Source organism: Acinonyx jubatus, chromosome C1, assembly GCF_027475565.1.
Source record: "Acinonyx jubatus isolate Ajub_Pintada_27869175 chromosome C1, VMU_Ajub_asm_v1.0, whole genome shotgun sequence".
Taxonomy (NCBI): Eukaryota; Metazoa; Chordata; class Mammalia; order Carnivora; family Felidae; genus Acinonyx; species Acinonyx jubatus.
Window position 1 is genome coordinate 210,144,082 of NC_069381.1, and position 62,546 is coordinate 210,206,627.

Genomic DNA, 62,546 nt, shown 5'->3' on the forward strand with positions numbered 1-62,546 from the left:
CAGGTTGTGTTTAGGGTCTCCGACCACTTGTAAGTGGTTCAGATGGTAAACCTCACTTCTTACCAGTCCCACTAGTCCAGACAGAGCTGGTGGCGGGGACAGCAGGTTAGAAAGAGAATCTGCTGGCCCTAGAGTTCTGTTTGCGGTGCCTTTGTCCTCAGTGGTCTTGTCTGTCCACTATTTGCCCTTGTTGCCCCTGTTCTTGGCCAGGCTAAGAACCTTAATGCCCCGCGGTGCCTGGGCAGCTCAGTCGGTTAAGCCTGGGACTCTTGCTTTCAGCTCAGGTCATGATCTCACAGTTTGCGAGACTGAGCCCCCGTGTCTGGCTCTGCCCTGTCAGAGAATCTTGGGATTCTCTCTCTCCCTCTCTCTCTCTGCCCCTCCCCCTCTCATGTGCACGTGTGTGCTCTTTCTCAAGTAAATAAACGTTAAAAAAAAAAAAAAGAATCTTAATCCCAGGCCTTAACCATTATCCCTCAGTTCTGTCATCTATAAAATGGGGATACAAATGGTGTCTATTCCCCAAGGTGGTTACATGGGTTAAATGAATTTATATGAGTTTAATATATGTAAAGAGCCTGGCACATAGCAAATACTAAACAAACATTTTCTGTCATTATTGAAAGTTAAGCGACTCCTCTAAGGTCACGCAGGAAGTGGCTAAGTTTGATTCCAACCCAGGTCAGCTGGTCCCAGAGCCCATGCTCTTTTTTTTCTAATTTTCTAAAAAAAAATTTATGTTTATTTCTTTTTTTTTTAAATTTATTTAATGTTTACTTTTGACAGAGAGAGAGAGTGCAAGCGGGAGAGAGCAGAAAGACAGGGAGACACGGATCCAAAGCAGGCTCCAGGCTCTGAGCTGTCAGCACAGAGCCCAATGCAGGGCTCCAACCCATGAACCTTGAGATCATGACCTGAGCCAAAGTCAGACACTTACTGATGAGCCACCCAGGCGCCCCCCCCCACCATGCTCTTATACTATGCTATATATATGCACTAGCAGAATTGGGAAACTACTCATGTACACAGGTTCTCTGTAAACTAGAGGGAAATCACGGGTGTTGGGGGTTAGGAGACATTTTTCTAGGGAGGCCACATTCATAATGGTGATGTCTGATCCAGTTCCCACTTTGTGACTGTTACAATTGTTTTACAGCTTTTAAAAATTACATATATTAATCGAGAAATTTATGACAAGCTGATAATTACCTTGATGGTAGAAAACTCCAGGTCCTTCCAGCAGTGATGTAAATTCTATGACATTTCACTTCATATTTATTGACTTGTTTTTACCCAGCATTGCAGCAGGTGCTGTGGGGGCAGGGAGAGCATTCTTAGGAGGGCAGAGAACTCACTTTACTGCCTTCTTGTGGAGACAATACATATGTCTATGTAATGGTGATATCTTTTTTTTTTTTTAAGTTTTTAAATTTCTTTTGAGAGAGAGAGAGTGTGTGTGCATGCATGTGAACAGGGGTGGGACAGAGAGAGAGGGAGAGAAAAATCCAAAGCAGGCTTCTTGCTGACAGTGAGGAGCCCGACGCAGGGCTCGAACTCATGAACCGTGAGATCATAACCTGAGCCAAAACCAAGAGTCAGCCGCTTAACCAACTGAGCCACCTAGGTGCTCCGATCTTTTTTTTTTTTTTTTTAATGTTTATTTATTTATTTTGAGAGACAGAGAGAGCGTGAGCATGAGTAGGGGAGGGGCAGAGAGAGAGAGGGAGCGAGAGAATCCTAAGCAGGTTCCCAGCTGCCAGCACAGTGCCTAATGCTTGGACTCTATCTCACAAACTGTGAGTCATGACCTGAGTTGAAATCAAGAGTTGGACACAACTGACTGAGCCACCCCTTCACATTTTAAGTAATCTCTACACCCAACAAGAGGCTCGAACTCATAACCCCGAGATCAAGAGTCACAGCCTCCACCGACTGAGCCAGCCAGGTGCTCCTAATGGTGATATCTTTAACTGTCAAAAGGAGTAATTTAATTAACTAACCATTAATATTTCATGAGGACCAGGGGTGAGCAGACTGAGGTGGTCCCATGATCCTTCCTCCTGGCCTTCCATGTCTTTGTATAAGCACCTCCCTGCGTGTGGGTGGGGCTTGTTCTAGCCAATAGAATAAGGCAAAGGTGATGGCGTGGCTCTGATTATGTGCACCTGATTACATTACACAAGCCCACAATGACCATCTTGCACAGGACCTCCTCTTTGCTGGCTTTGAAGAAGCAAGCTTGTGGACCGCCTACAGAGAGGGTGGGATACTGCGATACTGGCTGACACAGGGGAGAAACTGAGGCCTCTGTCTGACAAGCTGCAAGGAACTGAATTCCGCCAACAACCCCATGAGCTTGCAAGCAGATCCTTCCCCAGTCAGGCCTCAGGTGAGGCCCCAGCCCTGACTGAAGTCTTGCCCAGCCTTCTGTGAGAACCTGCAAGATGATAAATGTGTGTTGTTTTGAGATGCTACATTTGTTGTTACATATACAACAACAGAGAACTAATGCGGGATCTAGTAGGTGAAAGGTCCTGCGTAGTAATATTATGGGGTACAAAGAATTATAAGGGATCCAGCACTTGAGGAGCTTCCAGGCAGCCAAGGTGAGAAAGGAAACCCAGCATGGTTTCACTATCTGCCAAAAGGAAAGTAATGTTTCTAAACAGGCACCTTGGCTCCTGAGCCTAAGAATTTGTCACACGGACAACAGAATCTATGAACAGAGTGCAGAGTCTGAAAGGCCTGGACCCACCTGCAGTTCAAGATCCCCCCTCATCCTGCCTTACTTCCTGCCCGACCTCTTGCTACATGGCACTCTCTCATTCACTGCTGTCCTTCCGGACGGCTCTTCTTCCTTCTCTGCTCACTGACTGCTCCATTTCAAGGACCAGCTTGACTGGCAGCCTCTTCTACAAAGCTTTCTTGAATTCCCTAGCAGAATTAACCACTTGCTTTTTATTTTCCAAATCTGTATGTTTTAATTTTTTTTAATGTTTATTTATTTATGTTGAGAGAGAGAGAGAGAGAGAGAGAGAGCAGGTAGAGGAGGGGCAGAGTGAGAGGGAGAGTGAGAAAGAATCTCATTGCACTGCCAGTGTAGAGCCCCCGTGTGGGGCTCAAACTCACGAACCGTGAGGTCATGACCTGAGCCGAAATCAAGAGTTGGCTGCTTAACCGACTGAGCCACCCAGGTGCCCCCTCAAATCTTTGTTATCAAAGGCATCATATTGTATTATTCATTTCTGATTTTTTACTGAGCACCTGCTAAGTGCTAGGCCTCCTGTTAGGTGCAAGAGATACTGTCACAAGTATAGCACAGAGCTGTCCTTGGGGCCTTAGGCCCTCAGTCACGGGCCCATCCTGTCCTCCACCCAAGGCCAGTGCATCCTAGGCACTCAGCAAACACAGCAGCCACAGGTCTTCGTGTCGGTTAAGTGAGCGACTGAGACTCTGTGGGCCTTCCTCTGGTATCTCATGATGCGTTCCTGGCCTCGTGACAGCCTCTTTGAGGGGTGAGTTAACTGTCAAATATGCTCCCAAGTAGCTGAAATCAGTTGGATATTACGATTTGGTAATGTAACACTCAACATGTCGGCAGCAGATGTCAGCAGAAGCGGACTTAGTTTACCTGTAATTGATATAGGGCTTTGGGGACTGACTGTCATTAATAAATTAGTGGCATTTTAAGGTTGTTCAAGGCTCCACAGTGTGGGAGATAGGGGTCTCCTGAGCCAGTGATAGGAGGTGTATGCACCTAATTTATCTAAAAATTGATTGACGTGAGCAGCAAGTTAAAAAGAAAGGGGGCCAAGACGTGGCCCTATTAGTTCTTGTTGCCAGGCCGCCCCGCTAGGTGTTTATAATACGGGATGTTCAATTCCCTTCTAACTAGCGGCAGCCCCACATGACAAAACTTCAAAGGGTGCTGCCCATGCGGTCAGGCAGAGTTTGGAAAAGTGTGAGGGCCCTGGAGGACACAGGCTGTGCCATTTGGCTATTGTTAGGGGAGCGGCCCATGCCGTCCTTTCCCTGGGCCCCCTCCCCCAACTTCCTGGCCATCCTAGGCAAAGGTTTGGCCCCATGTTTTCCATTTCCTGAAGAGTCTCCTTCCCCAAGCATCCTGGCCCTCAGGGAAGGATGGGGTGCTGCCCTGAGTCCCCCCCATCAGAGGGGACCTCGCAGCCTGTCGTCGGGCTGCATCTTGCTGTGTATTTGGAGTTTCCTGGCTGTGACCTGTCTTGCACCTGGGGCCTCCATTATCTCCACCTAGAGTTTCCAAGCCACGCCCCCCGAATCCTCGGGTGGGATCCTCGGGTGGGAGTCCCCACCCCACCCCCAGACACAGACCAGGGCTTCAAGGGATCATTTCTGGAGTCTGATGAGCTTCCTGGATCTGACCAGAGTTCTGCTCCATTCCTGGGACTTGCTTGCTGTGGCCTGCGGCCTCCGTGGGTGGGGAGGAGCCGTTCCCCTCCCCCCACCTCCCCGCCCCCGCCCCTGTGCTGAGGAACCCGTCCTGTCCCTACTTGTCTCCTCCCTGCCCCAGTTTGCCCTCCTTCCCTCCTGGCCAGAGCCGATGTCCCCTTTTAATTTAAGCTGCAGAGGAAGTGGCCTCAGGAATGGCCTAAAAAGCTGCCCCTGAGCCCCATCATCGAAGAGACCGTCCTGTGAAAGGCCCCCTTCTATCAGGTCTCCTCCCTCAGCCTCCCTAGAGCTGGACCGTTTTTGGATTTCCTGTCTTCACACCCATTTTTCTGCTTCATCCTTGGAATTTGGTGACCCGAATTTTGGCCTGATGTCTTGGCCGGGGGGGCCTGGCATTGCTTTGACTCTCCCCCTGCAGACTTGGCATGGGATTCTAGAAGGACTGCCTGCTGCTACACTCTGTGTGTGCCCAACCCCAAACCCCAGTCCCAGGAAGTCACTCCACTGAGGCTGCAGTGAAGACATCTCTCCAGGCTCTCTGATCTCTGCCTCAGTCAGACAGTTTGGCCCCGGGCGGTTTCCAGCTGATGGTGTGGGATTAATAAACACAGCAGGAAGTCTTTGTTCTTAAAAAAGAAAGGTCTCTTTAAAAAAATAGTTATGCACATAACAGAAAATTCAAAAGGGGGGGGGGGTGCATTCTCTCCAATACCCGTGTTCTTCAGTTCCCGGCTGCACAGGTAACTATTTTTGGAGTTTTTTTGTTTCTTCCCGACATTTCTAGGCACTCACCCCACCTCACCCCTGTCCCCACCACCAAACACAAAGCCTTGATTGTACTGTTTGCCATTTTTCATGGTGTAAATGCTCCCACCATGGCTGATTTCAAGATGCCAACGGGATGTCGGTGAACGCGGAGTTAAAAAATAGGCCCGATTCGCTGGGGATGAGAGCCAGCTCCCGCTCTGCGTGGTAAAGTTACACAGACACATGAAACACACGGCCAGGCACACACAAACGGAATCCTAGGACACCTGCACTTTCCTTCTCACACTGTACTGAACCACCTTCCCGGGCAAAGCCAGATAGCAAGCACCGCAGGGGAATGAATGTATCGACCAGGCTGTTCCTCATACGAGACAAGAACGGGGAGAGTCTGTCATGGAGAAGCTTGTGGCAGAAAACCATGAAGGGTCATCAGGTTAACTACGGGGTAAGAGATGTTAAGAACCTAATTAGTGAGAAGTCATTTCTGAAGAATAACAATTTGGGGGGCACCTGGGTGGCTCAGTCATTTGAGTATCAGACTCCTGGTTTCAGCTCAGGTCATGATCTCACAGTTTGTGGGCCCCACGTCAGGCTCCAAGGTGGCAGCATGGAGCCTGCTTGGGATTCTCTCCCTCTCCCAATCTCTGTCTCTCTCTCTGTCTCTCTCTCTCTCTGCCCCTCCCCACCCCCATGTGTGCATTCTCTCTCACAGAATAAATAAATAAACTTAAAAAAAAAAAAAAAAAAGAATAGGGGAGCCAGGGTGGCCCAGTCAGTTGAACTCCCGACTCTCGATTTTGGCTCAGATCATGATCTCGCAGTTCGTGGGATCGAGCCCCACACCAGACTTTGCACTGACAGTGTGGAGCCTGCTTGAGATTCTCTCTCTCCCCCTCTCTCTGCACTGCTCCCCCACTCGCTCTAAATAAATAAACATAAAAAAGAATAAAAACCCGTTGGTTTGAGTAAGTCTTTTTTAAAGTTTATTTATTTTGAGGGGGAGAGAGGGGCAGAGAGAGAGGGTAAGAGAATCCCAAGCAGGCTCCACACTGTGTGGAGCCGGATGCAGGGCTCAGACTCACCAACCATGAGATCCTGACCTGAACTGAAATCAAGAATTGGTCACTTACCCGACTGAGCCGCCCAGGCACCCCTGGTTTGAGTAGATCTTGAAGAAACAATATCTTAATTTCTAATCGACTACTTAGGAGTTAAATGAACCCTTAATTCAGGACAGAATTTAAACTGCCAGGAAAAAAAAAAAAAGTTTCACCTACCTCTTTAAAAGCTGCAGAGATGGGGCACCTGGGTGGCTCAGTCGGTTGGGTGTCTGACTTCGGCTCAGGTCATGATCTCACACTCCGTGAGTTCGAGTCCCGCATCGGGCTCTGTGCTGATCGCTCAGAGCCTGGAGCCTGCTTCAGATTCGGTGTCTCCCTCTCTCTCTGACCCTCCCCCATTCATGCTCTGTCTCTGTCTCAAAAATAAATAAACGTTAAAAAAGAAAAAAAAGCTGCAGAGGGTTGAGGTGCCTGGGTGGCTCAGTTGGTTAAGCGTCGGACTTCAGCTCAGGTCATGATCTCACAGTTCATGAGTTCAAGCCCCGCATCGGGCTCTGTGCTGACAGCACAGAGCCTGCTTAGATCCTCTATCTCCCTCTTTCTCTGCCACTCTCTCTGCTCTCTGCTCACTTCTCTGCTCTCTCTAAATAAATAAATAAACTTAAAAAAAGAAAACCTTCAGAGGGTTGATCAAATTTCCCAGCTAGAGAGAATTGAGGAATCTAAAAACCTGGAGAGAAGAGCCAGATGAGTGACGTCACCTGCAGGCATGTGACCTTGGGCTTCCTCGGTCTTCTAAAGAAGCTGTGGACAACCCAGCCCTGACATCTGCCAAATTACTCACTTCGGTGGCTGCCCAGGCCTCCCTCTGAGTTCCATTAGGAAACATTGGTTTTTTTTTTGAAACAAGCACTTGAGAAGGGATTTCAGCTCCCTGGGTTTCTGGGTGACTTCCTCTGTGGTTGGCTCGTCCCTCTGCCTCCTGGTACCTCTGTCAGGCATTCTGAGCTTCCAGCAATCTTTGTCAGAAAGGGGATACTTACGGCTGGTGTCCACCTGGGCTCTGTTGGTCCGGCTTAGTCCCTGGCAAGCTGCTTCTCACAGACAGTTGAAGTGGAGGTTCATATACCCTTCAGATGACAGGTAACCCTTGGGCCCCTCAACCCCTGTGTGAGCCCGTCCTGTCCCTAAATCCCAGGAATAGAGAAGGGGACCCATATTGAGCACTAGCACCACAAACTGTTTAGTTTGTAGAAAAGCAATACCTTCTAAAGTATCCATCTTGTACCTGGAACTGAGAAGGGTTTCACTCCGAATGCTAAGACATACAAGTGTATAAAGAGCTGTGGGTGTAGCCCCGTGCCATGGTTGTACAGCAGGAGGTTATGGATGACTCCCCCGGCAGCACTCGGGGCTCCCTTTGAAGCATGTGGCTGATCCCCTTTGAGAAACAATCCTTCAGGCCCCATCTTTGCCAGGGATATATCTTTGGCGAAGCCATAGCCAATGGGAATTTGGGAATATATAAGATGGGTATGGACAGCTAATAGGAATATACAAAGTTCAAGAGACTATGAGGTTGGAACCAGATGGCTGAGAAATGTCTTCAGCTTACCATCCACACACAAGGACAATACCATTTCAGTTTACTCAGGGAGCAGCAGGAGGAGAAATGGATCATTATGAGGGCCACATAACTCAGAGATGGCTCCCCTGTGTTGAAGGAGCTCAAGATAGTTAGCCCACCGCTGTAATTGGATTGGGGCAGTAGGGAAGGGGGGTGTAAAAACTTAGAACACAAAATTTGGTGCCTAAAAGCCACAGGCTGATAAAGATAAGAGGAAGAAAGGTCACAGTCTTTGGATTTATTCCTCCATGCTGCCATTTTCCAGGATACAGTTCAGTTCGTTGGCAGGTATGTTTCAGAACACTTGGGGACAGGAAAAATAGACAAGCATGTAGTTTGGGGGAGTTCAGGACTGAGTAATTCTCAAGTGGATTTGCTCACATTGCCAGGATTAGATTGACTCCTTCACTTAGGCTGAGGGGTCGTAATGCAGAAGACATCGTTCCTCCCAGTAGACCATCTCAGCACATTCCACGGCATTCTGTCGGGAGAGCAGAGAGCTTCAGAACCATACCAGCTCTTCTAGAGGCTGGCCCAAAGGAAACATAGTGGGCAGAGGGCTGGCTGGAGCGGGGTACTCACAAGAGAGAGAATTGAGGGAATGGGGTGGACCACACTGAACACAGAAGGTGCTGGGTGGGTCTGTCATTCAGGGTCAAGATGGAGGAAAGGTTGCTGCTGCAGAACATTCAAGAAGATTTGGAATAGAACAGATTGACTGGAAAATAGGTAAGGAAAATGAATCTTAAAAAACAGTAAATCTGAAAACACCAGATGCTGAGGATATGTGGGAAATGGGTATTTTTAAACACTGTTGTTGGCAGGTACCCTGGGACCACGTGGCAACCCTCAGTAAGCTGAAGGTGTGCACACCCGGGACCCAGCCATGCTGCTCCTCGGTGTATCCCCACCGAGGTCTTTGGCACAGGTGTTCCAGAAAACAAGCACAAAGTTTTTTTTTTTTTTTTGAAGCACTGTTTGTAATAGCAAAAAAAGTGAAAACAATCTGTCTCTAGGCAAAAGAATGGACAACATGAACTCTAACTTGCTTGTGGGAGGCATTCTATACTGCAGTTAAAGTGAATGAACTATATCATCATGTATCAACATGTAAAATCTCAAACACATTGCATTAGAAAAGCAGGTTGCAATACGGTACACACGGTGTTTCCTTTTACATAAAGTTTCAAAACACATACAAATGGTACTCTTCGGTTTAAAAATGCCCTTGAGGCACCTGGCTGGCTCAGTCAGTACAGCATGTGACTCTTGCCCTCAGAGTTACAAGTGCAAGCCCCACTTTAGGGGCAGAGATTACTTAAAAATAAAATCTTTAGGGGCACCTGGGTGGCTCGTCAGTTAAGTGTTCAAATTTGGCTCAGGTCATGATCCCCTGGTTTGTGGGTTCGAGCCCCACGTCGGGCTCTGTGCTGACAGCATGGAGCCTGCTTTGGATTCTGTGTCTCCTTCTCTCTCTCTGTTCCTCCCCGGCTTCGCTCTGTCTCTCTCTCTCTCTCAAAAATAAACACTAAAAAAAATTTTTTTAGTGTGTTTATAATATGTACCAAAGACAGAAACATACATGGGGTGAATTTCACCAACCTCAGGGAAGTGGTTACCTTTGAGGAGAGAAGGAAGGAAAAGCCACGCAGGGATTTAGCTATTTTTGTAGAGCTTTATCTCTTTAAAATAAATAAATAAACTAACTAACTAACTAAATAAATAAATAAATAAATAAGGCAAAATATTAGCATCCGTCTAGTCTCAGTGTCTGTCTACAGATGTCGACCTATATTACATTTCACACTTGTGGTAGACTGAATAATGGTCCCAGAGATGTCCCTCCATGCCCTAATCCTCAGAATCCATGCATATCCCACCTCCTGTGGTAAATGGGCCCTCGCAAATATAAGTAAGTTAAGGATCTTGAAATAGGGAGATTATCCTGGGCCCAAGGTCATCACCAGGGTCCTTAGGGAGGCAGGAGAGTTAGTCAGAGAGAGGAGATGTGATCGTGGATGTAGAGGTTGGAGGGATGTGCTTTGAAGATGGAAAAAGAGGCCACTAGCCAAGGAATGCAGGCAGCCCCTAGAGACCAGAAGAAGTTAGAAAACAGATTCTTCCCCCAAGTTCCAGAAAAAAATGCAGCCCTGTCAGTATCTTGGTTTTGAACTCTGACCCCCAGAACTGTAAGGCAATAAATTTGTGTTGATTTAAGCCGCTAAATTCATGATAACTTGATATAGCAGCAACAGAAAACTAATACAGTGTCTTGGGGGGCATTGTTTCATAATTCAAAAGTTTGCTTGCTTTTCTTTTATGATGGTAAGTTGGGAGAAGAGCAGTAAAGTAGAGCCTAGGCCCTGTCTTCCTGTTCCTCCTCCTTTAGAGGAGGTTGAGCCATTGAGGAACCCTCCTCACCCCAGCCTCTGGAGTTTCTGGAAGCCCTGGTTGTCAGAACGTGCCCAGAGCTTTGGGGTGAGCCACACCCCGGGAGAACTTCCGGAGCCGGTTCCCTCCGTCCCTGGAAGGTAAAGCTGCCAGAAGCCCACAGAAATCTGAGGTGACTGCAGAGATGAACACGAGCACTGCGTGAGGAGCTCCCCCAACGCTCCCTGGCCCTTGTACTATCTCCTGCAGAGGCCGTGTGGACTGCCGGGGCGGGGGGGAGGGCAGCCAGTGCCCAGGGGCTTTGCCTGGGAGCGGAGACTCCAGTTGTTGGATGGCCAGGCACCCCTCCAAGGCCAGAAGTCTTATGCAGGGGGCTGGGCAGCAGCACTGTGCTAACAGGAGCCTGGACTTGGGTCAGTGCCCTCCCAGGGGAGTTCAGCAGGCGGCTGCTGCCTGAGATCTGATGGGTGCAGGTGTGAAGTCTGGCCAAGGGAGCCATTTGTTGAAGAGGTTGGCTGCAAGAGACACTGGTAGGAGAGGGGGCTGAGGGCATGTAAGGATCCAGAAAGACTTGTTTTCAGGAAAAGAAACATCTGGGTATATCTGTGTGCATGTGTGTGTGCATGTATGGGTAGGAGGGCTGTTGGGGGGAGAGACGTTCGGTTGGGGGGTGTAGGAGTGGAGGCCAAAGGCTGTGGAAGAGGCTTGAGGGTCCAGAACATGGCACAGGCAGAGGAGTGATCTTGGGTGGGAGGAAAGACGGTTCTTCTCTTTCCAGAGCTGGAAACTAGTTGAGAAAGACATGGACAAGCGTCTGGAAGGCATGACACCCCACCCACCCCAGAGTCAGCCTGGTGTGGGAGTGGGGAACAAGGGACGATCAAGAGGCTGTATTCACTCCATGTGGGTCACTTGAATTGTTTTATAGTAAAGATGTATTCCTGTACTACTTGTGAAATTAAAAATAAATTTAAATATATGAAACCCAATGGGCATCTGGGTGGCTCAGTCCGTTAAACGTCGGACTCTTGATTTCAGCTCAGGTCACGCTCTCGCCATTCACGAGTTTGAACCCCGTATCGGGCTCTACACTGACAGCGTGGAGCCTGCTTGTGATTCTCCCTCTCTTTCTCTCTCTGCCTCTCCCCTGCTCCCACTCGCTCTCTCTCTCTCAAAAATAAATAAACATTAAAAAATATATTAAACCCTATAAATATTATAGTTAGTTGTTCAGAAAAGTGGCAGACAGGTGTAAGATTCACTGAAGGGGTAGGATGGGGTTTCCGGATCAGACTAAGTATAGGGGCCCCTCAGGGGGAAAAGCTGAAGAAGTAAAGGGAACGTGTAACAAGTCTTGAGGCTGCAAGGCACCGTGGCCAGAGCAAGGACCCTGCTGGAGAGGAAATGGCAGCTGAGGAGATGAGGATCAGATGCTTCAGGGTCTCTGGGAGGCATTTTGAAAGCACAGACTCCACCCCCACCCTCACCCCTGAGTCAGGAAGCCTTCCAGGGGCTCTGGAATTCCCTTGCATTTCAACGGACTCCATTTCATTCATTCATTCATTCATTCATTCATTCATTCATTTTGAGAGAGAAAGATCAAGTGTGAGCAGGGGAGGGGCAGAGAGAGAGGCAGAATCCCAAGCAGGCTCCATGCTCAGCCCAGAGCCTGATGCAGGGCTTGACCCCACAAACTGTGAGATCATGACCTGAGCCAAATCACGAGTTGGACGCTTAACCGACTGAGCCACCCAGGCGCCCCTATATTTATTTAAGTAATCTTTGCACCCAAGGTGGGGCTCGAACTCAGGACCCCAGAGATCAAGAGTCACATGTTCTACTGACTGAGCCAGCCAGATACCCCCCTCTACCAAATTCCATTTTATTTTTTTATTTTGGGTTTTTTTTTTTTTTAACGTGTATTTATTTTAGAGAGTGGGGGAGGGGCAGAGAGAGGCAGGGGACAGAGGATCTGGAAGGGGCTCTGTGCTGGCAGCAGAGAGCCTGATGCGGGGCTCAAACTCATGAATCGTGAGATCATGACCTGAGCCGAAGTCAGATGCTTAACTGAGTCACCCACACGGACCCTGATGCGATCTGTGGACACCATCTCCTCCTCTAAAGGACTTCTCCCCCCAGACATGTGGCTCAGCACCATGGCTCTGGTTACCTGTGACCTAACCTGCAGGCATCTTCCCAAGAGCCTCCTTCCTGCTTTTCTGCCAGCTTCTCTCCACACAGCGTCCTCACCCAACTCCACAGACTCACTCAACCCAAGGTCCTACACACTCAGAATGAAACACTGAAGGGGAAAACCCTTCCATGGGTCACAGGGCCAGGGAGGGGCTGAGTTAACCCTCAGACTCACCCCAGCTGAGAATATTTCTTTTCTTTCTTTCTTTTTTTAATTTTATTTTTAAGTAATTTCTACACCCAGTGTGGGGCCCAAACTCATAACCCCAAGATCAAGAGTTGCATGCTCTACTGACTAAGCCAGCCAGTCGCCCCAGAATATTTCTTATCAACTGCAGTTTTTATAAGGTAGTAAAATACAAAATAACGGTCTAGTTGGCATGTTCAGAACTTAAATAAATACAACATAAAACAGGTGAGGGGGCGGGGCTTGGCTGACTCAGTTGGTGGAATAGGGGACTCTTCATCTCAGGGCTGTGAGTTGGAGCCCCATAAGTGTAGAGGTTACTTTTTTAAAAATCTTGAGGGGCACCGGGTGGCTCAGTCATTGGAGCGTCCGACTCCTGATTTTGGTTCAGGTCATGACCACCTGGTTTGTGAGTTCAAGCCCCATGTTGGGCTCTATGCTGACAGTGCGGAGCCTGCTTGGGATTCTCTCTCTGCCCCTCCTCTGCTCACATTCTCTCTCTCTCTCTCTCTCTCTCAAAATAAATAAACAAACCTTTAAAAAATCTTAAGGAAAAAAAGCAATACAATCATGGGTCTACAATTCTGAAAAAAAGGAAAAAAAATTAGAAACACATTTTTTTCCCCTTTTTCTTTTGCAACAGTACTGCAATGAGCATTTTTGTAGCCGTATATTTTGGACACCTTAAAGATTCCTTCCAGATAACTTGTAGAGGTAGAACTGACAGGTCAGAAGATACTTGTAATTTTAAAGCTTGATTTCTCTCCAAAAAGGCTGTTCCAATTCTTTCACATTTCTAGAAATAATTCAGGAGAAAGCTGCTGCCCAATAGTGGGCATTGATCTGCTATAATCTGATGGTAGTAAGGGGAAATGTTATTTTAAATGGTTTTATTTTGACTTCTTTGTATTAAGGAGATTAAACATTTTCTCTTATTTATTTCATTGTTTTTTTTTTAATTTTTTTTTTAACGTTTATTTTATTTTTGAGACAGAGAGAGACAGAGCATGAACGGGGGAGGGTCAGAAAGAGGGAGACACAGAATCGGAAGCAGGCTCCAGGCTCTGAGCAGTCAGCCCAGAGCCCGACGCGGGGCTCGAACTCACTGACCGCGAGATCATGACCTGAGCCGAAGTCGGCCGCTTAACCCACTGAGCCACCCAGGCGCCCCTATTTCATTGTTTTGATTCCTCTGCCCTGCTCACATCATCCATCTATCTCTTTGGTGCCATGTGCTTTATCAGAGCCCTTTGATGATGAGGGTATTTGCCTCTGTTGCCACATACATCTGGAAAATGTATTTTCCACATGTGTCTTTTGCCTTTAAATATGTTTTGCTGGTGGGGCGCCTGGGTGGCTCAGTCCGTCAAGCATCTGACTTGATTTCAGCTCAGGTCATGATCTCACAATTCGAGAGTGTGAGCCCCGCATCAGGCTTGGTGCTGACAGCACAGAGCCTGCTTGGGATTTTCTCTCTCCCTCTCTCCGCCCTTCACCTGCTCTCTCTCCCTTAAAATAAATAAATAAACTTAAAAAAATTTTTTAATAAATAAATATGTTTTGTGGGTCTTGACATATAGAAACTTTTCATTAAAAAATTAGATCTAGGACTGCCAGTCTGGCTCAGTTGGAAGAGCATGAACTCTTGATCTCAGCATCATGAGTTCAAGCCCCACGCTGAGTGCACAGATTACTAAAGAAAATATATAAACTTAAAAAAATTTAAGTCTAATAGGATTTGTTTTGTTTATTTCTATTTCTGTCTTGAATGTGGCACTCATCAATACTTCAGGTAATGAGGTACCATAGTCCCCCTTTATCCATGATTTCACTTTGGGTCTCATTACCCAGTCAACCATGGCCTGGGAGGAGGTGACCCTCCTTCTGATGTAACATCAGAAGGTCAACAGTAGCCTAATGCTAACGTCACAAGGCCTACGTCATTCACCTCACTTCATCTCATCATGTAGACTTTTTATCATCTCGTATCATCACATGAAGGGTGAGCCCAGTACAATAAGATACTTTGAAAGAGAGAGATACATCCACATAACATATATGTTTTTTTTTTCAAATTGTGGCATATTTTTATAATCGTTCTATTATCAGTTATTGTGGTTAATCTTTTACTGTGCCTAATTTATAAATTAAACTTATGAAATAAATCATAGGTATATATGTACAGGAAAAAACAGCATATATAGGGTTTGGTACCATTCACAGTTTCAAGCATCCACTGGGGGTCTTGGGAAGTATTCATTCCCCATGAATAAGAAGGGACTGCTGTATGAATAGTAAGAATAAAAAGGAATACTGAGAGAGGGAGATAACGTAAGGAGAGGCTGAGTGTGGCAAGATCCCTATTCGCTGTAGCCGATCCAGGTTCACACTGGAATTCCTGTCAGAGGTTGAGATGGAGGGATGGAGGAGGGAGGGAGGGAGGGAAGGAAGGGCAAAGGGGAAAAGGGACAGAGGAAGGACGGACCTGTATGGCAGGCGAGGGCCCAGCTAGACCCAGTGTATAGATCTGAGGATGTCTCCAGGGTGGTCCTGTCTGGTGATGGAACTGGAGTAAGTGGACTGCTGTGGCCAGGAAAACCAGATTATCTCATCCCAAAAGCCAACACTGTGTCTGAAACATCCAGAGGAGGGGACAGAACCTACATGGGGGGCTGTCCTTGGACCCAAGGGAGGGCACCGCTGTTTACTAGACAGGCAGTCTAAACACCACACCGGAAGTTCCGCATAATCAAGGTCAGATTGACTTTGGTCAAGGTGGCTGGGGAGACCAGGTCAAAGGTGAGTCCTCAGCTTGCCCATCCCTAAGAAGTGAGGGGTGCTGCCCGAAGGAGCTTTTACCTGTTGCTCACTTTACAAAGACTCCACAGTTGTTTTCCTGTTTGCCAAGTTCGAATTTTAAAAACCACTGAAGTCGGCAAACTTGCCTTTCTCCCACAAAAAGCTGAAAAACCCTCAAACATGGTTTGTCTGTGAATTTTAAAAATTGTTCTCTGAGGGGTGCCTCAATCAGCTAAGCATCTGACTCTTGACTTCAGCTCAGGTCATGATCTCACGGTTTGTGAGTTCAAGCCCCACATAGGGCTCCAGGCTGACAGTCGGAGCCTGCTTGGGATTCTCTCTCCTTCTCTCTCTGTGTCTCCCAGCCTCAAAACAAAAACAAAAACAAAACAAAAAAAAAGACCCTTAAAAAAAATTGGCCTCTGTGTTTTCACATTGTGTGTTTAGTGTTCTGCATAGTTGAATTTGAAAACAAAGGTCAGAAGCATTCTTCCTGACTAACTGTAGAAGTTTCAAAAGAACAGGCTCTGGCTAATACTAAGAAGTTACAGAAATAGACTGTTTGGTCACTGGCCGCTTAAAATGGAAAAGCCAAAGTTTTTCCGAGAGGAAACAAAAGGACGTGAGGAGTCTAGACTCTGACCACTCTAACGGTGTGTGTGTGACTGAGTGGGACTGGAAGTTTTGGGGGGCTTGCTCAGCACTCTCTAAATCCGGTAAGCATTTGGGGGTGCCAATGAGCAGGATCTTTAGCTGCACAGCTGTTTTTTTCCTTTTTTTTTTTTTTTTAAATTTTGAGAGAGAGAGAATACGTGCATGGGGGAGGCGCAGAGAGAGAGAGAGAGAGAGAGAGAGAGAGAATCTGAAGCAGGCTCTGAGCTTTCAGCAAGGAGCCCAATGCAGGGCTCAAACTCACGCTGTGAGATCAAGACCTGATCCAAGGTCGGGAGGTCGGTCGCTTAACCGACTGAGCCAACCAGTCACATCTCTGAACGAAGGCAGTTCTCGGTGGCGAGAGGGTGTGCCTGGGGCAGCCAGCCGGCTCCGTGGGATCCTGCCCCTGTGGAAACAGTATGAGTGTGTGATCCCAGAGAGGGTGTGTGTCCCTGGGCCTGGCATTCTGTGTTACCAGGCAACCCAATGTGTCTGGGTGTGTCCCCTCAGCGCTCACTCTCCTGCTAAAGTCTCCGGGCACAGCCTGCTTGGAGGGTGTCTGAGCTGTGACCATCCCCACCTGATCAGGTCTGTGACAGCCCCCGTGTCTAGCCTCGGTGAATACATGCACAAAAACACGAGGGGTGCGTGGCTCAGGTTCTCACAGACTGCTACCTCTGGATATTGTAGCTGAAACTAGAAGTTTCCATTTGGCCGTGTGTATGTGTGTGTGTGTGTGTGTGTGTGTGTGTGTGTGTGTGTAGACCCCTCTGTGTCTGAGTGTTGGACTATGTAAGGCTCTAGAAGGACCCTGCGTGTGGCTGAGGGTTGAGAGCTCCTCCAGGAGCTGTTGTCCCTCTCTGGGGACTGGCCTTGGGCATCAGGGGAATTCTGCAACAGTGATGGCACCTGACAGTCTTTTCACTGTCCTTGCAGGAATCTTTTGAACTCAGTATTTGGAACCAGCCCCAAGTCTCTTGGTACCGTGGGCAGCGATCCCTCTAGGCAAAACTGAAATGTCTGGAAAAGTAACAAGGCAGACCTATGAGTGCCTAAAACTGGTCCTTAAAGGAATTTTTCAGAAAGAAAAAAAAAAGGGATTTAAAAATATTTTGAACAAAGAAAGAGACATCTTTGAAATAATCAAAGCACTTTCTAGGTTGATTCCTTTAGAGTTCTGTTCTATTTTGATTCTTAAGAGGTCTATTTTAATATTAAGGAGGTAAAAAAAAAAAAAAAGAGTTCAGAACAGGAGATGATTTGCTCCTGCCTCACAGGGAGGTGGAGACAGTGTTGGGACAAGAACCTGATCCTAGGGTTCACCCCCCCCCCCCCCCAGGGTTTTCCCAGCCTGTTTCTGTTTCTGTTTACTTCTGTGTGTGTCTCTGGGCGTGTCCCCCTCTGGGTTGTGCACAAGCAGGCTCTAGGTGTGTCCCAGCTCAGAGCAGCTCCGCCAGCGGGGTGTTTCTCCCCTGCAGGGAAATTCCAGGGGGCAGTGCCGGCCTCAGCTGCGGTGAGACATTATTTCCTTGGGAGGAAACCGGATCTCGGCAGCCAGGAAAGAAACAGTTTCCATTCTGAGAGGGAGGAGAGGAGGGAGGAGGGAGGAGGGAAGTGGGTGGGAGGAGGAAGGGGGAGGAGGTGGGAGGGGAAAGAGGGTGGGTGGAGGGAGGGGGAGGGGGAGGGGGAGGAGGCAGAAGGGAGTGGAGAGGTGGAAGGAGAGGAGGGAGGTGGGACGGAGCCACCCCAGGGCCCACAGGCCCGCGGGCTCCCTGAAGCCTCCAGACACGGTTTAAATTTAGCCCTTCTATTCTGGTTCTTGCAGCTCAGCCTCGCCCCGCAGCCATACAGCTGGCCAGTTTCCCCGAGCACAACTGCTCCTCCAGACAAGGTAGAGGGCGGAATGTGTAAGCTTTTCTCCTGGAGAGGGCACCCCCCCCCCCCGCCGTGTCTTCTGGCCCTGTGGAATTAGGAGGTACAGAGGAATGGAAGAAACCCACCACCCTAACTCACATTCGGAACCTGGGGCCCCCATGTGCTCGCACTCCACTGACGCCACCCCCAGAAAGGATCATGGAGAGGAGGCCACGTGCTCAGCTGAGATGGGAACCGACCTAGTCCCGGTTCACTGGCTGGTGGAAACTCAGGCAAGAGAAGGAATGATTAAGGGAACATGCAGGAGGAACAGCAATGAGACATCATCCTAATTCCGGTGAGGCCACCTCATTCTGGTTTCTGCTCAGATGTCCCTTTCCTGACCACACCAGCCCCCACCTCTCCCTCCCTGCCTCTCACCTGCTTCCTTTTCTGCTGGTGTACCCGGCCATCTGATGATGGCATGTACACCTTTGTTTAATGGAAGATCCAGGAGAGCGGGGCTCGGCTTTGTTCACTGCCTGTCCCCAGCAGTGAAGTTGGCTGCATTAACTGAACACTTGCTCTGTGCCAGGCACTGTATCATGTGCTTTGAATGCGTTAAGTAATCTTAGCCTTACTGTGGTCCTGTGAGGGTTTTTACCCAAGTAGAAAAATGAAGCCCAGAGAAGTTAAGAATCTTGCCCAAGGACATAGGATTTGACCCTGGCCCTCTGTGCTCCTACACATGCCCTGGATCGCCAACCATAGTGACTTGGCCCTTTCCTCCACCCTCGCACAGCCTCTGCTGGGGGGACTACCCCGCTCCTTCTGCCCTTGCTGAATTCCCTGTGCCAGTCTCAGGAATGCTGAACCAAACCCCTAGACCCTGAGCACCCCCAACCAGCCTGGCCTTTGGACAAGGAGAAGAGGAGCATTCATACTGAAGGGATCCAGAATCTCTCACTGTGAGTGGTTTTTCCCGTACTCCCAGTATCTAAAAGCAGAGTCTCCTGGAAGGATTCAGCTGTCACCAGTCTCCTCCTCAGGAGATGGGCTCTTTCCACTGGAGAGAAATCTGCTTTGGAGTAAGAAATCACATAAGCAGGTATTGTCACAAGACTACCATATTTCCTATCTGTTTTCCTAAGGGCCTACTTATCTTTCCTAAAAGCCATTTGATGGGACACCTGGGTGGCTCAGTCGGTTAAGCATCTGACTCATGGCCTCACCTCAGGTCACGATCTCATGGTTTTGTGAGTTTGAGCCCCCTCGTCGGGCTCTGCACCAACCGTGCGGAGCCTGCTTGGGATTCTCTCTCTTTCCCTCTATCCTGCCCCTCCCCTGCTCATGCTGTCTCTGTCTCTCTCAAAATAAAGAAATAACATTAATAAATAAATAAATAAATAAATAAATAAAATCCATTTGTTTTCCTGTAAATGCCCTTCTCCCCCTCCCCTTCCCCTATGAGGATGGTATAGAAGCCCCAAATTCTAACCACCTCCTTGAATTACATTTTTCTGTGAACTCACATGTATGTATATGAATTTTAAAGTATCTCTTCTTTTGCAAATCTGTGTTTTGCCAGTTTAATTTGCATGTTCCCAAGAACTGAACCTAAGAGCGTACAGAAAAAAGTCTTCCTCCCAAACAATGCCAAGTTCAACCTGGAAGGAGAAACACCGGTGGTGCGATTTTTTCAGATGGAAGGGGACCCGCTGACCCTGACCATTTGTTGGCAGTCAGGATGGATTTGTGCTAATTTTTCTGCTATCTGATCACTGTACATCCAAGGTCACTATGATCTCTGCAACTGAGTTTCTTTCACACAGAGCGAACAGACACTGGAACCTACTTCCTCAATCTGACTAACATGCTTCCAGTTAAAAGGCCCACCAGGAAGAGCCCCTGCCCCCAGGCAGCAGGTTCACTGGCCTAAGAGGGCAAAGTGGGCACTTACTCTGGGGGAAATCACTGTGGTCTGCAGTGCAACCCTTAGCTCTATGGGCCAGAGGGGATCCCTTTGGCAAGACTGACTCACACTAATCAAACTCACCAAGCACCGATGTAAAAACCAGAATGCTATCTTCCTATTTTGCCGAGAAGCCTGCTTGGCCCACAAGATGCTTACGTTGGCAGGTGTGGATGGTCTCTCTTTCCTGCTGGGTGAGTCTGGCAGGAAACTATACTAGAATGAGAAGTATAGTGGGTGGGCCTGGAATCTATTGGTGTATCTCAGTGGCCCAAAGTGATGAAAGGGTCAGATGTCTATGAGAAGAAGCCCCCTGCTGGACGTGTGGTTTGTTGGGAGAAAGCACCCATTCTTCAGCTCAAAGCTTATTTCAGAGAATGGCATGTAAACCCTGATAAACTTGGAAACGGGAACTGCTCTTAGTGCAGGGACACAGGGCACCCATCCACCAGGCCCACCCCCAGGGAGCACTCAGACCTCTTAGCATCGTTCTGAGGTGTTCCCAGCCGGTGGCTGCTGGCCTGCGGACATATCTGGTGAGAGAAGCTGGGGAGGAGAGCTGGTTGGTTGCCAGTAGGAGAGTGACATTTATTATATAGAGCCCCATGGTTGGCTTGGGAAGACAAGGTTAATCTCTGGATAGACAGAGATCTTGAACCCTAGCACTTGGATTTGGGACACCACAAGTAGACTTCTACCCAAAGAGCAACTCACCCCTAGCCCTGCCCAAAATTTACCACGTAGTCATTTTTGGAGTTAAGGTACAATAGTCCTGTGAGACCCCTTTTGAAAAGCAAATCCACCTAAAGAGGAATACAGAATTCTTTCACCTAGGATCCTTGGAATTTTGTAGGTGGGTAAATGAGTTCTAGAACTACCCTGCAATTTCTGGCTATATCTGAGTACTCCTGGTTCTGTGGAAAGACATTCTTTTTCCACAGACTGCTTGGAAATGACCAGAGCAGTAAAAAGGAAAGAACCAGGAGGGAAGTATTTATATGTAGATAGAAGCAATTTTCGAGACAATATTGTTAAACAAAAAAGCCAGGTGCAGACCAGGTGCCTAACATTTAAATAAGAAAAGGCAGGGTTCCAGCTCACGTTCATTTTTGCTTTAGATGTGGGGAGCGGCTCTGGAAGGAAGACGAAGCTGGTGAAGTTTGAGGCCAGTGGGACGGGGAGGGAGAGAAGCTTCTCACCACATTCTCATTGCGACTTTTAACTAGTGGCCCATGTGCTCAAAGAACAATTGGTTTTTAAAAATCCTTTCGGGGGGCACCTGGGTGGCTCAGTCGGTTAAGCGTCCGATCGGTCAGGTCATGATCTCACGGTCCGTGAGTTCGAGCCCCGCGTCGGGCTCTGTGCTGACAGCTCAGAGCCTGGAGCCTGCTTCGGATTCTGTGTCTCCCTCTCTCTCTGACCCTCCCCCGTTCATACTCTGTCTCTCTCTGTCTCAAAAATAAATAAACATTAAAAAAATAATAAAATAAAAATCCATTCGGCCTGATACTCCACCACAGGTGCTCCTGCCTCTGGCTTCAAGTCCTAGTTCTGTGCTGGGCTGTTCACCTGCTCCCAAACCCTCATCACGGACCAGGCAGCACTACACATCTGCGGCGCAGGGACCCAGGGACCCTGGCAGGGAGCAAGTGTCGAGTGGGAGTGGCACGGAGGGTCCTCCAGCAAGACTTGTGGCACAGTCCATATCTTCACTTACACCTCATAATGCCCAGAAAGACTAGAAGGACCACAAGCATCTAACCAAGGCCATGGGGTTAGGGAAACTGAAGGACTCAAAAAAAAAAAAAAAAAAAAGTCTGCTTTTTGCTCCTTTTCCTGCTTCTATTCTTGCTAGGACTTGCACCCCCACCCCACTCTTCACATGCCTCATAACGCAAATAGCATATGTCCTCCTTGTAAAGGATGAGGAGTTCATGATTACTCTAGAACAGGTAATCTCTAAGGAAGGACCAGGTGAGAAAGACTGAAGGAAGACATCATATCTGTATTCCAGACCGCCCCCCCCCCCAACCTGCCCGCCACCCCGGCACAACACAGCTCACCGCCAAGACCCACTGGTTCCAAGGAATAACACCCGGGCCCTGTGTTCTAACTGGGTCCTGGATGCCTGAGACGACCCATATACCAGACCCAGGAAAATAGAAGGGGCTCTCCTTTCCTTTCTGAGCCTCCCAGACACTTTGTACACGCTCGCTCGCGCGCTCGCTCTCGCTCGCTCTCGCTCTCTCTCCCTTCAGTAAGCTCTGCTTTTACCTCCTGCTGGCTTGAGTTTGATTTCTATCCTGGGAGCAGCCAGAGACCCTCTCAGCTGGTCCCTCAGGACCCCCCCACCCCTGGGTCCCCAGACCTGGCCTGCTGGCATTACCCCCAGGGTGTCATGTGGGCCACCCCCAGCAGATGGCAGCATGTAGCTGACCTGCTGAGGAAGGGTGCCAGGCACACACAGCACCCAGGAATGGGGACTGGATGCCCAGAGAGAGGACTGGCAGGGTGATTCTGAGGGCAGGAGGTGCTGTGGACAGGACTGAGCAGGCCCCTTCATCTCTTCTGTTCCATAGGCCACTCTGGAGTCTGGTGAGACCCTTGGACCCTTCCCAGAGTGAGACTTTTAGTTGTTTGCTTTTAAGTAATCTCTACACCCAACATGGGGCTCTAACTCACAACCCAGAGATCAAGAGTCACATGCTCTACGAACTGAGCCATCCAGGTACCCCCAGAGTAAGATTTTTAAATGCATAAAGTAAAATGCCCAGGATTACAAACGAGGCAAGTTATACTGAAATACAGTATAGTGGTGGGCCTGATAACTTCTATGATTTTGAAGTCATGATGAGTGTACATATTCAAAATGTTGGCAACTGTGATGTGTTATGAAAATAGCTGTCACTCCCAGTAGGGACAAAGTCCCAGTAACCGCCTGCACTAATGTGATGTGATGTCTACACACACAATGGAAGGAAATGCTAGATTTCAATGAAAGATTAACGAAAACAGACATGTAAAAATTTCCCTTCCAAATTCATGGACTCCTAGAACCTTGATCACAGGCGAAGAAACTGAGGAATGAAGGTTTGAAGGGGCACCAAGTGGGGAAGAAAAGATGGATTTCTAGCCCATCTCTCCAAACCAGTGTGTACTTTCTTTTTTTTTTTTTTTATTTTTTTTTCAACGTTTATTTATTTTTGGGGACGGAGAGAGACAGAGCATGAACGGGGGAGGGGCAGAGAGACAGGGAGACACAGAATCGGAAACAGGCTCCAGGCTCTGAGCCATCAGCCCAGAGCCCGACGCGGGGCTTGAACTCCCGGACCGAGAGATCGTGACCTGGCTGAAGTCGGACGCTTAACCGACTGCGCCACCCAGGCGCCCCCAGTGTGTACTTTCAAAGTGAGTGTCCGAGGGCTCCTGGGGGGCTCAGTCTGTTAAGTGTCTGACTCTTGACCTCAGCTCAGGTCATGACCTCCCAGTTCGTGGGATTGAGCCCCGAGTCCGGCTCTGCACTGACGGAGAGGAGCCTGTTGGATTCTCTCTCCCTCTTTCTCTCTCCTTCTCTCTCTGTCTCTGATTTTCCCCATGTGCATACCAGCACACACTTTCCTTCAAAATAAATAAACTTTAGGAAAACAAAGTGAGGCAGCGCCTGGGTGGCTTAGGCCGTTAAAGCATCTGACTTCGGCTTAGGTCATGATCTCATGGTTCCTGAGTTTGAGCCCCACATCGGGCTCTCTGCTCTGAGAATAGAGCCTGCTTTGGATCCTTTGTCCCTCTTTCTCTCTGCCCCTTCCACTCTCTCTCTCTCTCAAAAAACAAATAAAAACATTTTTAAAAAACAAAGTGAGTGTCAGAAACAAAACCAAAAAAAATGTCAGAGACACAAAAGGGGTCTGGGGACTGGTCTAGCTTCTGCTAGGGCACTTTGCCCCAGCTGGACACAGGCACGAAGTTTACGAGGGTGGATGTCCCACCCAACCCCTCCAGGCTCTCTGGTGACAGTTGAAAAACAGGGCCCGGCTGGGAAGACCGGTCAGGGTTTCTCTCCCTCTCATTTCTCCAACTCCCCTCCAACGTCCCCCCTCTGCCACCCCATCCACTGCACTTCTGGAGAGACCATGCCCTCGGAGCTGGAAGCCAAGAAATCCCCAGGAGCCTCCTCCCTTGGGAAGGTAGTTCACCCCAATAATGGCCAACAGCAAGGAAGCCGGGGGAAGGCCTTCCTTCTGCTCATGCTTCAATCTTAACAGATACTCTGAGTCTTACTAAAAAGAGAAGCACAGGGGCACCTGGGTGGCTCAGTGGGTTAGGCGTCTGACTTCAGCTCAGGTCACGATCTCACGGTTTGTGGGTTCAAGCCCTGCATCAGGCTCTGCACTGATAGCTTGGAGCCTGGAGCCTGCTTTGGATTCTGTGTCTCCCTCTCTCTCTGCTCCTCCCCCACTTGTGCTCTTTCTCTCTCAAGCATAAATAAACATTTTTTAAAAATTAAAAAAAGAGAGAGAGAAACACAGGCCAAAAATGGCAACACTAGGCCAGGCCAAGTCACCAAACTGGGCTCAACACCTAACCTGATTGCAGTTTCAACCTCTGCTAGAATGGAAGTTTTAGCCTGTCAATTGGCATGTTTTAAGTTTATTGTTTTTTTAAAGTAATCTTTATATCCAACGTAGGGCTCGAACTCCTGTCACCTGGGTCCTCTGCCTCCCCAAAAGGAACAGGAGATAATCCACCCAGCAAGACCTTCCCTGCCCTTTCCCTTAAAGGAAAGTGACTCTGCCTCAAGCAATCCTTTCTTCTCTTTTGCTAATAACTTCCTCGCCCCACCCTCCTTCCTATAAAAACTTTCCATTTTGTACAACTCTTGGAGGTTCCCCTCTACTTGCTAGAGAGGATACTGCCCAATTCATCAGTTGCTGAATTAGATCTTCAATTTACTCAGCTGAATTTTTGTTCTTTAGCAGTCTGAACCTAAAAACAGGGCAAGGGCACCTGAGTGGCTCAGTCGGTTAAGCATCAGGCTCAGGTCAGGATCTCAAGGTTGGTGTGTTTGAGCCCTGCCTCAGGCTCTGTGCTGACAGCTCGGAGCCTGGAGCTGCTTTGGTTTCTGTCTCTCTCTCAAAATAAATAAACATTAAAAAAAAAAAAATTTTTTTTAAGTTATTTAAAAAACAGGTCAGCCAGATGCAGTTTACCAATTGTTTGTTTGTTTGTTAAGATTTTATTTTTTGGGGCCCCTGGGTGGCTCAGTCAGTTAAGCCTCTGACTTCGGCTCAGGTCATGATGTCACTGCTGGTGGGTCGGTGGATTTGAGCCTTGCATGGGGATCTGTGCTGACAATTCAAGAGCCTGGAGCCTGCTGTGGATTGTGTCTCCCTCTCTCTCTGCCCCTCCCCCACTCACTCTTGATCTTTATCTCTAAGATAAACATTAAAAAAAAAAGATTTTTTTAAAAAGTAATCTCTACAGTCAACATGGGGCTCAAACTCACAACCCCAAGATTAAGAGTTGCATGCTCAACCGACTGAGCCCGGGTACAGTCTTACTTTATGTCTCAGGGCTTGGCATATTCCTTTTCAGTTTCACTTGTGTTTTAAAAAATTTGAAACCCACATGAAAATAAGCAAAATGGATGCCCATTTACCCCCCAACCAGATTCTACAATTATCAATCTTCTGATAATTTTGCTTGACCTGGTGGATTCACCCAGTTTTGAAAATCAATTAATAAGTTTAGCCAATAGATGGTTGAATACTCAAGTAGTAATCTCTTAAGAAGGAGTGCAAAAGGCTGAGGAGAAGAGATAAATTGGAAAGACTTCAGGAAGCACGTGCACGTGTGCATGCGTGCATGCGTGTGCGTGTGTGTAGTGTTTTTAAATGCCAAGAAATAGATCTGTAAGGATACATAGCAAATGCTGAAGGTCCCCTGGGGGTAGCAGGAGCAGGAAGAGAGATGAGACACAGGCTTCTGCATTTTATTTGTACAGGTGTCAGCATTTTTCAAAAAAATTTAACCACAAGCATGTACTACCATTGGACTTCTAAAAAATTATAAAATAGGGGCACCTGGGTGGCTTAGTTCGTTAAGCATCTGACTCTTGATTTCAACTCAGATCATGATCTCACGGTTTGTGAGTTTAAGCCCATGCTGGCAGTGAGGAGCCTGCTTGGGATTCTCTTTCTCTCTCTCTCTCTCCTCTCCCCCGCCCCGCCACCTCTGCCCCTCCTACTCATGCTCTCTCTCTTTCTCAATATAAATAAATAAACTTAAAATTTTTTTTAATTAAAAATTATAAAATAAGAAAAAGTCTTTTTCAAAGACTTTCTTTTTCTCAAGTACTGTCAGCCCACTGAACAGGAGCTGAAAATGGGTTTATAAGTAACACAGGAAAAGTCTTCCTTAAACTTTAGCTTGAGGGCTTGGAATTTCCAACAGGGACAATAGAAAGGAGACATTCTCAGCAGGGTCTTCAGTTAAGATTCTCCTTATCAAGCCCACAGCCTGCCCTTCCAACAGTAGTTTACCAAAGCCTGAAAGAGGTGTTGCCTAGCTAGTGAATGGCCTGTGGACGGAGGTGATGCTGGAGTATCTGGAGGCTCCCTCTCTGGGGTCTTGCCAAAGGAATTGATACATTTTCTGATGAGGGATGGACCAGCTGCTAGCAACCCAGAATTGTTGAGGTTCCAGATTTGGAGTAATCTATGCCTCCAAAAAGCCACACCTGAGAGCTTTAGAGAAGCACTTCTCTGATGTGAAATGTGCCAGGAAGCCCTGGAGGCAGATTCTGATTCAATAGCTCTGGGGTGGGGCCCCAAGACTCTACATTTCTTTCCTTTTTTAAATTTTAAAAAATTTTCTTTTTTAATATTTTATTTATTTTTGAGAGAGACAGAGAGAGAGAGAGAGAGAATGAGAATGAGTGGGGGAGGGGCAGAGAGAGAAGGAGACACAGAATCCGAAGCAGGCTCCAGGCTCTGAGCTGTCAGCACATAGCCCGATGCGGGACTTGAACTGGTGAACCACAAGATCGTGACCTGAGCCGAAGTCGGACGCTCAACCAACTGAGCCACCCAGGCACCCCAAGACTCTGCATTTCTAACCAGCTTCCTGGCCCACAGCCTTGCTTGAGTAGGGAGGTTCTGGAGTACTTGACCTAGAGGCCCTCTACCCTCTCGAACTTGCTCCTTTGACTCCACAGCCTGTGAACATACATTAAAATGTGGCTGACAGTTCCTGGTGCCATAGTATGAGCTTGACTGCTGCATCCCTCACTCCTGAGGGACACTGGTGTCACTATGTTTGGGCACAACTTCATCATGGTACTGGTGCCAGCTTCCCAGAGTGAGCCTTCTAATCCCACGCCTAGCCCCGCAGAGTGGTCAGGTGCAGAGCAGGGGGTGGGGTACAGCCCTCCCTACCCAACCTTACCTTCCATGAAGTGCCTTAGCTGCCTAGGCAAGCGTGCATTTCTCAACCTGCCCATGAAACCAGTTTCCCCAGATCCTTACAAAATGGTTCCCCGTAGGGTGTGCCTCCCCCATCCAGTTGTGGAACAAAAACCATTTGTCAAAAACTGAAAAATGGGAATAAATGTTGTTGAAAGGACATGAGGAATCATATTCTTCTACTTTTTTTTTTTTTTTGAGAGAGAGTGAGAGAACACAAGCAGAGGAGGAGCAGAGGGAGAGGGAGGGAGAGAATCTTAAACTTCATCTCATGATCTCATGATCCATCTCATGAGCCTGAGATCATGACCTGAGCCAAAATCAAGAGTTGGACGTTTAATCGACTGAGCCACCCAGGCGCCCCCTCCTACTTTTTCGTATGTTGAAAATTATTTAATTTTTTTTTTAATTTAGGGGTGGCTCAGTCGGTTAAGCCTCTGACTTCAGCTCAGGTCATGATCTCGCAGTTCATGAGTTTGAGCCCCACGTCAGATTCTGTGTTGACGGTGTGGACCCTGGAGCCTGCTTTGGATTCTGTGTCTCCGTCTCTCTCTCTGCCCCTTCCCTGCTCACACTCTGTTTCTCTCTCTCTCTCTCAAAAAATAAAAAAATAAAATAAAATAAAATAAAATAAAATAAAATAAAATAAAATAAAATATTAAAAAAATAATAAAATAAAGTTTAAAGCAGTTTATTCTTTGGGGTGCCTGGCTGGCTCAGTTGGCAAGGCATGTGACTCTTGATCTCAGGGTTGTAAGTCCAAGCCCCACTCTTGGGTGTAGAAATTGCTTAAAAATATAAAATATATTCTTAAAAAAAAGAAAGAAAACTGCTCTAAAAGCAGATAACCTTAGAAGTACATATACAGGAAAAAGTCCTTGGGTTCATCATCACTAACAACAAATTTGAAAGTCTGCCCAACTACAAGATCCTAAATGCCTATGTGAGGGTGGAAAAAATTTTCTTCTACTATTCTAAGTTCTTTGGCTAGTCTAATAATTGAATGAAAAGTAAACAGGGAAAAAAAAGCAAATTTAATTTTGTATATAAAAAAGCCCTATAAAAATATGAGATCCAAGGGGTGCCTGGGTGGCTCAGTCAGTAAGTGTCTCACTTTGGCTCAGATAATGATCTCACGGTTCATGGGTTTGAGCCCCGTGTCGGGCTCTGTGCCGACAGCTCAGAGCCTGGAGCCTGCTTTGGATTCTGTGTCTCCTCTCTTTCTGCCCCTCCCCTGCTCATGCTCTGTCTCCCTCTCTGTCAAAAATAAACACTAAAATTTTTTTTTTCTTTTAAACAAGACCCAATGTCAGTCAAGCAATTGAGGCTTACATGCCACCCCGAGCTAGGGAAAGGGATGGGGCTGGGACATCGAAGGGGAGGAGGGCAATTTTCAGGACCATGAGAAGAGTAGATGTTTCCTAGGCAGGTGTTGGCCCTGCCATGCAGGTAAGTCTTTCAGGAGATATATGTGTGTGTGTGTGTGTGTGTGTGTGTGTGTGTGTGTGTGTGTGTCTGGTAATAGCTCTCTTTCTGGGTCAGGCTCCCCATCTAACCATCTAAATTTTTTTCGGCAATTAAGGGAGGGGTAAAAGTTTTTCTGGAGTCCGCTGGGACTTGATTGCCTTCAGGTCAAAATAATCTACATGCCAAAGTGGCACATTTTGGGGTGGCACGTTCTGTTCCCGTTCAGTCCCTATCTCTGAAACTTTCCCAAGAAGCTTCACAGTCCATAAGTTGAATTGGTAGGTTGCCCCATCTCACTGAACCAGTCTCTTAGGCCCAAGAATAGGCCAGTTCAGTTAAACAGTTGTGTCTTATTTTAAGACAGAAATCCAGGTGGGCTCTCAAAATTAGGCCTATTGTGCAAGCAATCAGATATTTAGTAAGAGGCATTTGTATGGAAACAAAAGGAAAACAATGGTTAATGATTGGAGAAGATTATACTCCCGATTTCTGAGTTCTGAGGGCAGCCAGTTGAGAAGATTTCTAGATATCTGTTTGGAAACCTCTTCAGATGCAGTAAGACCAGGTAACGGCAACCTGAGAGATTTTTCTGGTTGGCAGTTTTAATGTCTCTGGTGGTCTTTCTGAGGGGCCACACAGATACAGGCATGAAGACTGTCCTTATAGGACATGTTGTGGTGATTTCTTTGAAGTTTATATCAAGTTGTCCAGCTTTAGCTTGCTTGCGTAGCTCTGGGAAAAGAGCAGTTTTAGCCCTCAATGATTCCAGGTCAGAGGGTCAAAAAAGTAGACTATGCAGGGTCCCTGGCTCAGTTGGTACAGCATGTGACTTGCGATCTTGGGATTGTAAATTTGAACCCCATGTTGGGTGTAGAGATTACTTAATAAAATCTTTTTTTTTCATGTTTGTTTATTTTTGAGAGAGACAGAGTGCAAGTGGGGGAGGGGCAGGGGGAGAGGGAGACGCAGAATCTGAAGCAGGCTTCAGGATCCCCGAGCTGTCAGCACGAAGCCCAAAGCAGGGCTCAAACCCATGAATCATGAGATCATGACCTGAGCGGAAGTTGGATGCTCAACAGACTGAGCCACCCAGGTGCCCCACTGGATCTTGGGGACCTGTCTTCAAGCCCCATGTTGGATATAGAGTTTAGTTAAATAAATAAACTGAAAAAAAAAAAAAAAAGAAAAAAAGTAGGGCGCCTGGGCGGCTCAGTCAGATAAGTGTCTGACTCTTGATTTCAGCTCAGGTCACAATCTCAGTCTTGAGATCAAGCCCCATGTTGGTCTGTGCACTGGGTGTGGGGCCTGCTTGAGACTCTCCTTCTCTCTCTGCCCTTCCCCCACTTATTCTCTCTCTCTCTCTCTCAAATAAATAAATATATATATATTTTAAAGTAGAAGAATATGATTTCTCATGTACATTCAACAGTCAGAAAATTGGAAATGTTAGTTTGAAGAGCTGTAGCCAAATATTAGAGGAAACTAGAAGAATTCAGGACCCGTGTCAGTTTATAAGTCGCAACAAAACCTGGGAGACAATTGGCAGGACTAGAATCCGATATCCACAGGGGTGTACTATAGTTTCCTTTGACACATAATTTTCTCTCTATTTTTCTAATTTTATTTTTTTAACATTTATTCATTTTTGAGAGTGACAGAGACGGAGCGTGAGCGGGGAAGGGGCAGAGAGAGGGGGAGACAGAGGATTGTGCTGACAGCAGAAACATAATTTTCTCTTTATAGTCAGCCCCATTTCTACCAAAGATAACCACGGTAAGACTAATTTGTTTGCAAATTAAGTCTAGTTTGGATAACCTTGGCCTGATTATTTACTTAAGTGAAGCAAGAATAATGATTTACCATATAGGCTCTTTCAAATCTGCTTTGCTGGAAGTTTTCATAAGGAATCTCATATTGGACTTTTAAAAGCCTCTCAAAGCTAAGCCAAGCCAATGACTCACCATCAGACTTTGCCTGCAATACATATAGATTTGGGTGTATTCTTTTTTTCTTGAGGTCCCCAAAATATTCTAAGGTTCCTGAGCCTGCCGGAGATTGACCTTCTTTACTTACGTAGTAAAACTGCTGGGAACTCTGTCTGTAAGCAGGATACCAGACCAATTTTTTCAAGGGCATTATTGGCTCTATAAAGTCAATATTAGTTCCTTAAAGCTGTCTGATCATATCTGAGCCTATGCTTTTATTCTCAAATATGACATTCTAGTCAAAGCCTTGGTAATTTATAACCAATGTTTCCAATTGTGTCCTATTACAGGAGAACAGATTCTTATTGAACTTAAGCAAATAAATATACTGTCATAAAGAATATTTGCTAAGTTTCCCAATACTGGAAGGATCAGGCAGGGAAAGAATGTAAACGTTTCATCTTTGTTTACAAAGGTGTACTTTACCAAATTGCTGTAAGTCATAGTTAGCTTAAGAAAAAAGTGAAAGGGCACCTGGGTGGCTCAGCTGGTTGAGCTTCTGACTCTTGGTTTCAGCTCAGGTCATGATCTCATGGTTATGAGATCAAGCCCCACAACAAGATCTATGCTGAGTATGGAGCCTGCTTAAGATTCTCTCTCTCTCTGTCCCTTCCCTGCTCTTGCTCTTTCTCTCTCTCACACAAATAATAATAATAATTATACACACACACACACACACACACACACATACACACACTTCTTAAAAAAAGGGGGGGGAAGCAAAAGAGAAAAAAGTTTCCTTAAATCTGAAGAAATAAAACATTAAGGAACCAGCAACATTTCAAGCAAAAAGTCATAAAAAACTATAATCGTCCTCCTCAGTTCATTCAGTCCCATGTTAATTCTTATTCTGCTTGAATCCAGTATTTGCATTCGTTCTGGAAACTCTTACCCAGTTCAGTCTAATGATCTTAAAGTTATCAGAAACCTATACTTGTCAAAGTCCTTTCCATGAATTTCCTCGAAGAAGCACTTTTGCCAGAACACTTTTGTGAAAGCATCAGAGTAAAACAGTAACTCTCCGCAAATGACAAAGGCCTATAATGGCCATGGTTAAAGATCTAACAACAATTCATTATAATGCAATCAACAAGGAAATGTGGTTATTTCTATGACATATGATATTTTAAGACAATAACTAGCATTAAGACTGGTTAACATTATCCCAGGACTTAAAGAATTTTATATAACTTCTAAAACACGTATAGTAACATATACCTTTACAAACATAAGGTAAAGAAGGTTTAGTAATTTTCATTTTTATTTATTGATTTATTTTTGAGAGAGAGAGTGCACAGGGGAGCAGCAGAGAGAGATTCCCAAGAAGGTAACACACTGTCATGGCAGAGTCTGGTGCAGGGCTTGAACTCACGAACCATAAGATCATGACCTAAGCTGAAACCAAGAGTTGGACACTTAACTGCCCAAGCCACCCAGGTGCCCCAAGGTTTAGTATTCTAATTTGACAATGCTTCCCATGTAATTTAACATATCAGATGAACCTAATTAGTTTTAATGTCTCTCATTGTGTAAGAAGAGATAATAAATCTTTTGAGAGGTTCCAGGAACCCTCTGGAAAATCAAAGTTACTCGTATGCAGATCAGAAAGATTTCATTTAGAATTTGTTTTTTGGAGATTTGTCCAAAATATCAAAAGATTTGAGGGTTTTAGGGGTGCCTGGCTGGTTCAGTCTGTGGAATGTGTGACTCTTGATCTTGGAGTTGTGAATTCAAGCCCCACTTTGGGTGTAAAGCTTACTTAAAAAAAAAGGCAAAGGATTTGAAGACTTGACTAAATAGGATCACAAATCATTATGAAACAATACTTATTTATCTATTTAACTCAAGTGACAGGGGCGCCTGGGTGACTCACTTGGTTGAGTGTACAACTTCATCACAGGTCATGATCTCACAGTTTGTGGGTTTGAGCCCCACCTCAGGCTCTGCTCTGACAGCTCAGAGCCTGGAGCCTGCTTTGGATTCTGTATCTCCCTCCCTCTCTGCCCCTTCCCTGCTCATGTTCTGTCTCTCAAAAATGAATAAAGGTTAAAAAACTTTTTTTAACTAAAGGGACAAAAGATTTTGAAGGCAAATACCAAAGTGTACATAGTTATAAGCAAAACTTAGAACTTTTAATATTGAGAAGACTTAGTTTTCTTAAATAATCAAAGACCTAATTAAGACAACATGAAGCATAGGAAATTATTTTGGTAAGACACAAAATCTTTGCTTTCCAGTCAGATTATTTAAAAGGCAAAGAAAAACTTTTTACAATCTCTTCTTATCAAGACCAGACCAATAGTTCAGGATAACTTTATCCTTTCAGTAGACGAAAGAAAAAGAAGTTCATTTTACATAAGTACACCATTAACATTAAAGTTTATTCTTAAAGCCCTTAAAATAATAATTCAATTTTAGCCAGCTTGATTACACAAATTCTCGCTCCTTTTTTCTCTCTCTCTTCCTGACTTTCTATACCTTTTTGTCCTTTAATCCTCTTTCCTAATCTGAAATAACCAGTTTTACTTTAGGACAAGTTTATTTTTTTTTTCCCTCAACAAAATGTATCTTCATATCTCATACCTCTTCCTACCAAAAACACATCTTACTTTCTTTGTAGAGTTGTTTCCTTTGTTACTTCTTGTAGTTTTAACGTCATTTGTTAGAATTCCTAACCTTACCAAACCTGAACTTCTAGTGAAAACCAATAAATGAGCAATGGAAATTGTTATATAGCATTCTTTAGACTGGCAAATTTATGAATACATTTCACAATTTCTAGAAACATATGCCTTTTTTTTAGTGCAATTTTCCAATGTAGTACTAACACATCCAAATGGCTTTTAGTTTCTCTGTAATAAGAAGCAAAAAGCAGATAAACCCATGTTCAGTAATTAATGTTTCAAGATTTTATCTTACTTGGAAATGATCTACATATTCAATGAAGTTCCATCACTTAGCTCTTCCATCACCACTCTAATAGTGGAGGTTATTAAATGATTTTGGAAGGTATTTTTAAGTACACACACCATAAAATGTAATGATGGCTGAGAAGTTCACCTAAAAGTTCTTATTCCAATTATATCTAAGTCACTTGTTCCCAACAATTATGCTTAGACTACCCATGAGAGCTTTATGAGACGACCATCATCCCAAGTTATTTTCTTGCTGACAAATTTTGTAACAGAGATGATATCTTTTTTTTTTAAGTTTATTTATTTATTTTGAGAGAGGGAGAGAGAGGATGCCAAGCAGGCCCTGGGCTGCCCAGCCCAGAGCCCAAGGTGGGGCTTGATCTCAAGAACCTGAGATCATGACCTGAGCTGAAACCAAGAGTCTGATGTTTAACCAACTGAACCACCTGGGTGCCCCAGAGATGACATGAATTTTTTGACTAGCAAACTCAGGTAGAATAAAAGTTGTATGCCTATATTACGTTTAATGTTGACAATTCTGAAGACATGTTTTGTTTTTTTTTTTAAATTAACTTATTTATTTTGAGAGAGAGAGAGAGAAAGGCAGAGAGAGGTACAGACAGAATCCCAGTCTCTGTGCTGTCAGCGCAGAGCCAAATGCAGGGCTCAAACTCATGAACCGTGAGATCATGACCTGAGCTGAAATCAAGAGGTGGACGCTTAACCAACTAAGCCACCCAGATGCCCCTGGAAACATGTCTATTTTAATTAAACCAATAAACTTAAACCAGTTGTAGTTACTGAATATTTTCCCAGATCACATGAATTAGAAAAGCACTTGGATTTGTTTCTATTACATTTCTGAGGGTTTAGGAATACTTAATTCATATAAGCACTTATTTCAAACTAAATGAACAGAGTTTTTTTACAAATTAATATTGGCAATACTATCAGGAAATAAAAAAATATCACATGTCTACAATATACAAACATAGACACACACAACCATACAGACTAACACAGAGACCCTATATATATCTTTCTTTCTAAAATTTTAGAATCTGAGAGTCAGGGATGATAATTACAAAACCCACTGATTTATAAAAGAATAGTTGGATTCAAATGTTATTTTGGCAGTTGAAATAAGTCCACCTACTCAGATGGCATAAGCTCCTTTTTTGTTTTTTTTAAGGTAATCTCTACAACCAATGTGGGGCTCAAACTCACACCCCCAAGATCAAGAGTTGCGTGCTCCACTGACTGAGCCAGCCAGGCACCACTGCTAAAGCTTTTTACTAAGATTTGTGGAGAGGATCTTTAAGATTTTTCATCAGCCCAATTTACAAATAGTTCCTTTCTTGTCCTCCTTATAAGAAACCTCTCGCTGGGGGCATCTGGTTGGCTCAGTCGGTAGAGCATGTGAGTCTTGATCTTGGTGTCTTAAGTTTGAGCCCCAGGCTGGATGTAAAGCTTACTTAAAAAATAAAATATTTTTTAAAAGTTAGCATTTCAAAAGGCTGGCTGTCGGATTCTAGAAAAGATGGGGTAGAAAATCTGTATCACAAAGGCATAAAGGAAATATCCAACTTTTCTCCAAGAAGTTTTGAGTATATTTCCCTCTTATCAAAGGTCTAGAGAAATTATTATTTAAATTTTTCTTTTTTTCCTTAAATGTAGGACAATTCTGTTTCCAATGTCCCAAATATTATAGACACAATGTCCCAGATATTATAGAAACAATATCTGCAAGCATTTTGAGATGAATAGGAGAGCTTTGGGGGATGGTAAAGAGAGGCAGACTTTGAATTATTTCTAGAGTTGCATTTGTAAGAAAAGGACAGTTGCTTTTAATTTCTCAAAGAACTGGGTTGAAGCCTAAATGATATTGAGGCACCGATCCACCCATCCAACTACATTATCTTCAATTTGCTTTTTTTTATCAGGGAGAAGATTTCTAGATAAGGTGGAAATCAAAAGATTTCTGTGTTCTAGAGCTTCAGGGTTTAATGTGATATGCCTTTGAAAAGTCTGTATAAAGTGCTTTAACAAAGGCTTTCTTTCTGAGTGCACAATTCAACCTTGGACCAATTCACCTGAGAGGCAAAAATCTTTACTATTGGTTCTATCAGTCCCTGAACAGCATTTATAGCAGCGCCTATGAGAAATTCTGGTCATCTGTTTACTCCGTGAGGGGGGTTTTCCTCAGGGAGCCAATCTGGCTTGTCTATTAGCTACAGTATAATTAAGGACGGGAAGAACACCCCTTAGCAGCTGGTCCAGGTCCCTGTGAGTGGGGTTGTGAATGGCCAGTGATCATTCTTTCTTTCTTTTAAAAATTTTTAAAGTTTATTAATTTTGACAGAGAGAGAGACAGAGAGACAGAAAGACAGAGAGAGAATCCCAAGCAGGCTCTGCACTGTGTAGAGCCCAATGCAGGGCTCAAACTCCTGAACTGTGAGATCATGACCTGAGCCAAAACCAAGAGTCGGGGGCTTAACTGACTGAGACACCCAGGCACCCTATGAACGGCCAGTGATCTTTCCAACACTTCTCTAAATTTGGTAGGATATTCTGAAAGTGGAGGTAAGAGGATTTTTATAATTTAAAAGATCTGCTGCTTGTCTCTGTTGCATGAATTCTTTGTGGTCGGCACCTAAGATATTCCAGCAAAGGACACTGCATAAGAAGACCTGAGGCTGGTACAGCCTGATTACCGAGCTTGGTGTTTCTTCTAAATTCACTCCCTGGCCCTCTGCAGTTACACAGATAACCAGTACCCTGGGCCTGGACATCAAGCCAGAATGCTCTCTGTAACTGTCACAGGGAAAGGGAAGCTAAAACAGGGAGACAGGCCAGGATTTCCGTTGAAGGTGGGCTTGAGTTTTTTATCGAAGTCTAATTTCTGTTCTTTCATCTTGTTAAGGGAGTCCCTGAGGCTAACCATTATATTCCTTTGTGTCCTCTTTGTTTTTTCCACAGGTACCAGTAAGACAATTGTAGATGAGAGCTCTCTAAAATTTTCACTTTCAAATACAGCCAATTCAGAGGGTCCATTATCTGGCCATTGACAAGTAGGATCTTATATTAATCTCAGTAGTAACTCCAACCAGTAAGTCTTTTTATGGCTTAACCATGGATGCAAGAAACATTCCAAAAGAGGGTGCAGAGGACTCAGTCCTCACAAAATCCAGAAAGTTCACTCCCATAACTAATCCAAGAAAGCAAAGACCTTCAGTGTCACAGGCAGTAAGAATGGTGCCGTACAGGGGCGCCTGGGCAGCTCAGTCGGTTAAGCATCCAGACTCTTGGTTTCAGCTCAGGTCATGATCTCACGGGTACCTGAGTTCGAGACCTGATATCTGTGACACTGGGCAGGTGCTACTGATATGGGGCTTTTCCATCACCAACAAGACAACAAAGGCCCCTTATGGACCGCAATCCCTTAAGACAAAGGGGATCCCTTAAGCTCCCCCTAGAGCTGGCACAGTCAGACAAAGACAGTGCTGCTTTTCAGACCTGCAGCCTCTTCGGCTGTATGCCCTATGCATGCTGGTACACGCATCTTCCAGTGAGAATATTCTCACCGGTCACAAAGCCGAGCTCTCAAGACATGGAACAGGATGGAAAGGAAACCTCGTATGGGCTATGATTCTCCCTCTCATGACAAAGGACACAGAGACCAGAGGAAACCGTGACTGTCTCTGGGAGAAAAGGGATTAACAGATGCATGAGTCCTCGTAACAAATCTTTACCAGAGTCCCCGTACTCAAGGAACTACTTCAAACAAATATTTTCTCTCGCTAATCTGAAGTTAGAAAAAGGACAAAGGACTCTCAGCAGGCTCGCTTCCACTGGACCCTACAGGTGGAGATCCAGGAGACTGACTTGGTAAGAATTCTTACCTTCCGCTGGCTCTTGTCAGAGTCCCCGAGCTCTGTCAGCTGCAGCAGGCTTGGAGCAAGCGGTGTCTGGCCTATGAAGGTCCCTTGCAGGTCGCCAAACTGTCGGGGTAGTTCCTTGGCTGGTCTAATACTTAAATTGACAGGAGACAGATGAATAGGAGAAAAACAAATTTTATTTCATAGGTATGGGAGCCCCATAAAAATATGAGACCCAAAGGCAGTCAGGCAATTGAGACTCACATGCCGTCCTCAGCTAAGGAAAAGGACAGGGCTGGGGCTTCAAAGGGGAGGAGGGCAATCTGCAGGAAGATGAAAAGAGCAAATGTTTGCTAAGCAGATGTTGGCCCTGCCATGCGGGTAAGTCTTTCAGATTAAAAAAAACAAACAAACAAAAAAAAAAACGAATTGTCTCTGGTAATAGCTCTCTTTCTGGGCCAGGCTCCCCATGGAAATTCTTTTAGGCAATTAAGGGAGAGGTAAACGTTTTTTCTGGAGTCTGCTGGGACTTGATTGCCTTCAGGTCAAAATAATCTACATGCCAAAGTGGCATATTTTGGGGTGGCATGTTCTGTTCCCCTTCACCTAGGAGAGGTGAAGAAACTGCTGTCTTCAATTCATTCTCTCTTATACTCAGACCTTGTTGTAATTTCAAGTTTTATAAAGTAGCCATGTAGCCATGTGGAAGATTCTGGAATAAAGGGCACTGTGCTAGTCAGTGGAGAGCTCTGCATCCACCAACCTATTTTTCTTCCCAGTAACTACTAGACTTTTACACCAGGAACTTTTCTAAGCCTTTTCAGTGTATTAACTCATTTAATTCACAAACTTTATGAGCGTTACCACTGTTATCTCCATTTATGAGAGGAAAATGAGGCACAAAGAAAGTGATTTGTGCAGTAACACAGCCAGTGAGGGGAGAGCCCAGGCAGTGGACTGTCATACAAAAGCACAGCTCTTCTCACACTGAGGCCAGGCCGCAAAGCACTCACTCCTGTAACATATACAAACACCTTCCTCTCAAGAGTCTTCTGAGACAGGAGAGCCTGGGTGGTGCAGTTGGTTAAGTCTCCGACCCGATCTTGGCTCAGATCTCACAGATCATGAATTTGAACCCCACTTCAGGTTCTGCACTGATGGCATGGAACCTGCTTGGGATTCTGTCTCTCCTTCTCTCTGCACCTCCCCTGCTTGTGCGTGCTCTTGCTCTGTCTCTCTCAAAATAAATAAACTTAAAAAAAAAAAGTCTTCTGAGGCAGAGCCACACAGGGAATATTTTTCAGCCATAGAAGGAAATAGATATGTGCCATAACATTAATGAACTTAAAAACATCATGCTAGGGGTGCCTGGGTGGCTCAGTCAGTAAGTGTCTGACTTCAGCTCAGGTCATGATCTCACGGTTCACGGGTTCAAGCCCCATGTCAGGCTCTGTGCTGACCGCTCAGAACCTGGAGGCTGCTTCGGATTCTGTGTCTCCCTCTCTCTCTGCCCCTCCTGTGCTCACACTCTGTCTCTCTCTCAAAAATAAATAAACATTAAAAAATTAAAACAGAAAAAAAAAACATCATGCTAAGTGAAAGAAGCCACACACAATGAGCACACATTTTGGATTCTGTTGATGTGAAATGTCCACAATGGGCAAATCCACAGAGATTCGTGGTGGGGCTGGAGGAAGGGGCAGATGAGGATGACTGCTAATGAGTCTAGGGTTTCTTTTTGGGGTGATGAAGTGGTCTGGAATTTGTGGTGATAGTTGCTCAACTTTGTGAATATATTAAAAATATTGAGTTATATACTTTTTAAAATGTTTTTTTTAATTAAGTAAACTCTACACCCAACAGGGGGCTTGAACTCATGATCCCAAGACCAAGAGTCACATGTTCTACTGACTGAGCCAGCCAGGTGCCCCTGAGTTATATACTTTCAAAGGGGGAAATTTTATAGCATGCGAGTTATATGTAAAAAGCACAAAACACACAAACAAAAAACTGGTCTATTGAGAATATTTAACAATTTAGTCAATGAAAGCTGGAGAAGACTAGTAGAATACATTGCCCTCAAATATACTACATTGGCATAAGGATGATTTTCAGTGGACAGCAAATAAGAAGAAACAGATCCAAGAAAAACTCTCTGCCCTCCTATTTGCCTAAAAGCAGGACATAACTTTGCAGAATGTCCCCACTCCCCTCTCTAGCAGGAGGGACAGAAGTTAATCACCAGAGAAAACTCCAGACCCTTATCAGCCTGGAGATGGCACCAGAGGAACTTACATAACAAACCTTGCAGAAATTAGCCATCCTCTACCATTAGTTCCCTGAACACATACCTTCCCACAGTTTGCCACTCTAGAAACTCAAAAGTCCTTTTCCTTTGTCTTGTCACTTTTTTTAATGTTTATTTATTTATTTATTTATTTATTTTTAATTTTTTTTTTCAACGTTTATTTATTTTTGGGACAGAGAGAGACAGAGCATGAACGGGGGAGGGGCAGAGAGAGAGGGAGACACAGAATCGGAAACAGGCTCCAGGCTCCGAGCCATCAGCCCAGAGCCCGATGTGGGGCTCGAACTCACAGACCACGAGATCGTGACCTGGCTGAAGTCGGACGCTTAACTTACTGCGCCACCCAGGCGCCCCAATGTTTATTTATTTTTGAGACAGAGTGTGAGAGGGGGAGGGGGAGAAAGAGAGAGAGAGAGACATAGAATCCGAAGCAGGCTTCAGGCCCTGAGCTGTCAACACGGGGCCAGATGTGGGGTTCAAACTGACGAACCAAGATATCGTGACCTGAGCTGAAGTTGGAAGCTTAACAACTGAGCCACACAGGCAACCCTAGTCTTGTCACTTCTCTGAAAATGTATTGTTCTCTCATTAACACGCTATAAGAAGCCCAAGTTCTAATCACTCCTTTGAATTACTTACCACTGGGTGCTTCCTTGTGTTTGTGTGATGTACATTTTAATAAACGTGTTTGTTTTTCTCTTAGGAATCTGTGTCTGACAGACTAATTTACAAGGCTCCAATCAGATAATTTAAGGCGGTAGAGGAAAAACATTGTGTTTCTTCTTCTATACTCCTAGAGGAATCACCATAGTCTGATTTTTTTCTGTGTCTCAGCTCCTGTCTCTCCTACCCCTTAGTTCCCATGCCCGGCCCTTCTGGACTTGTTCAGCTCTTCAAGTGTAATGTGCCTCTTCTCTCCTCAGAGTTTAAGAGAAGGTTCAGCTCAGCTGAGGCATCTCTGCATCCAGGAAGCCTTCCTGGTCTTCTGCCTAAGTCATGGCCACTGCCACCTCGTGTTAGCACCCCATCATCCTACACTCACCATCAGGGTCATATGCTCAAGGTGGGACTCCATCTCATGAACCATGAGATCATGACTGAGCCAAAATCAAGAGTTGGACACTTAACTCACTGAGCCACCCAGTCTGAGTCTGTTTTTTATAGTCAAGAATGTTTCTTGGCTTCTCGCTTTCCTCCTTTGATCATTTATTTCTTAAATTCCACATATGAGTGAAATAATATGGGATTTGTCCTTCTCTGACTTATTTCGCTATTATACTCTCTAGACCCATCCATGTCATTGCAAATGGCAAGATTTCATGCTTTTTAATGGCTAAATAATATTCCATTGTATATAAATACCACATCTTCCCTATTCATTCATTTATTGATTGACATTTGGGCTGCTTCCATATTGGCTATTATAAATAATGGTGCGATAAACGTAGGGGGTGCCTGTATCCCTTTGAATTAGTGTTTTTGTATTTTTTGGGTAAATACCCAGTAGTGTGATTACTGGGTTGTAGGGTAATTCTATTTTTAATTTTTTGAGGAACCACCAACACCATTTTCCACAGTGGCTGCCCCAGTGTCCATTCCCACCAAGATGCAAGAGAGTTCCTTTTTCTCTACATCCTCACCAACACTTGTTGTTTCTGAGCAATCTTGGATGTTTTTTAGGGTAGAACTGAGCAAAATGCTGTGCTCAACAGAGAACTATATATTAATGTTTTCTCAAATGCAACCAGCTAGTTAATCCTGATACTTCCTTAACACAGAATAGCAACCAAACATGATAGCTGCCACTTGTTTATTGAGCACCTATTATGGTCAAGGCACTTTAGAAACATCATCTCCAATCATCCTCCCAAAACTCTGCCAGGACATATTCTTATCCATATTTTACATATGAGAACACAGAATCAGGAAATAAGTACTTGGCAAAGCCACAAGCTACTAAGTATTAAAGTACTTTGTTTTACACAATGTTAAGGAAAGGTAATTATCTAGAAAGCTTTTCACAGACACAAGCATCTTGATTTTCTAGGAATATTTCAAAATAATTATCAGGAAGCGCACTTGGCTGGCTCAGTTGGTGGAGCATGAGACTCTTGATCTCAGGGTCTTGAGTTCAAGTCCCACGTTGGGTGTAAAGATTTCTTAAACAAATAAACTTAACCATGCCTATGGGGGGGGGTGCCTGGGTGGCTCAGTTGGTTAAGCTTCCAACTTTGGCTCAGGTCATGATCTCAAGGCTTGTGAGTTCGAGCTCCACATTGGGCTCTATGCTAACAGCTGGAGCCTGCTTCAGATTCTGTGTCTCCCTCTCTCTCTCTGCCCCTTCCCCATTCATACTCTTATCTCTCTAAAAAATAAATAAACATTAAAAATTTTTTTTAATGGGATAAGAAGGATTTTGATAAACAGATGAGTCCTTAAAGGATTAATGGTAAAGAGGGATATGTTGGCTGCATACCTCCCCACCTGTTTAAGAAAAGACCATCTTTCCCAGACTTCAAGCTGTATTACAAAGGTGTACTCATCAAGATAGTATGGTACTGGCACAAGAACAGACACTCGGATCAATGGAACAGAAAAGAGAACCCAGAAATGGACCCACAAACGTATGGTCAACTAATCTTTGGCAAAGCAGGAAAGAATATTCAATGGAATAAAGACAGTCTCTTCAGCAAGTGGTGCTGGGAAAACTGAACAGCGACATGTAGAAAATGAACCTGGACCACTCTCTTACTCAAAAATAAACTCAAAATGGATGAAAGACCTAAATGTAAGACAGGAAGTCATCAAAATCCTCGAGGAGAAAGCAGGCAAAAACCTCTTTGACCTTGGCCGCAACAACTTCTTACTCAACACGTCTCCGGAGGCAAGGGAAACAAAAGCAAAAATGAACTACTGGGACATCAAAATAAAAAGCTTCTGCACAGCGAAGGAAACAGTCAGCAAAACTACAAGGCAACCGACAGAATGGGAGAAGATATTTGCAAATGACATATCAGATAAAGGGTTAGTATCCAAAATCTATAAAGAACTTCTCAAACTCAACACCCAAAAAACAATCCAGTGAAGAAATGGGCAAAAGACAGGAATAGACACTTCTCCAAAGAAGACATCCAGATGGCCAACCACCACGTGAAAAAATGCTCAACATCAGGGAAATACAAATCAAAACCACAATGAGATACCACCTCACACCTGTCAGAATGGCTAACATTAACAACTCAGGCAACAACAGGTGTTGGTGAGGATGCAGAGAAAGAGGATCTCTTTTGCACTGCTTGCTGGTGGGAGTGCAAACTGGTACAGCTACTCTGGAAAACAGTATGGAGGTTCCTCAAAAAATTAAAAATAGAACTACCCTACAACCCAGCAATTGCACTAGGTTTTTATCCAAGGGATACAGCTGTGCTGTTTCAAAGGGGCACATGCACCCCAATGTGTATAGCAGCACTATCAACAATAGCCAAAGTATGGAAAGAGCTCAAATATCCATCAAGGGATGAATGGATAAATGGAGTATTATTCGGCAATCAAAAAGAATGAAATCCTGCCATTTGCAACTACATGGATGGAACTAGAGCGTGATATGCTAAGCAAAATTAGAGAAAGAAAAATACCATATGACTTCACTCACATGAGAACTTTAAGATACAACAGATGAACATAATGGAAGGGAAGCAAAAATAATTTAAAAGCAGGGAGGGGGACAAAACATAAGAGACTCAACTATGGAGAACAAACAGGATTACTGGAGGGGTTGTGGGAGGGGGGATGGGCTAAATGGGTCAGGGGCACTAAGGAATCTATTCCTGAAATCACTGTTGCACTACATGCTAACTAACTTGGATGTAAACTTAAAAAATAAATAAATAATTTTTTTAAAAAGAAAAGAAAAGCCCATCTTTCCCCAAGCAAGAAGAGCACCTACCATTTATCAGCTGGGTGTTGCGATCTCTATATTGTCAAAGTTGTTAGACATAAAAAGACAAACAGGGACATAACAGATCCCATGGAAGCTGAGGACTTGCCAGACTGAGGTTTTCGCAAGGCAGATGCCTCAACTTAGATGAAGCACTTATCCGCTATTATTTGATGAACTTGGTCCAGACTTCTAGCCATAAATCTCAGCTGCTTCACCTGTAAATGAGGAGATATGCCTGCCCTGCCCTCTCTTAAACTGACCTTACTCTGATCAAGGAAAATACCTTCCTTCCTCATAGGCTGAAACGGGCTCGGGAAATTAAAGTACGGCAATTATGACCTGAGAAAATGCGACAGTAGGAAAAAAGGGAAGGAAAAAAGAGAGGAATAAGGACGCTTTTCCTCCCAACTCCCAAAAATGGTCACCAGTCATGTGAATTCTTCAGGATCACTAGAGGCCAACATTCTAGAGTTGGGGTGCTCCTCGGGCATCAGCTAGTGCTGTCTCCAGACTAGGCAGGACCAAGCTGCTCCAGGCACAGCGAGGAACTGAGGAACCGGCACTGCCTGGTCCCTCTGAGCCTTTCTCATTTTCCAAACCACGGCCCTGATGATCAAGAGGCCATAGGCTGCATGTAACTTGAACCAAACTTATTCTTAACGGACAGAAAAACACTGGCGGGAACCAGGCCAGTTTATGAAATAGTGATTGTCTTGAAAGGTGGGTTTAACACTTTTCGTACTTTCCTGTACTTGTAAGTACTTTTGTGTGCTTAACCTCGCTGTTTATTTCTCCATCTGTACCTAGTTAGGAAAATTATAGCACTTAAAACGGTCTGACATGTAACTATTCAGTGAATGCCAGCTTTCATGATTTCTTCCAAGATTTTCTACGAAGAAGAGGGATTTGTATCATGAAAAATACCCTTTAAAAGTTCTATTATTGTTTTTAACAAACATCCCATAACGGAAAAATTTTTTACCTTTTCAGCATTAGTATCCTCACCCCTTCCCTATTTCCCAATTTGAAGTAGCAAGTCGCAATCTACTGTAGTAATTTGCGGAGATGTCGGCCTTTTCTTTTTTTTTTACAACACATTCCAAACCTTTATAAAGAGCTACATCGGTCAACTCCCGCGCTGAAGCGCGCGGACCGAGCAAAGAATCTGGAGAGAAGGCCTCTAGCTTTCCCAGAGGCGAGTCGTTCCCTCCGCACCCGGGTAAAAGCAGCCACTTCCGCCATTAGGGCGCGCGACGGAAAATGGAGGCGCCAGGCCCTCCCCGCGGCGGCCGGGAGTTCGGCGCCTGCGCCCTGCCGGCCCGCTCCGCCCCACCCCAGCTCGCGAGGCCGTTACGGCCGTTGAAGGAGGACGAGGGGAGGGGAAGGAGCGCCGCCCAACGCCCCACCCGGCGCCCCAGCGCGCGGTTCCGGCGAGCCCGGCTCCGGCCCCGGTAGTCCGCTCCAGGCCGCTCCGGACCGCTAACCGCTCCGTAGGTGCTGGCCGCGCTCCGTGCTTTCCCTCCAGCCCTTTGTGTCCCGGCGCGCGTCGGAGGGAACGCGGGAACGCGCGCCGTGCCGTGCGCCTGCGCAAGGGGGCGGGACGGCGCGCCTTGCCTGGAGTCGTGAGTGGGCGCTGTTCCGGGTCGCCCCGTCCAGCCCCGCCCCCAACCGCCATTTCGTGCTCCGGCGCGCGCGGCCTCCGCGTGATGGACGCCCGGAAGCAGGGACAACAAAGGCCCCTGCGCAAGGGCCGACCGGTCTGCTGATCTTTCCGCTGCTCGCGGGGCGAAGATGGCGCCCAGACCCTACAGCTGTGCCCGAGTTTGGGTCGAATGGGCGCCTCTACTTTCTCTGGACTAGGCCTGAGAGTTGGCCCAAGGGGCATGCAGGACCTCGTGTGTGCACAACCCTGGGGTGTGCCTCTTTCCACGTGTGTACAACCTCGGGACAGTGCACTCGTCCCAGTATACGTAGGCTTGTGTTTGCACCATCCGATATGCACGAACCGGTGGGTTTCCACGTTTTCCTCTGTGCACGATCTCAAGGATTTGCTTTTCACACGAGTGTGCGCACACTTGTGTTTGCACCGAATGGCTGCCCACAGAGGTACGGGTGTGTACGGATTCCTGTTCGCACGAACCTGAGACGTGCACAGGTGCATGGATGCATGAGTCTGGTATATGCACCAACTTGTGTTTGCCCTGGGACGTGTGCAGACCCATTAGTGCAAGCTCGGCCTCCCGCAGTCAGGAGCACCCTCAAAAACTATGGTGTTTCTGGACTGTTTTGGATTCTTTAGCCCTTGCTGAGTTTACATGCGAAGAATAAACACCTGCCTGCTACTCTATGCTATTCTTAAGCTTTCTTTTAATCTTTCTTCTTTCCTTCCAGCTCATTGGGCGTCTCCCACTTTGCATTGGGGCCACGCAGTGACAGCGATGGGTAGCTAGTGAAAGAAACACAAAGAAGTGGGCAGTTACGGCAACACAGTGAAGTTGGGAAGGAGTCCCCTGGCCCGAAAGATTTGAAAAACCTTTTTGGAGAAAGCATGAGCCAAGGCCAGGGCCTGGCTACAGAGGGAATCAGGGGTCAAGTCCCAATTTCCTGTTCAGGCCTGAGAAGTTTTTTCTAGAAGGCATTTAAACAGGAGATGCCACCAAATTCCTTTTGAGACTATGGGGTTGAAGGAGAAGAGGCGGGTGATAGGAAGGTATGTGGTAAAGAGGACTGTTTGTGGGGCCTAAGGGACAAGAGAGTGGGAACAGGCTCAGAAGGAAAGTGGCCTCCCCAGGGAAGGAATGGGGTATGAAAACAGGATGGGGGACTATGGTCTCCCCAGCTGTTTACACCTCCTGGTGTTTCAGGCTCTTCTGTGTTGAGCACACTCCTCTCTCTGGGGGAGAGACAAAGACTTAAGCCCCAGGGCTGACCTTTACTGGCTGGGTACCTGGGCAAGCACCTATGTCAGTGGAGAAGTCTGCAGGCACAGAGCAAGAATAACCCAGAATAAACATGGGATGTTAGCATTTATGCTGGACTGACTTTAGAAGTTCCTTGTCTGACCCTCTTTGTCCTGTTATCAAAGAACCACCTCTTCAGCATACGTTTCATATGGTTATGAATATTTTCTTGTTATGCTTGCTATTCGTAGGTATATTTTATGGGCATAAAAATACATCAACTCTAACATGCCTCTACATTCCCATTGAGAACCCCTCTACAACAACCCCAATATGTTATCATTTGAATGTATCTCATGATGGAGGACACTTCACAGGACAGCCTTTTTGGGGAAGCATAAAAAATTTATCCTTATGAGCCCCAGATCTTTAGGATATGAAATGAAGGTCCGCGCGTGCATGTGTGTGTGTGTGTGTGTGTGCGCACCCCAAAAGATAATTTTCTGAGCATATGCTGTGTGTTAGGCTTGTGTTAAGGCTAGGCATATAGCAGTGAAGGGGAACAAAATATACTACCCCAAAATATGCCTCTTTAGCATAACGATTATTTTAGGCTGGTTAGTTTTCAGAGACTGCAAACACAGGGGAAGCTCTGAAAACTGAGTAGAAGTTACCCTTTTGTAAGAAACATTTACATTTATAAGGGAAATCTCCATTTCTAAGGGTGACTCCTTCACTGTACGGAGAAGAGGAGGATGACTCTAAATCTTTAGAAACTCTTATCAATGGAGAAGACAAGGACTTAAATCTACCTTACACTTTTTTATTGTGCTTTGCTGGTAACTTCCTATAATTGATCCCTACCCCCAGCATCTTTTGTCTTTAGCTGAAAATGGTATCTAAGATGATGGGTTTGGCCATTTGGGTATTTTATTCAATTACGCATGTATGCTTTTGTTTGTTTTTCTCTTGTTAATCTCTCTTGTATCAGTTTAATTATTAGGCCAGCCAAAGAAACTAGAAGGGAAGAAGGGAAAACTTCATCACCCCTGCAGCAGCCAAACACTTCCTGCCTCTAGGAGCTTATAGACCCAAATTGCAGGACACTAGGGTCCAAGAGCAAAATAGCTTCGTCACACCTGATATGATGCTGAAAATCTATGCAATGTGGATTACAGCCCGTTGGGCTGCCCCTGTGCCTCTGGGATTAAAACTCTAGGAATGAGGGGCGCCTGGATGGCTCAGTCGGTTAAGCGTCCGGTCCGACTTCAGCTCAGGTCACGATCTCGCGGTCCGTGAGTTCGAGTCCCGTGTTGGGCTCTGGGCTGATGGCTCAGAGCCTGAAGCCTGCTTCCGATTCTGTGTCTCCCTCTCTCTCTGCCCCTCCCCCGTTCATGCTCTGTCTCTCTCTGTCCCAAAAATAAATAAACGTTAAAAAAAAAAATTAAAAAAAAAAACAACTCTAGGGATGGGACACCTAGGTGGCTCAGTCTGTTAAGTGTCCTACTCTTGATATCAGCTCAGGTCATGGTTGTGGGATTGAGACCCATGTCGGGCTCTAAGCTGAGCGTGGAACCTGCTTGGGATTCTCTCTCCCTCTTTCTCTGCCCTTCCCCCACTAGAGCATACGCTCACACGCTCTATCTCTCTCTCTCTCAAAATAAGTAAAAAATTGGGGCGCCTGGGTGGCTCAGTTGGTTAAGTGTCCAACTTCAGCTCAGGTCATGATCTTATAGTTTGTGAGTTCAAGTCCCATGTCAGGCTCTGTGCTGACAGCTCAGAGACTGGAGCCTGCTTCAGATTTTGTGTCTCCCTCTCTCTCTGCCCCTTCCCCACTCATGCTCTGTCTCTGTCTTAAAAAAAATAATAAAATAAAAATAAATAAGTAAAAAATAATAAAATATTAAAAAATAATAAAACAACTCACAGACCTGGCTAGCTTAGTCTGCAGAGCATGAGACTCTTGTTCTCGGAGCTGTGCGTTCGAGCTCCACGTTGGATGTAGAGAGTACTTCAAAATAAAATCTTTGGGAAAAAGAAAAACTGGGGAGCTGTGAAGGTGCAGACTGGATGGGTGCACAACCCTTGCTACCCTACCATGGGGGGTGACCTTGCCAAACATAGCCTCCCTCTCCCATATGCATTCCACAGTTGCCCCAGTCCTGGGCATGGTCCATAGTCCTTGCTACTGGGGTTAGGGAGAATTGACCTCCTGATCAGCAGCACCAGGCACTTTATGCAGAAAAAACCACTAGGGACCTTCCTCACAAGGGCACTGTGGGCTGTCTTTAGGGGTGGGAGCAATCCTGCCGAGCCCTCTTGGCAGCCACTTCTGGGCAGCCCTGCCTGCCTGGGAGGTGGGGCCTTGGGGATAAATGGCTGCTGTAACAGTGTCACTCAGGCAAGGGTGACATGCCACCACTTTAATCCACCAGCAGGGCTGGCCACAGGCTGGCACCTCCTAGGAAACCAAGCCTGAGATCTGATCTAAATCAAATCCAGGTAACCTGGAAGGAGGTGAGGTGGGCCCACCCCCTCCTGCTGAACGGGCAGGTTGTACTGGATCACCGCTCTGCATTTCACACTTTTTCCAAAGGCCAAGGATCTGGGTGATATCATCCTCCCTGAACGGCTCTTTTTGGAGTATGCTCCAGAGTCACGCTTCCCGGTCCCCCAGTCCCTGAGCAGAGGACCAGAACTGCCCCCTCTAAATGCTGGGCTGGGCGTGGGGTCTGGCCCAGGAAACACCTGGTGGGGAATTCGTCTAGCTCCCAAAAGTAAACCACAGAGACCTTGAAGGCACCGCCCTTGGGCAGCTTCTTACCTCCAAGGGTCACGTTTAAGTGTGTGTGTGTGGGGGGGGGGGGGATCCCTGGAGAAATGAGGCCGTTTGTAGAAGAATAAATACCACCTTGTGCCTGCCCACTTCTTGCAGAGGTCTGTGGGCTTGTTCGGGGCCTGTGTAAATAATTTAATGGAAAACTCCAGAAGGGAGACAGTCCACGTGAGCCTGACCTTGCCTGCCAGCAGACAGGTTATAATATGTTTCTCCTCTATGGAGTGACTGGGACTCAGGATGCCTCGGTCCCAATCCAGAGAAATAAGACACTACTCTGGACTCCCGGAGAGGGACAGTTGGCCGAGTGTGCCCGCTTCTAATGGGCGGGAGGGATTTCTTCAGGGGGGACCATCCCTCCGGGCCCGGGTCACACACCCTAGCGTCTGAGATGGCAAAGCCAGGGAGGGCCCTGGTGGTCCAGGACGCGTCCTGTCCTCTCCCCCACCCCCATCCCCCGCAGGGCAGCCCGGGTCCCAGCCTTCCGCAGGGGCTTGGGGCAGGAGAAGGCTTCCGGCCGATCCCACCCAGCCCGGCAGGGCGTCCCCCTCGGGCGGCAGGGCCGGCCGACCCCGCGAGCTGCCCTCCCAGTCCGCCTCCCAGGGCCGCGGGCGGCTCCTCCTCGGTGCACCCGCCCCTGCCCGGCCCGTCCAGGAGGCGGCGAGCGGGGAGGAGGGGAGGCGGGGAGGGGGGCGGGAGCGATAGGGCCGCTGCCCGGAGGCCGCGCCACCCAGGCGCAAACATTTCCTTATGTGGTGGCTCCGCGGGCCGGGGCGGCGCCCGAGGGGCTGCTGGGGACGGCGGGCACGCCCGGGGCCTCGCGGCCACCCTGGCTCACTGGCACGGCCGCCGCTGCGCGCGGCAACCTGGCCTCCTCTGATGGACAAAACCAAGGGGAAAGGCCCCCTGCCCTGTTCTCTGTCCCCCTGCCCGTGTCGCACGTTCCCCTAGAAGGAAGTGGTCACTGTTTGTCGGCCAGAACCCTCCCGCTCGCCGACTTCCCCTCTGCGTTTGTGGGGAAAGTAGCCCTGAGATCTGGAGTTCAAGGCGGAGACCTCTCAGGTCTGGGCGAGGAAGGGGCGAGGGGTGGGCTGCCTGGCCGGCTGCTGGGTCCCCTCGCCTGGTCCACCGCCCTGGCGCCTCCTTGGTCCATCTGCACAATGGGGCACCCTCATTTGCCTCGGGAGCTATATTTGGCCGTGGAGGGATAACAGGGTGACTCATGGGAGGGATGGCCCAGGGGCGGGAAGTGGATGAGAGGCATCGCAGAATGCCTGCTGCCTTCTGTTTCAGGGGGGCTTCAGGCTCCGAGCCTCCAAGAACGCTCCGCATCAAAACGTGGGCCCCACGGGCTGCCTTCTGGCTGCAGGGGCAGGCCTCCAGAGCCTGATTAGGGCACCCCGGCCCTGACACAATCCCCACCCCAGGTTCTGAGCTGTCTGCCTTGACCCTCTGAACTGTCCTGGATTCTGAGGCCAGTATCTGTGCCAATTACAGCCTTTGAGCAAACTTTAATGTCTGATAGGGCAGGTTCCCTATGGGATATTTTTTAAGTGGGGCTTTCAGCAAGAAGCTTGCCACCCTAGTGAATCTCTAATTGGTCTAATTTCAGGGAGTATAATTTGACGCTGCATCTCAGGGATATGTCTGGTCCTGGAGGCCTTGGCATGCAGCACCACCCCCAACAGGCTGAAGGAGAAAAAACTCTGCTTGGCTCCCAGCCCTCCTCTCCAGCTTCCCCATGACTCCCATCCCTCCTTCTGCAGCTCCTAGATTCCTGGCTCCCTGGGGTCTGCCTCTGAGTCACGGGGCACTCATGCCCAAGCTGCCTTCCCCAACACCAGAAAATCATTTCCAGCCTCAGACCCCCCCCCCCCACCACTGCCCCAGGCCACTCACCCATCCTTGTTCAGTGTGACAGAAGGATTCAAGACCCCCAGTTAGAAAACCACGCTTCTATAGGATATAAGATTCCAGAAGCTGAAGTAAAGAATCCTGTCAGTAAGAGATCAATGGCCGTCCTTGCCCATCAATGGATAGACTCTTTTCACACTGGGGAGAAGCCCCCCAAGGAATCTGAAGAAAGAAGATGGGGAAATGGACAGTCAAAAGCCCGAGATACTATAATCCATACACAGATAAAATGGCCAAATCTTCGAGTCAGAAATGATCTTTTTTTTTAATGTTTATTTGAGAGAGAGAAAAAGAGAGAGAGAGTGTGCACGCATGCACAAGCAGGGCAGGGGCAGAGAGAGAGGGAGACAGAGGATCTGAAGTGGGCTTTCGGGGCTCCAACTCATGAACTGTGAGATCATGACTTGAGTTCATGACCTCAGCTGAAGTCACACCTTAATCGATTGAGCCACCCAGGCCACCCCAAGTTAGAAGTGATCTTAGCGGTCGTCTCTGTCACCTCAACACTTAAAGCAGACATCTCCCCTACTTTGTTCCTGGATTACTTCCAGTGGCAGGGAATGTACTTCTTCTGTGTGTTATGTCTTCAATAGAATTGAAATCTGCTTTCTTTAATGTCCGTCTTCATGGTCCCGGTCTGTGTGACCATGTGTTCTAAGAAGGCAGGCTCCCAGGGTCCCAGAGCATCATGGTGTTCAGTGAATGTGTTGTCAGAATGAATGATGAAATAATACTGAATGCTCACTGAAGTGTCATCTGCTCTGGGCTAAGCCACACCAGCTTTCCCCACCATTCCGTGTATGACACTGTTTCCAGAACACTCTTCGTCCTTCCCACCTGGCTACCACATCCAGTGTTTCTTGCAAGCAGTAGTGTGTTCTGTGTTCCAACCTGTGCAGCCTGACCCTGTGAGGCCTTATTGCTAGTGTCCCCCTGTGGCTGTGTCTCTCTCAAAGGTCACAGCTTTTACTTTCACAGTTTTAGCAAAGGGGAGGGCTCCTTGCTGCATATGAAAATAGTGTCATGGCCTGGGATGCAAACCAGCATCTCAGGAGGCCAGGTTAGGCAATGGGCAGCCCAAGTCCTGCTGGATGGTACCTGTTTACGGGGCCAGGACCCTGGTTGTGGGCAAAGAAGATGCCAGAGTGTGCCCTTTGCTCAGCAAGCAAAACCTGGCTTTGGGGCTCTCACCAGGACCCCAAGCTAAGACCAGTTATCAGGTAATTGTCAGGTACTTGACCACGGTTATTGGAGCTCCTTAAGGTCTCAGGGCTTCTGGATACTGTGGCTCAGTCTTGCCCCTTCACAAAGCTGAATAGGTGCAGGGTGGCTGTGAACACACAGCTGGGGATTATTATATGTTTGTTGGCTGACTCCTGGATGAATAGGAGACAGGGAGCGACCCTATGCTGGGTCTACACTTTGGACATCCGCGCCCCCCCCACCCCCCATCTCCTCTGCAGTTTGGGGCCAGGGCAAACTCACACCTCCTGCCATCAGTTTGTGGATCTGACAAAGGGTGGTAAAATGAGGCTCTGGCCCTGAGGCTGCCTCAGGGGGACTGAGAGTCTAGCTGGGATCAGGCCTGCCCTGAACCTGCAGACTAAAGGCAGGTAGCAGGTGGAGTTCCCCAAGTTCCCCTAGGAAGGGACCGGGGACCTCTGCCCAGAGAGGTTTTTCTCTCCTAGAGGGACTTTATGCTACAGAGTGCCCACCCTCTGAAATGCCAGCCAGGGAGGGCCCAGGCATCATTCCAGGTGGTCGTGTGCCTGGCAGTGCAATGGTGGGAGCTCAGGCAGAGCCAGGCCAGTGGGGGAGGGGCCCGAGGTGGGGGAGGGGCCTTGCTCCTGCTCTATCCCATTGCAGGATCATTGTTTGACAGAGAGGAAACCCCAGAAACCAACAAGGTCAGTGCAGGGCAACTGAAAGGAAGATAAAATTTCCCCGAGTCTCAGAAGGAAAGGAAGGCTCAGGAGAGGCCTGCATGACGGTGACTTTCCTGGTTCCTGTGTGCTGCAGGCTCTCAACTCCGTCCTGGCGGAGAGCAGGGAGGGCACTGGGGCACTGGCTCAATCTAGCTCCAACAGGACGCCAGCTTGGCCCCCATACCACAGGGCTCACTGGGGTGGCCCAGATGTGCCAAGGAGAGCGGAACCCACGCCCAGACCCCACCCTCACATTCGCTGCCCTCCACCCAGCTCTTACCTTCACTCTACCACCAGCTCAGGCTCAGACCCTCAGGTCTGAGGGCCCTGAGAGAGCTCCCTGAACCCCCTCTGGTCTAAGGGTCTAAGACAGGCTGCACGTGTAGGGAAAGAGCCTGGATGGATTCTCAGGGGCAGGGTTGAGGTCCAGCTCTGACCCTAGCTGGCTGGATGACTTGGGACAGCTCACTGTGCTCATTGGCCCTCAGTCCTAAGATTCCAGCTATGCTGGCCAAAAGGTAGTTGTTCTGATTCTCAGAGAGTAGACCATAGGAGTCTTTCCTAGGTGGGAAGGAGGAGGGAGGAGAAGGTCAAGGCCAGAACCTGGGCGTGAAATGCAAACAAGAATTCAATATGTAAATCAGTCGGTGCTTGTTCCTGCTCTTCAGACAAGGCCCAGTGAGACCCAGATGCTCTAAAGAGTGCCTGTGGCCTGGCCTCTGGGTGTCCTCACAGAGAGCAGTGGGCTGGGCACCTGGGGGGCATGGTGGCATTCAGGTGCTGGGGACAGGGCCCTGGCTGGAAGCCAGCCCTCCTCTGCCTGAGCCCAGGGCCCTTGGTCCTGTCCAATGAAAGGCTCAGCATTCTGCCCCTCTGAGGCCACTTGTCCCACAGATTGTTGGTGGCATGCTCCCCTCCCCAGGCTCAGGGCGGAATGTCTTTCAGTCTGGGGCTCAGTTGGCCCTGTGGGTCTGGTGGCTGATGTGGCAAAGATCTTTGAGGAGCTGCCTGGCCACCCACTATAACAGGGACAGTTGTGGCTTTGGCCAGGGGTCTCTGTAAGCCAGGCCCCCCCAAGGCTCTTTCTTGCATGAAATATCTTGGGATAAGAGGGTGCCAAGCTTGGGATCCTGCTTCAAAGGATGGCAAGTACTCAAATGATACTGATCAGGGTGACACCAGCCCTGGGGGGAGGGGTGGCTATTTCCTGAGGCTGCTGGCCAGGCTAGCAGCTGGGCCACTGGGGCCCTGGGGAGACCCAGATGTTGTCTCTTTTCAGCTCACTGCTTCCCAAAATGGGAGGGGGGACACTGGGGAGGCCACAAAGAGGAGCCAAGGGGCCCCCAGGGTTTACTGAGGAGCCGTCAGGGAGGGGGGGGGCCATCTGTCCCCCAGGTTGCAGGCTTCAGGGGAGCAGAATGGGCCATAAGGAGGGGCTTACCAGCACCACCCTACAGGGCCACCTTCCAGGCCTCACTCCTCCAGAAGCTGGCTCCAGGGGTCCTTGTGGGGGGCCAAGTGGATAGAGGAAGAGATGGGAGTTTGGTAGGGAGGGGGACATGAGGCCAGGAAAAGAGGGTCAGTCCCAAGGGAAGATGGGAGGGTCTACCCCCCATGTCTCTCTCTCTGCCCACCTGCTAGAGGGCACCAAAAACACCTTAGACCTAGACCACCTGGCAGTGTCAAGCCCTGGACAAAGACAGAAGGTCCCCATTTTACTGAAACTCTTGTTTTTCATCAAAATCAGTGAGCCTCAGTTCTTGAGCGTCCTAAGAGTCCACCTGCAAGGGGGAGCTGGGTGAGAGCCTCAGGAAGGAGGCAAAGGAGACAGGTTACAGATCTGGGTGACTCTGGGCACTGGCCGCCTCCCCGGGCTCTCACATCTGATCCCCAACCCCCAGCCCTGAGCCAGCTGGAAAGCCCCACTCCCTCCTCTCTACTCCTCCCTCTTCTTGGCTCCCATTCCCTACCGGCCAAGTCCCAGAGAAGAGAGAGCCCCTCCTGCCTGGGCATCCTACTTCCTGCCTCAGTCACCTGCCAACAGCTCAGATTGCTATCCCCCATGAGGAAGCAGAGGTGGCTCCGGCCACTGTGCTGGCTCCCACCCTGCCCCACCCCTGGTCCTGGGCACCTGACTCCAGTTGATAGTCAGTGTTGGCTCCTTCCCATCAACACAGAAGCTACCAAGTCCCTCCATGTTAACCCGAGTACCCTGAGCCCACCTCCCTCTGGGCTCCCTTTCCTCACAGCCACACTCTTGACAGAGATGACCACACCCGGCAGTACTTCCTCCTCCTCTCCTCCTTCCTCAGCCCATGGCCACCCTGAAACCACTCAAAGGCTAGTCTCTGCAGCGCCGTGTCTGGTTTGCTGACCTCCTTCTTCTGCTCCCACCAGTGTCCACCTCTCTGGCCCTTCTTGCAGCTGTCTCTGACAGCCTGGGTCTCAGTGCCAGAGTCTTCCAGAAGTGGCAGAGGGTGGGGAGGGGAAGGAGGGGAATCAGACATCCTGGGTTCAAAGAGGCCTCACTGCCTCCCAGCTGGGTGACCTGGGGCAAGTTCTGTCTCCCTCTGTGCCTCAGTCTCCTCACCTGGCAAGGGGGTAGGGCCGCATGGAATGACCTCTCGGGACCTGTGAGGATTTGGGAGCACGTGACCACTGACGCCAGCAGTGCTGTTCAGAGGAGCCAGAGGGAGCACCGGTTCCGCGCTCTGCCTGGTGGCCCCCGGCACAGTGACAGGGGGCCAAATCACTAAGCAGGAGGTTCACAGAGGGCTTCTCAGGGCTTCAGGTGGTTTGGCTGACTTGGGAATCCCAGTGATTTGAGAAGCCAAACACACACACACACACACACACACACACACACACGCATTACTCTTCCTGAGCTTAGGGTGGGAACATTTTGAGGGACTCAGTCACTTGCACAGAATTCCATGTTGTCCCCACAGCACGGCTCCCAAGGAGGCCAAATGCCCCCAGCACACCCTGCCCTGGCCATCTCTACTCAGAACCCAGACGCCCCAGGGGCCTAAGGGGTGGAGGCTGGCAACAGACGGGTTAACTCCCGGCCTGGCTCCTGGAAGAGATGCTTCTTAGGGGGAATTGACACCCCACTCCACTCTTCCAGCTTTTCTCTGGCCCCCAAAGCAGCCGGCACCCCTCCCCTTTCCACACATCCCCCTCCACTCCCTCTTTTCTGAAAGTGACAGAGGGCTCCCCCAGGTGGCCGAATGCGCCAAGATTAGAAGCTGGGCAGTCTGCAAGGACTCGCTTCAGACATTTTACTCCTTTAGCCCCATAAATACATCGGCCTGGTCAGACCAGGTGCTCCAGTTTGAGGGTGGGAAAATGAGGTCTCCCACATGTGTGTTCCTGTGTGTATGACACAAGTGATGTGTGCAGTCCCCGTTTGTAAAGGATTCTCGTCCAGACTGTGGGCAACTGCTTGCAGCCATTCTGAACACTGTCTGCAGGGCCTGGCCCAACACTTTGCCTTGTGCCATGGGTCACAGGACAGAGAGACATGGGGACAGGAAGCAGAGCATAGAGGCCCAGTCAGAAGCCAAAAACCTACCAGCGCCAGTAATCACCCCCATTTATCACCTACCATGCCCCAGACTTTCTTTTTTTTTTTCAATTAAAAAAATTTTTTTTAATGTTTATCTTTATTTTTGAGACAGAGAAAGACAGAGCGTAAGCGGGGGAAGGGCAGAGAGAGAGAGGGAGATACAGAATCAGAAGCAGGCTCCAGGATCTGAGCTGTCAGCACAGAGCCTGACGCAGGGCTCGAACTCATCAACTGCGAGATCATGACCTGAGCTGAAGTCGGATGCTCAACAGACTGAGCCACCTAGGCGCCTCACCCTCCCACCTGCCAGGCTTTCTATTCTTCATTTCCTTTACTTGCCACAACTGCCTAAGGAAATAGGCATTATTATTATCATCATTGAGCAAATGAGGAACCCGAGGCCCGATGAAGTCAAATCCCTTGTCTAAAAGTACACAGCTAGGGCCAACCTGAATCTGAACCCAAGTATGTCTGACTCCAAATCCCTTGTTCTTACACAAGCCTGCCTATGCATAGGAAATTAATCTGGCAAAATATCTAAGAGCGACACAGGTAGACCCATGAGATGCTCATGATGGCGATGTACACAGCTGGTGGCCAGCAGAAGCAAGCGGAACTATGACAGGCCAGTTATACAAGTACAGTGAATACTGAATTGGTATGTACGTGTGAGAGAGGGAGGAGTAAACCAGCTCCCCTCCAAGGTGGAACACGGGCCCAGCGATGCCTGAGACCTGTCGATGTGTGCAAAAAGACTCCGAGTTTGGGTATTGGTCTTTCTGGAACACGGAAACCTGGACACCATCTAGAAAGTTCCAGTAATAGGCTAGAGCCCACTCTCAGCTCACTGACAGGCTGAGGCACACAGTGTGCTCAACCTAGATGGGGCCCAGTGATAGCCACACAAAAGCAAGGGACATATACATGCATTCGGGCTTGGACATCTGAGCCCTCCCCCCCCCCCCCCCACATACATACATCTGAAAAAAGAAACTGCTGCTGCCATGTGTAGACACACTTGACCTCTTGACCTCTTGGGTGCACAGTCCAGCTCCTATTGACAAATACACACACACACAGAACTCTCAGAGAGAAGAGGAAAAAAGGTCTAGCTGGCCAGGGGGCTGAAAATCCCTGCAGCCGCATAGACACCTGGGGCCTAAACCCTGGGATTAACCGTGGGTTGCAGCAGAGTCTGTCCTCAAACAGCCTCCTCCCACCTTCCTAGGCGTTGAACCGGTCTTCTGTTCTCCCATTTTAAAGGTTGGGCCAGGTCCTCGAATGCCGAGGTTGGCCACATGGGGGCGCATGAGCACTGACTAATCCCCTCAACGCAGCCTCCTCCCCAAACCCTTATTCACTGATTGCTAAATATGTAATAAGTACACATTCTTTGCTAGATGATAGGGCGCAGAGAGGGGAGAGGGGAGGGGGAAGGTGGTTACGGCAAAGGAAGAGGCACTTACCTATGCTTCAGTGGACTGGAGGTTAGATGGGCAAAGGTGTTGGCAGGAGGGGCTGGGTCAAAAATAACAGCTAGAATGTACTGAGCACGACCAGCTGGGCTCCAAGTTCTTCTAGATTTTGACATGCACTAGCTCATGTAATCCACAACTATATGAACTCGGCTTTCCCATTATTCTACTTTTATTGTGGGTATTGTGGGCATTGTGGGTGCAGTAGGGCAAGCATGGTAGTCACCTCATAGAGTTGCTACAAGGCTTAAATGGGTAAGTATGATTATGCGTAAAGCACTTGGAACACTGCCCAGTTGTTATCCCCAGTTGTTGGGAACACATCCCCATTTTACACATTGGGAAACCAAGGCACAGCTAACAAGGAATGGCCTCAAGATTAAATCATGAGCCGGCTGGTTGCAGAGTATGGGCTTACCCAGTTACTGGACCCCCTGGTAGGTCCAATCAGGGGATCCTGGAGGCAGCAGGGAGCCACTAGAGAACTTTAGTAGGGAAACAAGACTTAGTTTGCTTTGCACGCTGGCTATAGAAGGGGCAGCCTGGTGGCAGGGTGATACTGGTCAGGTGGAGGCTGTCCCATGGTCCCAGCTGTGACTAGGATAGCAGTGGAGGCGTAGAAAGAAGACATTAGAGAGACATTAAAGAAGCAGCCTGGAGGGTCTCGGTGACCAATTTCAAACCAGCGCCGGGGGAGCGAGGGGGTGGAGAGCAGTGGATGGGAAAGCAGATTTGGGAGAGGATAGGGGTGTGTGGGGCATCTCAAGGGAGAAGTCTATAGGCCCCTGGCCTGCCCTCTGGTCTTGACCTGGGAGAGGACTTGATACCCTTAGGGCTGAACATAAAAAACAACCACCACCCCTAGATCCCTCTGCCCCATCTTTCCTGGAGAGCCTGGGGATGGCGTGAGGCCAGGTACCCTAAACTCAGGCTCTCTTCTGTTCAGAGTCTAGGGGGCTCTGGGCTCCAGGGGAATGGCACCAGGCTGTTGTCTGCCATCCAACTTGGCACCTCGGTCCTTGCTCCCAGGGCAGGACAGGAGAGTTTCACCCACCCTCTCTGGCTGCCTTACTGTCCGGCATGGGACAGGATGATAACATCCCCTCCTTTCCCACACACACTTCGAGGCTTCAGTCTCACAAAGCGACGGGATCTCATTTAATCCTCACAACAACCTGACAGTGGATCCTTTCTTATTACCTGCAGGCGCCACTTGAGAGATGAGGAGCTTGCCCTAGCTTCACATAGCCTGTGCCTCGACTGGCCCTCTGCTGCAACTCTTGGGCTCCTACCCCCTCCACTCCCAGCACCCCTGGTTCTTGGTGGCCATCTTGGGGCGATGGAGGCCGCTACAGCCCACAGCTTAGGTCTCCGTGCAGAGCGGAGAATGGGGCTGAGAGAGCGGCATGGTTTGGAGTCACCAGTGCTCCGGGGGAAGACAAGGGTCCAGCGTCAGTCTCAGCTAGGGGAACCAGAAGAGGAGGGAAACCAGGTGGGTAGGGGAGAGCCTTCCAAGGGTGGGGGTGGAGTGGGACGTGTCTAGGCAGGCAAGTGGGGACAAAGAGGTTGCCAGGTGTGCAGCCAGCCCCAGCCGCCGGCCCAGATTCAAACCGGAGCCGAGGCTGTGATTGGTGGCCCGAGTCCCTCGCCCCACCCCTTCTCTCTCACCTCCCAGGCAGCTGGGCAAGAGGGATGGGATTGAGAAGGCCCCTCATCACGTAAATTCTTAAGCTCTAAGCGTGGCCTGGCTGGCAGTGAACTCAATTAACTTCCTCTCCTACCCCAAGCCCTGCCAGGACCCTGTCTGGTATTCTGGCGCCGCCATCAGCCCCAGTGACTCCCGAAGCCGCCAGGTTTGGGTAGCCCGGGCCTCAGGTCATCCAACCACCCCTTTTCTGGGCCGTGCTCCAGCCCGCGCCCTCCTCCACTCCTTTCACCCCTGGCCAGTCCTCTCTGAGTGTCTCCTGTTCTCTGACCCCCTCTCCCAGTCTAGCCACGAGGCCCGGGCCAGGCTCCCGCAACGGGCGGCTTCCTGGGCCCTACCGCCTTTCTAGGTGGGCAACCTGGCCCTCCAGTGCCGGGGAACCGTGCCCTTCCGGCCTCCCCGCGGGGCGTGCGGGCGAGGCCCCTCTGCCTGGGCCCCTGGGGACCCGCGCGCGGCTGGGCCGGGGGCGGGGCTGAGGGCAGTGGGTGCACAGGTTGTCGGGCTGCGCGGAGTGCCAGCCTATGGGGGCTGGGCGGGAATCCGACTCCGGCCTGCGCCCCGCCCCCCGGCGCAGATGGCTGGGGCGCGGGGCGGGTCCCGGGCGGCCGAACGGGGCTCCGGTTTCGGTCGCGAGGGGACGGGCGGGTGCGAGGGGCCCGCTGGGGCCGCGGCCAATCACCGCCGGGCCGGGACAGTTTTCTGCCCCCCCACCCCCAGTCACCAATCACGGCCCGGCCTGGTCGCCCCCGCCCCGCCGCGTCCTTTGTTCCCGCTCTCCCCGGCGGCCCCCGGCGCGGCCCCCGCCGCCCGGCTCCAGGCCTCCAGCCCTGCGACTTCCGGCCCGCGCGGACCGGGCTGTGTGCATGCGCCCGTGTGCTCGGTGTGTGCGCGCGCGTCTGTGCAGCACCCCCCCGCCCCCCCCGTACCCCCCCCCCCCCTGCCTGGGACACTGCGCGCCCAGCCGCCAGGCACAGGCCTGCCGGTGTCCTTGCACACCCGTGTGCCCCAGGGACCCCAGAGGCCCTGACCAAAGCCCCAGTAAAGCTCTTTGGAGAGGCTGAACTTTGACCGTGGGCAGGGGCAACGAGTGAGCACCAGGACCTGGACAGCGGTCCAGCCCATGCTGCACCTTTCCTTTCTGGGCCCTGGTTTTCCTCACACTCTCACGCGTCCTTACTTTTGCTCGGCCCACCTGCCTGCTTGCTGCCTCAGATACATCCAACTGATGAGCTCGGAGCCTTCTTTTCAGGTTTATCTCGGGGGTTACGTTCTCTGTTCTCTGTGTCGCTCCTGGGAGTCGCTGGTGCCTCCGGTGTCCCCCCCCCCCCCATCCAGCACGTGGTCCCCTCTGGTCTGGGTTTGTGGCATATGCAACAGCGACGCTCCGAGGGACTCAGACTCAGTAACCCCAGCGCTTGGCAGAGCGTGGTGCTCCGTGCATGTCTACTCAAGGGACAGCAACAAGCTGTCATCCTAAATACTTCCAGAGTCACACAGCACCGTCAGGCCTAATAATGTTGGTTCCACTTGAGACTGAGGCTTGTTATTTCAAGCCTGTTGTAAGGACAAAAGTACCAAAATCTTTGAAAAATAGAGTGCACCCCTGGTAAGGAGCCCTGGCACCCGCTCAGGCCACAGTCCCTGCCGTACCATGGACTTGCCCTCCCAGAGCCCCTGGCACTTACAAGTTCCCAAATCCAGTGGGTATTCCTCTTGCCCCCCCCCCCCCCCACTGCCCCTCCTCACAGTGCCCTCCTTGACCTCTGAGCCTTCTATTCAGGACTCCATCCTCAACTGCCTTCTCCCCTTATTCCCTCCACCACCACCCCCACCATCATCATCATCATCTTCTTCCCCTTCCCCTGCCCCTTCTCCTTCTCCTCCTCCTTCTTCTCCTTTTTTAAAAATAAAATAGGCTCCAAGCCCAATGTGGGGCTTGAACTCACAACCTGGAGATCAAGAGTGGCATGTTCTACCAACTGAGCCAGCCAGGCACCCCTATTCCCTCCATCTTCTTTGAGCTCATCCACCCCCAGACCTGCACCTGCCCTGTCACAACCAGTCTGCTGGCTCCCCTGGAAACCTCCGCCTGGATACCCCTCAAGCATCTCAAACCTAGTTTGTCTCAAACTCAAGGTCCTAACCCTGCCACACCTGCTCCTAGATCTGTATCACCATTGCCCACGCCAGAGACTTGGGTGTCATCCCCACCCCTCTTGCACACCATCTACTGTGACCAAGTCTGCGCTTCCAGATCTGGCTGCCCTGTTGCCCTAGGGCCAGTACCTTGACCCGAGCTCTTGTACTTTTTGCTTGTTCTCTGCCTCCACAGTCTG

General features: G+C 48.3%; 1 protein-coding gene and 2 long non-coding RNA genes across 22 annotated transcripts; 2 read left to right on the forward strand and 1 right to left on the reverse strand.

Moving 5' to 3' along the window:
- Positions 1–7,886: 7,886 nt before the first annotated feature.
- On the reverse strand, positions 7,887–46,544 carry LOC128314148 (uncharacterized). 17 transcript variants are annotated; one of them, XR_008295618.1, is made up of 6 exons: positions 44,870–46,544; positions 37,664–37,793; positions 18,907–19,040; positions 18,122–18,240; positions 17,480–17,685; positions 7,887–8,365 (listed from the first exon to the last, which is right to left on the reverse strand). XR_008295618.1 is itself a non-coding variant. In XM_053215954.1 (4 exons), exons 1-4 carry the CDS (start codon positions 43,894–43,896, stop codon positions 8,294–8,296), a joined length of 264 nt encoding a protein of 87 aa, XP_053071929.1. In that variant the 5' UTR covers positions 43,897–44,860; the 3' UTR covers positions 7,887–8,293. The 17 variants fall into 17 exon arrangements, 1 of the variants encoding a protein (XP_053071929.1); XR_008295621.1 differs by lacking the exon at positions 17,480–17,685; XR_008295617.1 differs by having other exon boundaries at positions 17,480–17,616; positions 18,122–19,040.
- On the forward strand, positions 15,848–21,425 carry LOC106980998 (uncharacterized). Of its 4 annotated transcripts, none has more exons than XR_008295632.1 (5): positions 15,848–16,170; positions 17,587–17,621; positions 17,934–18,930; positions 19,551–20,128; positions 21,053–21,425. It is a non-coding gene; the product is annotated as an uncharacterized LOC106980998 (long non-coding RNA). The 4 variants fall into 4 exon arrangements; XR_001431166.3 differs by having other exon boundaries at positions 15,852–17,621; positions 17,934–18,320; positions 18,765–18,930; XR_008295630.1 differs by having other exon boundaries at positions 15,849–17,621.
- LOC113596052 (uncharacterized) lies at positions 45,756–52,244 on the forward strand. Its single transcript, XR_008295633.1, has 2 exons — positions 45,756–45,895; positions 46,279–52,244. It is a non-coding gene; the product is annotated as an uncharacterized LOC113596052 (long non-coding RNA).
- Positions 52,245–62,546: the final 10,302 nt, after the last annotated feature.

Excerpts from the sequence above, each read along its gene's own strand:
- LOC128314148 (XM_053215954.1), bottom strand. Across the intron at positions 37,794-37,903 it reads TCCTTAGCTGAGGACGGCAT|TATTAGACCAGCCAAGGAAC; the intron begins GTGAGTCTCAAT and ends TGTCAATTTAAG. Across the intron at positions 8,366-37,663 it reads CTGACAAGAGCCAGCGGAAG|AATGCCGTGGAATGTGCTGA; the intron begins GTAAGAATTCTT and ends CTCTCCCGACAG.